At 54.4% G+C, this 53,334-nt stretch overlaps 3 protein-coding genes across 3 annotated transcripts; 1 reads left to right on the top strand and 2 right to left on the bottom strand.

Moving 5' to 3' along the window:
* Window positions 1–16,853: 16,853 nt before the first annotated feature.
* On the top strand, window positions 16,854–21,552 carry LOC133361840 (charged multivesicular body protein 2a-like). Its single transcript, XM_061580831.1, has 5 exons — window positions 16,854–17,021; window positions 18,152–18,331; window positions 19,645–19,781; window positions 20,535–20,596; window positions 21,443–21,552. Exons 1-5 carry the CDS (start codon window positions 16,854–16,856, stop codon window positions 21,550–21,552), a joined length of 657 nt encoding a protein of 218 aa, XP_061436815.1.
* A 7,674-nt stretch (window positions 21,553–29,226) lies between these two features.
* On the bottom strand, window positions 29,227–32,679 carry LOC133361839 (basal cell adhesion molecule-like). The gene is made up of 5 exons (XM_061580830.1): window positions 32,447–32,679; window positions 31,655–31,805; window positions 31,105–31,238; window positions 29,758–29,899; window positions 29,227–29,405 (listed from the first exon to the last, which is right to left on the bottom strand). Exons 1-5 carry the CDS (start codon window positions 32,630–32,632, stop codon window positions 29,227–29,229), a joined length of 792 nt encoding a protein of 263 aa, XP_061436814.1. The 5' UTR covers window positions 32,633–32,679.
* Window positions 32,680–32,920: 241 nt separating this feature from the next.
* LOC133361841 (basal cell adhesion molecule-like) lies at window positions 32,921–46,653 on the bottom strand. The gene is made up of 6 exons (XM_061580832.1): window positions 46,537–46,653; window positions 44,823–44,947; window positions 43,076–43,292; window positions 42,063–42,142; window positions 41,661–41,745; window positions 32,921–33,162 (listed from the first exon to the last, which is right to left on the bottom strand). Exons 1-6 carry the CDS (start codon window positions 46,586–46,588, stop codon window positions 32,921–32,923), a joined length of 801 nt encoding a protein of 266 aa, XP_061436816.1. The 5' UTR covers window positions 46,589–46,653.
* Between the last annotated feature and the right edge of the window lie 6,681 nt (window positions 46,654–53,334).

Genomic DNA, 53,334 nt, shown 5'->3' with positions numbered 1-53,334 from the left:
GCTGCTGCTGCTGCTGCGGCTGCTGCTGTTGCTGCTGCTGCTGCGGCTGCTGCTGTTGCGGCTGCTGCTGTTGCTGCTGCTGCGGCTGCTGCTGCTGCATCTGCTGCTGCTGCGGCTGCTGCTGCTGCGGCTGCTGCTTGCTGCTGCGGCTGCTGCTGTTGCTGCTGCTGCTGTTGCTGCGGCTGCTGCTGTTGCTGCTGCTGCTGCTGCTGCTGCTGCTGCTGCTGCTGCTGCTGCTGCTGCTGCTGCTGCGGGTTCGGGTGACGTAGAACCAAGCCGGACGTCGCCGCCGCTCCCGGCTGTAAGATGGCGGCGCCGGCGGTCGGGCGATCGCGGCCTCCGCCGACGGGTCGTCGGCGTCCGTGCCGGCCCGCGGGCGAGCCAGCCCCTCCTCCTCCTGCTCCTCCTCCTTGCTCGCCGGCCGCTGACGTTGGGAGGGAGGGAGGAGATCGCGTGAGAGAGCGCGTGAGTGAGTGAGTGGGTGAGTGAGTGGGTGAGTGAGTGAGTGGGTGAGTGAGTGAGTGAGCGCGTGAGTGAGTGAGTGTGGGTGAGTGCGTGAGTGAGTGAGTGAGTGGGTGAGTGCGTGAGTGAGTGGGTGAGTGAGTGGGTGAGTGAGTGAGCGCGTGAGTGAGTGTGTGCTGTGAGTGAGTGAGCGTGAGTGAGTGAGGTGAGTGAGTGATGTTGAGTGAGTGAGCGCGTGAGTGAGTGAGTGGGTGAGTGAGTGAGTGAGTGAGTGGGTGAGTGAGTGAGTGAGTGGGTGAGTGAGTGGGTGAGTGAGTGAGTGAGTGAGCGCGTGAGTGAGTGAGCGCGTGAGTGAGTGAGTGGGAGAGTTAGTGAGTGGGTGAGTGAGTGAGTGGGTGAGTTAGTGAGTGAGTGAGTGGATGATGAGTGAGTGGGTGGCCGCTGACGTTGGGAGGGAGGGAGGAGATCGCGTGAGTGAGCGCGGTGGCTGGGATGTTGACTACCTCGCCTGGCACGCGGGAGGTCAATCCCGACTCTCTCTTCCCTGGGTCACGTTTTCTCTCCGGGTCCTTCGTTTTTTCCCCCTCCACATTTAGCATCGAAAACACGTTTTTTTGGGGTGAGATCGTGTAAATATATAAACGTGTCGTTAAAACCCGCCACCACCCTACACAGCCAACTAGTGAGGGTTGTCACGTAAACAGAACGTGGCCAATTCGTCACCAGTGCAGCACTAGTGTCTAGTGTATAGTGTAGTGTATAGTAGTGTATAGTGTAGCGTATAGTAGTGTAGTGTAGTAGTGTATAGTGTATGTAGTGTAGTGTATAGTATTGTATAGTGTAGTGTATAGTATTGTATAGTGTAGTGTATAGTGTAGTGTATAGTATTGTGTAGTGTATAGTAGTGTAGTGTATAGTGGAGTGTATAGTAGTGTATAGTGTAGTGTATAGTAGTGTATAGTGTATGTATAGTAGTATAGTGTAGTGTATAGTGTAGTGTATAGTGTAGTGTATAGTGTAGTGTATAGTGTATAGTAGTGTATAGTGTATAGTAGTGCAGTGTATAGTGTAGTGTATAGTAGTGTATATGTAGTGTATAGTAGTGTATAGTAGTGTATAGTCGTGTATAGTGTAGTGTATAGTACAGCACCATCGCTGGTGTGTTGGAGAGCCAAGCCACGACATCCACACTCTGAGCGCCGCGACGTTTCGCCAGTAATCACAACCAGCTTCATCAGGCGACAGCCACATTTGTGGCAAAGTCCTCCACCTGCTGCGTTCCTCACACAGAGGCGTCGCTTGGTGACCGCGCCTTGCGCAACGTGGAGGGACGGGGGGGTTACTGAGTCAACGTAAAAGCCTTCGCGTGAAACTGATGCCAATGTGGCGTTGACACCCACACCAGCCAATGGCCGAGGTTTGCCACCTACATCGATGGTTCAGGGTACACGGCTCGCGAGAAATGTCCACGTGACGACAAGCCCCTTCGTGTCGTGTGTGGCCACGCCGCTGCTTAGCTCGGTGGGGCCTTTGCCCGGGACGAACAAATCAACATCTTGTCTCAGATGGGCAGGAGGTGCGAGACCCCGATGGGGGCGGTGCACACCCGACGGGCGGCTCGCGAGAGAGGAGACGGGAGAAGGCGGCACAGGCGGAGAACTCGCAGACGCCACAAAGACAAAGATCACCTGACCCCCCCCCCCCCCCCCCCCCCCCCGTGCAATCTCTAACAGGCTGTTGGGGTAAGCGCTGTTAGTGAGCACCTATGAATGCCTGACACACGCACAGACACACGCGCAGACACATGTACGCGTACAGACACACGCACACACATACATGCAGACACGCACACGTACAGACGCACGTGTACAGATGCACGCACACACATACATGCAGACACACACACACACACGCACAGACACCGCACACACACACATACATGCAGACACACGCACACGTACAGACACACACACGCACACACATACATGCAGACACACCACGCTCACGTAGAGACACACACACGCACACACATACATGCAGACACACACGCACACATACAGACACACGCACACACATACATGCAGACACACCACACACGTACAGACACATGCTCACGTACAGACACACACGCACACATACATGCAGACACACATGCACTGTACAGACACACGCACACACATACATGCAGACACACACCCACACGTACAGACACACGCACACATACAGGCAGACACACACGCACGAGGGGGAGGGGGCTGGAGGGGAGGAGGCGTCTCACCGCTGCGGGATCTCCGTCGTCAGCTGCGACGCCTGCACCATCGCCTCCATCCACACGCGCATCCCCTCCGGCGAGTCGGCGCCAAAGCAGTAGGTGCGCATGCCGGCGTGCCGCGCCTGCCACACGAGTCAAGCGGCGCCCCCCCCCCCCCCCCAGGAAAGGTCATTTATGAAAGTGCGCGGAGGGAGGGAGGGGGGGCAAAACGACCGTCGCCACGGTGGGCAAACGACGCAGCGTGGCCTTGCGAGCAAAGCGAAACGGCGATCGTTAGAACGGTCAGGACGTGTGGTGGCGGTGGGGTGGATCTATCAGTGTTTCTCAACGTCCACTTTGAGCGAAGCAGAACGGCACGTGGCGATTACTGCGGTTAATACCGCACACACGCTAGACACGCCCCCCCGCTAGACACGCCCCCCGCTCGCCCAGCGTACCTTGAAGGCGAACTTGCGGTGATTTTATCGTCGGCTTCCACGGGATTCACCTGGAAGCTGGCAGGGAGATGCTGCCCAAGACACCCTCCTCCTTGTCGTCTGCGCTCCCACCACGGCGGGGGCCACGGGGCGGGTGGGGGGAGGGCGGAGTCAGCGTGGGTGGGAGGGCGCGGGGCGGAACGTCGGACGTCGAGGGCGAGCGGGCCCGCCCACCCGAGACGACTCGGGTGACGAGTTGGTAAGGGATCGGGTTGGAGAGGTCAGGGGTCAGAGTGCACCGCTCACCTTTGTAGTAAGAACAGGCAGAAGTCGGACAGCACGAACCAACGCTTCTTCCACAGCCTCATCCCCGCGCTGTCCTGCGGTGCCGACAGCCACAAAGCCGCTGCCTTAGGTCGAGACTCCTCTACGCGAGTCTGTGGGTCTCTGTGTGGTGAGTCTGTGGGTCTCTGTGTGGTGAGTCTGTGGGTTTCTGTGTGGTGAGTCTGTGGGTCTCTGTGTGGTGAGTCTGTGGGTCTCTGTGTGGTGAGTCTGTGGGTCTCTGTGTGGTGAGTCTGTGGGTCTCTGTGTGGTGAGTCTGTGGGTCTCTATGTGGTGAGTCTGTGGGTCTCTGTGTGGTGAGTCTGTGGGTCTCTATGTGAGTCTGTGGGTTTCTGTGTGGTGAGTCTGTGGGTCTCTGTGTGGTGAGTCTGTGGGTCTCTGTGTGATGAGTCTGTGGGTCTCTGTGTGATGAGTCTGTGGGTCTCTGTGTGGTGAGTCTGTGGGTCTCTGTGTGAGTCTGTGGGTCTCTTGGTGGTGAGTCTGTGGGTCTCTGTTTGCGAGTCTGTGGGTCTCTGTGTGCGAGTCTGTGGGTCTCTGTGTGGTGAGTCTGTGGGTCTCTTGGTGGTGAGTCTGTGGGTCTCTGTGTGATGAGTCTGTGGGTTTCTGTGTGGTGAATCTCTGTATGATGAGTCTGTGGGTCTCTGTGTGAGTCAGTGAATCCACCCCACCTGCTTGTGAAGGCCAACCCCGGATCATGACGGGCGCGTTGGGGTTCCGCTGGATGGAGTGCGAGCGTTTGCCGAAGTTCTGCAGCTTCCTGGAGCCCTTGGCGTTCTGTGTCACACGCAGGAACGTTCCGTCACCACCACCACCACACGATCGCACGCGCACGTACACACACACCTACACACACACCTACACACACACACACACTACGTACACACACACACACCTACACACCACCCTACACACACACACACACGTACGTACACACACACACACCTACACACACACGCACACACGTACACACGCACACACACGTACCCACACACGTACCCACACACACGTACCCACACACACGTACACACACACCTACACACACACACGTACACACATACCTACACACACACACACACGTAACACACACGCGTACACACGCACACACGTACCCACACACACACGTACACACGTACACACACACACGTACACACACACACGTACCCACAACACGTACCCAAACACAACGTACACACGTACACACACACGTACCCACACACACGTACCCACACACACGTACACACACACACGTACCCACACCACGTACCCACACACGTACCCACACACACGTACCCACACACACACGTACCCACACACACATGTACCCACACACGTACCCACACACATGTACCCACACACGTACCCACACACACACATACCCACACACACGTACACACACACACATACCCACACACACGTACACACACACACGTACCCACACACACATGTACCCACACGTACCCACCACACACATACCCACACACGTACACACACACACACATACCCACACACACATGTACCCCACACGTACCCACACACACGTACCCACACACACACGTACCCACACACACATGTACCCACACACACGTACACACACACATACCACACACACACACGTACCCACACACACACGTACCCACACACACATGTACCCACACACACGTACACACACACACGTACCCACACACACACGTACCCACACACACGTACACACACACGTACCCACACACACGTACCCACACACACCTGAGGCACGGGCTGGGGGGGGCGCCCCCCCGTCGTGCTCGCCCCCTGCCGGGTGGCCGGACATCGCGGTGGCGGTGGTGGAGCTCCTGCTGGACACGCTGAGTGGGCGCGCAGGCGCCGCGTCACAAGCCACCAGCACCAGCAGCGCGCCTCCTCCTCCTCCCCTCTTTCTCCTTCTCCTCCGCCGCCTCCGCCCAGCTGATGCTGCTGCTGCTGATGATGATAGATCTGTTGTTGCTGTTGCGGCGGCAGCTGCTGCTGCTGCTGCTGTTGTTGTTGCTGTTGTTGCTGTTGTTGTTGTTGCGGTGGTTGTGACGATTCGGATATCCTGGGGGAGAAGTAGCGTGACACGGACGTCAGCAGAGACCACACCAAGTTGATGCCGCGTGACAGGGCGGCGGATGGGTGGGCAGCCAACGAGCAGTCGGCCGAGTGAGTGGATGGGTGAGTGAGCAGGTCGGTGGACGAGTGGATGAGTGGGTGAATGGTGTATGGTGGGTGAGTGAGTGGGAGTTGGTGGATGAGTGAGTGGGTGGTGAGTGGATGAGTGGGTGGATGAGTGAATGAGTGGGTGGATGAGTGAGTGGATGAGTGAGTGGATGAGTGGGTGGATGAGTGGGTGAACGAGTGGGTGGATGAGTGAGTGAACAAGTGGATGGGTGAGTGAATGAACGAGTGAGTGGATGAGTGATGAACGAGTGGTGGATGAGTGAGTTAATGAGTGGGTGGATGAGTGAGTGAACGAGTGGGTGAATAAGTGAGTGAATGTGGGTGGATGAGTGAGTGAACGAGTGGGTGGATGAGTGAGCGAATGAGTGGGTGGATGGGTGTATGGGTGGGTGTGTGGGTGAGTGGGTGGGTGAATGGGTGGATGGGTGAGTGAGCAGGTCGGTGGACGAGTGGGTGAATGGGTGGGTGGGTGAGTGGGTGGGTGGGTGAGTGGATGACTGGGTGGATGAGTGAGTGAACCAGTGGGTGGACGAGTGAGTGGATGAGTGAGTGAACGAGTGGGTGGATGAGTGAGTGAACGAGTGGGTGGATGAGTGAGTGAACGAGTGGGTGGATGAGTGAGTGAACGAGTGGGTGGATGAGTGAGTGAACGAGTGGGTGGATGAGTGAGTGAACGAGTGGGTGGATGAGTGAGTGAACGAGTGGGTGGATGAGTGAGTGAACGAGTGGGTGGATGAGTGAGTGAACGAGTGGGTGGATGAGTGAGTGAACGAGTGGGTGGATGAGTGAGTGAACGAGTGGGTGGATGAGTGAGTGAACGAGTGGGTGGATGAGTGAGTGAACGAGTGGGTGGATGAGTGAGTGAACGAGTGGGTGGATGAGTGAGTGAACGAGTGGGTGGATGAGTGAGTGAACGAGTGGGTGGATGAGTGAGTGAACGCGTGGGTGGATGAGTGAGTGAACGAGTGGTGGATGAGTGAGTGACGACGAGTGGGTGGATGAGTGAGTGAACGAGTGGGTGGATGAGTGAGTGAACGAGTGGGTGGATGATGAGTGAACGAGTGGGTGGATGAGTGAGTGAACGAGTGGGATGATGAGTGAACGAGTGGGTGGATGAGTGAGTGAACGAGTGGGTGGATGAGTGAGTGAACGAGTGGGTGGATGAGTGAACGTGGGTGGATGAGTGAGTGAACGAGTGGGTGGATGAGTGAGTGAACGAGTGGGTGGATGAGTGAGTGAACGAGTGGGTGGATGAGTGGTGAACGAGTGGGTGATGAGTGATGAACGAGTGGGTGGATGAGTGAGTGAACGAGTGGGTGGATGAGTGAGTGAACGAGTGGGTGGATGAGTGAGTGAACGAGTGGGTGGATGAGTGAGTGAACGAGTGGGTGGATGAGTGAGTGAACGAGTGGGTGGATGAGTGAGTGAACGAGTGGGTGGATGAGTGAGTGAACGAGTGGGTGGATGAGTGAGTGAACGAGTGGTGGATGAGTGAGTGAACGAGTGGGTGGATGAGTGAGTGAACGAGTGGGTGGATGAGTGAGTGAACGAGTGGGTGGATGAGTGAGTGAACGAGTGGGTGGATGAGTGAGTGAACGAGTGGGTGGATGAGTGAGTGAACGAGTGGGTGGATGAGTGAGTGAACGAGTGGGTGGATGAGTGAGTGAACGAGTGGGTGGATGAGTGAGTGAACGAGTGGGTGGATGAGTGAGTGAACGAGTGGGTGGATGAGTGAGTGAACGAGTGGGTGGATGAGTGAGTGAACGAGTGGGTGGATGAGTGAGTGAACGAGTGGGTGGATGAGTGAGTGAACGAGTGGGTGGATGAGTGAGTGAACGAGTGGGTGGATGAGTGAGTGAACGAGTGGGTGGATGAGTGAGTGAACGAGTGGGTGGATGAGTGAGTGAACGAGTGGGTGGATGAGTGAGTGAACGAGTGGGTGGATGAGTGAGTGAACGAGTGGGTGGATGAGTGAGTGAACGAGTGGGTGGATGAGTGAGTGAACGAGTGGGTGGATGAGTGAGTGAACGAGTGGGTGGTGAGTGAGTGAACGAGTGGGTGGATGAGTGAGTGAAACGAGTGGTGTGAGTGAGTGAACAACGAGTGGGTGGATGAGTGAGTGAACGAGTGGGTGGATAGTGAGTGAACATGGGTGGATGAGTGAGTGAAAACGAGTGGGTGGATGAGGAGTGAACGAGTGGGTGGATGTGAGTGAACAACGAGTGGGTGGATGAGTGAGTGAACGAGTGGGTGGATGAGTGAGTGAACGAGTGGGTGGATGAGTGAGTGAACAACGAGTGGGTGGATGAGTGAGTGAACAACGAGTGGGTGGATGAGTGAGTGAACAACGAGTGGGTGGATGAGTGAGTGAACAACGAGTGGGTGGATGAGTGAGTGAACACGATGGGTGGATGAGTGAGTGAACAACGAGTGGGTGGATGAGTGAGTGAACAACGAGTGGGTGGATGAGTGAGTGAACAACGAGTGGGTGGATGAGTGAGTGAACGAGTGGGTGGATGAGTGAGTGAACGAGTGGGTGGATGAGTGAGTGAACGAGTGGGTGGATGAGTGAGTGAACAACGAGTGGGTGGATGAGTGAGTGAACAACGAGTGGGTGGATGAGTGAGTGAACAACGAGTGGGTGGATGAGTGAGTGAACAGTGGGTGGATGAGTGAGTGAACAACGAGTGGGTGGATGAGTGAGTGAACAACGAGTGGGTGGATGAGTGAGTGAACAACGAGTGGGTGGATGAGTGAGTGAACAACGAGTGGGTGGATGAGTGAGTGAACAACGAGTGGTGGATGAGTGAGTGAACAACGTGGGTGGATGAGTGAGTGAACGAGTGGGTGGATGAGTGAGTGAACAACGAGTGGGTGGATGAGTGAGTGAACAACGAGTGGGTGGATGAGTGAGTGAACAACGAGTGGGTGGATGAGTGAGTGAACACGAGTGGGTGGATGAGTGAGTGAACAACGTGGGTGGATGAGTGAGTGAACAACGAGTGGTGATGAGTGAGTGAACAACGAGTGGGTGGATGAGTGAGGAACAACGAGTGGGTGGATGAGTGAGTGAACAACGTGGGTGATGATGAGTGAACAACGAGTGGGTGGATGAGTGAGTGAACAACGAGTGGGTGGATGAGTGAGTGACACGAGTGGGTGGATGAGTGAGTGAACAACGAGTGGGTGGATGAGTGAGTGAACGAGTGGGTGGATGAGTGAGTGAACAACGTGGGTGGATGAGTGAGTGAACAACGAGTGGGTGGATGAGTGAGTGAACAACGAGTGGGTGGATGAGTGAGTGAACAACGAGTGGGTGGATAGAGTGACAACGAGTGGGTGGATGAGTGAGTGAACAACGAGTGGGTGGATGAGTGAGTGAACAACGAGTGGGTGGATGAGTGAGTGAACAACGAGTGGGTGGATGAGTGAGTGAACAACGAGTGGGTGGATGAGTGAGTGAACACGAGTGGGTGGATGAGTGAGTGAACAACGAGTGGGTGGATGAGTGAGTGAACAACGAGTGGGTGGATGAGTGAGTGAACAGAGTGGGTGGATGAGTGAGTGAACAACGAGTGGGTGGATGAGTGAGTGAACAACGAGTGGGTGGATGAGTGAGTGAACAACGAGTGGGTGGATGAGTGAGTGAACAACGAGTGGGTGGATGAGTGAGTGAACAACGAGTGGGTGGATGAGTGAGTGAACAACGAGTGGGTGGATGAGTGAGTGAACAACGAGTGGGTGGATGAGTGAGTGAACAACGTGGGTGGATGAGTGAGTGAAACGAGTGGGTGGATGAGTGAGTGAACACGAGTGGGTGGATGAGTGAGTGAACAAGTGAGTGAACAACGAGTGGTGGAGGAGTGAGTGAACAACGAGTGGGGTGATGAGTGAGTGAACAACCGAGTGGGTGGATGAGTGAGTGAACAACGAGTGGGTGGATGAGTGAGTGAAACAACGAGTGGGTGGATGAGTGAGTGAACCACGAGTGGGTGGATGAGTGAGTGAACAACGAGTGGGTGGAGATGAGTGACAACGAGTGGGGTGATGAGTGAGTGAACAACGAGTGGGTGGATATGAGTGAACAACGAGTGGGTGGATGAGTGAGGGAACAACGAGTGGGTGGATGAGTGAGTGAACAACGAGTGGGTGGATGAGTGAGTGAACAACGAGTGGTGGATGAGTGAGTGAACAACGAGTGGGTGTAGATGTGACGTGAACACGAGTGGGTGGATGAGTGAGTGAACACGAGTGGTGGATGAGTGAGTGAACAACGAGTGGGTGGATGAGTGAGTGAACAACGAGTGGGTGGATGAGTGAGTGAACAACGAGTGGGTGGATGAGTGAGTGAACAACGAGTGGGTGGATGAGTGAGTGAACACGAGTGGGTGGATGAGTGAGGTGAAACAACGAGTGGGTGGATGAGTGAGTGAACAACGAGTGGGTGGTATTGAGTGAGTGAACACCGAGTGTGTGGATGAGTGAGTGAACAACGAATGTGGGTGGATGAAGTGATGTGAACAACGATTTGTTGGGTGGAATGAGTGAGTGAATCACGAGTGGGTGGATTGAGTGAAGTGAACAACGATGTGGGTGGATGAGTGAGTGAACACGAGTGGGTGGATGAGTGAGTGTACAACGAGTGGGTGATGAGTGAAGACAACGAGTGGTGGAATGAGTAGATGAACAACGAGTGGGTGGATTGCAGTGAGTGAAAACGATGTGGTGTGGATGAGTGATCGTGAATCAACGGATGGGTGGATGAGGTGAGTGACCAACGAGTGGGTGGATGAGTGAGTGAACAACGAGTGGGTGGATGAGTGAGTGAACAACGAGTGGGTGGATGAGTGAGTGAACACACGAGTGGGTGGATGAGTGAGGTGAACAACGAGTGGGTGGATGAGTGAGTGAACCACGAGTGGGTGGATGAGTGAGTGAACCACGAGTGGGTGGATGAAGTGAGTGAACAACGAGTGCGGTGGATGAGTGAGTGAACAACGAGTGGTGGATGATTGTGACGTGAACAACGATGGTGGGTCGATATGAGTGAACGAGTGGGTGGATGAGTGAGTGAACAACGAGTGGGTGGATGAGTGAGTGACACGAGTGGGTGGATGAGTGAGTGAACAAGTGGGTGGATGATGAGTGAACAACGAGTGGGTGGATGAGTGAGTGAACAACGAGTGGGTGGATGAGTGAGTGAACGAGTGGGTGGATGAGTGAGTGAACAACGAGTGGGTGGATGAGTGAGTGAACAACGAGTGGGTGGATGAGTGAGTGAACAACGAGTGGGTGGATGAGTGAGTGAACGAGTGGGTGGATGAGTGAGTGAACAGAGTGGGTGGATGAGTAGTGAACACGAGTGGGTGGATGAGTGAGTGAACAACGAGTGGGTGGATGAGTGATGAACAACGAGTGGGTGGATGAGTGAGTGAACAACGAGTGGGTGGATGAGTGAGTGAACAACGAGTGGGTGGATGAGTGGTGAACAACGAGTGGGTGGATGAGTGAGTGAACACGAGTGGGTGGATGAGTGAGTGAACAACGAGTGGTGGATGAGTGAGTGACACGAGTGGGTGGATGAGTGAGTGAACAACGAGTGGGTGGATGAGTGAGTGAACAACGAGTGGGTGGATGAGTGAGTGAACAACGATGGGTGGATGAGTGAGTGAACAACGAGTGGGTGGATGAGTGAGTGAACAACGAGTGGGTGGATGAGTGAGTGAACGAGTGGGTGGATGAGTGAGTGAACAACGAGTGGGTGGATGAGTGAGTGAACAACGATGGGTGATGAGTGAAACGAGTGGGTGGATGAGTGAGTGAACAACGAGTGGTGATGAGTGAGTGAACAACGAGTGGGTGGATGAGTGAGTGAACAACGAGTGGGTGGATGAGTGAGTGAACAACGAGTGGGTGGATGAGTGAGTGAACAACGAGTGGGTGGATGAGTGAGTGAACAACGAGTGGGTGGATGGGTGAACAACGAGTGGGTGGATGAGTGAGTGAACAACGAGTGGGTGGATGAGTGAGTGAACACGAGTGGGAACAACGAGTGGGTGGATGAGTGAGTGAACGAACGAGGGGTGGATGAGTGAGTGACGACGATGGCGGAATGAGTGAACGAACGAGTGGGCGGATGAGTGAACGTAACGAGTGGGCGGATGAGTGAACGAACGAGTGGGCGGATGAGTGAACGAACGAGTGGGCCGATGAGTGAACGAACGAGTGGGCGGATGAGTGAACGAACGAGTGGGCGGATGAGTGAACGAACGAGTGGGCGGATGAGTGAACGAACGAGTGGGCGGATGAGTGAACGAACGAGTGGGCGGATGAGTGAACGAACGAGTGGGCGGATGAGTGAACGAACGAGTGGGCGGATGAGTGAGTGAACGAGTGGGCGGATGAGTGAGTGAACGAGTGGGCGGATGAGTGAGTGAACGAGTGGGTGGATGAGTGAGTGAATGACCGGTGTAAATTCCACGCTCCCATGGCAGACACCTTCCTCAGCAAGGGCAAGGGACTGCATGTCCCTCCTCTCCCCCGGCCCCCGCCCTTGACGCACCGCTCCGCTCTTCTTCCTTCTCAAGGTGTCAACTTGCGTGGCCCGCCGCAGTATTTCACTGCCTCCCCGAGGTGGCCATTTGAAATATTCGCTTCGCTTGTTTTCACGGCATTTGTGAGATGGTGGGTGGGGGTCCGTGCTGCCTCGGCTTTACACAGCTCTGTGTTTATATATTATATATAATATATATACAGCTCTGTGTTTATATATTATATATATACACAGCTCTGTGTTTATATATAATATATATACAGCTCTGTGTTTATATATAATATATACACAGCTCTGTGTTTATATATAATATATATACACAGCTCTGTGTGTATATATAATATATACATCGCTAACCTACAGCCCCCTTGGTCCATCCACTGCTGGATGACGGTGGGTGCGCGGGTAGGGGGCGGGTGGGGGGGGGTGGAGGGGGCGGGTAGGTGGGCGGGTAGGGGGCGGGTGGGGGGCGGGTAGGTGGGCGGGTAGGGGGCGGGTGGGGGCGGGTGGGGGCGGGTAGTTGGGCGGGTGGGGGGCGGGTGGGGGGGGCGGGGGGAGGGGGGGGGATGAGTGGGGTAGGCGCCACGTCACCGGTCCGGTCCTGCGTCGGCTCAGCCTCAAAAGAGTTCCTCGACATGGCCGCTGGGGAGACAAAGGTGGCCGGGCGTGGTGCCGGCCACCCTGTCCCACGTGCGTCGTGCCGGCCTCTGTAGGCGCCGCTTCTCGCTGACGGCACTTGCCCCGACAGCCTGCTGAGGCTATAACACGGGGGCTGGAGGGGGGCTGATTTTCGTCTCTGTCGCGTTGTGTGGGAATGGCAAAAGGGCCGGGGGAATGGATGTCATGGAACTACTTCTGAATGTCACTTCCGCGTGGCCTTGCACGCGCCGCGGCTGGGATTTGGCCAAGTATCTCGCGCGAGGCTCTCGGTCGTCCAAAGTCGATTCCGTGAAAGATTCGCAAAAGCTGCGTTTGGTCGTACAGGCTCGGTCCGGATGTCTTGTGACCCTCCCGCACTATTCACGCAGCCCGAACATCGTCGACAAGTGACAGTGGAACGCTGCCGACGAGAACGATCGCTGTTGTGCATCACAACAACAACAACGACGACGACGGTTGTGGAGTGTACACAGCAACAACAACAACAACAACGCAACAACCATCCTCACCTTTGGTGTTTAACGACTTGAAACTTCAACATTATCCTCGGTGTGGCCCAGTATCAACACCAGACAAAATTAGTTTGCACCTCGCTTCTCTACTCTTTGGTTCTGTAGGTGAAAATAAAACAAATTGTAATAAGAAAATAGAATAACATTTTTTAAATAAAAAATAGAATAATAAAATAGAATAATAAAATAGAATAATAAAATAATAAATATTAAATGAAAATAACAAAAATCGAGTTATTTTTATTATTTTATTAATCTAATAATCTAGAATTACCTCGCTTCTCGCTTCAAACGTCCACGCGAATCGCCGTCTTCATCCATCCAAAGCCATCACCTCCACCACCATCACCTCCACCACCATCACCTCCACCACCATCATCATCACGACACCAGAATGGTGAAGTTTGGTCAAACACAACTCGGCCAAATCGCCTCCTCGACGGGAGTCTCGTCTTGTTGGGATCGCTCGCGAAACGTCGAACTTCAGAGCGCAAGCGAAACGCCGGTGGATTTCGACCCTTGGGCGTTCTGCTCCACGCCCTGTCCGCTCCAAGCCCCGTGACGACTGCGCTTCTTCTGCTGAGTCACCGTGAAAGTTCCACAAGTCGCGATGACGCCCCCTCCACCCCGCACCCCCCAGTGGCTGTCACAACGAAACTCTTGAGCGCGCGGCAGTCGCGAGACCCCGCCCCCCGCCCCGCTGGGAGCTCAGCCGTCGTGTCAACACGGCTGGTCAATGATTCACTTGCTGGATACACGATCTGTATTGAAGAGCTACGCCCAGTCTTCTTTGCAGGGGAGTGCTGCAATGTGCTGTACCTGTGCAATGTGTCCTTACATACTTTATTATATTCATATATTGTCAGTGGCTTGCTTGCTTGCTGGCCACGTCCATGTTTTGCACTCATCTCGTTCTGTGCACTTGGACGTCTGTGAAGAAGCGCTTCACCGCTCATCGGATTCCTCCGCTCTGAATGAAGACGCCGGCTCTGAGCTGCAGAGCGAGTGAACGCGATGGGGGGGGAGGAGCTGAGATGGATGCGCCCTGGTGAGACGGTGTCGCTGAGGGAGAGCGGGGCAACGCTTGTGTGTGATGACGTCACCTAGGAGTTTTAAAAATGTCGAAGCAGCGAGAAGTGACGAGGTGAGTGGTGAGTGGTGGGATGAGTGGTGGGTGACGAGATGAGTGGTGAGTGGTGGGATGAGTGGTGAGGAGAGTGATGACTGGTGGGTGACGAGGTGAGTGGTGGGATAAGTGGTGGGATGAGTGGTGAGCGGTGGGATGAGTGGCGAGTGGTGAGATGAGTGAGGAGTGAGTGGTGAGGTGACTGGTGGGTGACGAGGTGAGTGGTGGGATGAGTGGTGAGGTGAGTGGTGGGATGAGTGGTGAGGTGAGTGGTGGGATGAGTGATGAGGAGAGTGATGACTGGTGGGTGACGAGGTGAGTGGTGGGATGAGTGGTGGGATGAGTGGTGAGGTAAGTGGTGAGGTGAGTGACGAGATGAGTGGTGGGATGAGTGGTGAGGTGAGGTCAAAAACAACAACAACAACAAGCACAAGACAACTTAGATTAAGGCCATCAGTCTAACTCTGTACTACAACAACACAAACATGGCTAAACCAATACACTTTTCTAAATCACCAAAATAAAGCCATGAAAGCAATGAAACAGTGATCATAGGAACTGTGACGGAGTTTTCACAATAAACTTCATAAACAACACGTACCAGCAGAACCCTGCAGCCACAGCTGCTGCTGCTGCACGAGTCTCTCCACTACAACAGCAGCAGCAGGAGCATCAGTCGCAGAATTATAATTTCTCAATGCACCTTTAAGATCAGCGCACTAAATCAAAACACAGGTCATACTTTGATTTAAAGCTTTCGTGACTGCAGGGATTCATCTTCTTGGTTCTTTCGGTAAAGTCACGTAGAAGGGAAATAATAAAATAATAAAAATAAAACATCGTAAAATAATTCTCACGACGTTTCGGCCACAACGCAAGCAGCCGTCCTCAGGTGTCTCCCCGACAGACCTGGTCTTCACCTGAGGACGGCTGCTTGCGTTGTGGCCGAAACGTCGTGAGAATTATTTTACGATGTTTTATTTTTATTATTTTATTGCTTCCCTTCTACGTGACTTTACCGAAAGAACCAAGAAGACAGGTCACACTTTGTAGCGATCACCCGGAGCGACACGTTGTATTTGAGGCCACTGAACAGCAGCGACAGCTCGGGGTGTACAACTCCTCTAGAGCAGCTTTGAGTGATGAAGCAGTCGTCGTTACGCGCTTATATGGTTCACAAGACGACTTGTTGTGGTTTATGTTTTGTCTAAACGTTGCTGCTTGTTGTTGTTGTCATCTTGACGCGGGGTGGTGGTGGTGGGGGTTGTGGTGGGGGGGTTGTGGTGGGGGTGGTGGTGGGGGGTGGGGGTTGTGGTGAGGGTTGTGGTGGGGGTTGTGGTGGGGGTGGTGGTAGGGGGGTGGTGGTGGGGGTGGGGGGGGGTGGTGGGGGGGTTGTGGTGGGGGTGGTGGTGGGGGGTGGGGGTTGTGGTGGGGGTGGTGGTGGGGGGGTGGTGGTGGGGGTGGGGGGGGTGGTGGGGGGGGGGTGGTGGGGGTGGGTGGCAGAGGCGTGGACTCGAGTCATGTGACTTGGACTCGAGTCAGACTCGAGTCATGAATTTGATGACTTCAGACTCGACTTGGACTTGCATAACAATGACTTTGTCCCACCTCTGGTGGGTGGTGGGGTGGGGGTGGTGGGGGTTGTGGTGAGGATTGTGGTGGGGGTTGTGGTGGTGGGGGTGGTGGGGGTTGTGGTGAGGGTTGTGGTGGGGGTGGTGTGGGTTGTGGTGGGGGTGGTGGTGGGGGGGTGGTGAGGGTTGTGGTGAGGGTTGTGGGGGGGGGGGTGGTGGTGGGGGGGGTTGTGGTGGGGGTGGTGGTGGGGGTGGTGGGGGGTGGTGGTGGTGGGGAGAGCTGACAAACTCCAACTCTATGGGCGTCAGGATCGGGATTCGAACCCACGTCCTGCACACCGTCACGAGCGTTTACATTTGGGAGTGGTGCGAGGGGGGGGTCACCGATCTACGCCACACACACGGACACTCACACAGACACTCACACAGACACACACAGACACACACACGGACACTCACACAGACACTCACAGACACTCACACGGACACTCACACGGACACTCACACACACGGACACTGTCAGGAGTCCACGCTCGCTCTAGCGCCCTCTCCTGGCCGTGCAGGGCACGGCACCTCGGCGTCCAAGCGACGAGACTCGTCGCTTGGACATGTGTGCGACCAGGCCAAGCCCCGCGCTCGTCACAGCGCTGTCGGGTGACAGGCGCGCGTCACCACCACGTGGTCGTCGTCGTTGTTGAACTGCGCCTTGTGGCGTCGTCGTTGTTTCTGCAGAGTCGCAGCCAGCCATGGACTGCCTGTGTGGAAAGAGAAAGACTCCGGAGCAGATGGTGCGGCGGAACCAGCGAGCCCTCGCGCGCGCCATGAGAGACCTGGAGCGCGAGAGACAGACGCTGCAGACGCAGGAGAAGAAGATCGTCGCTGAGATCAAGAAGATGGCCAAAGCCGGCCACATGGTGAGGGAGCACGGGTATATAGTTTGGTGGGCCCTCGCTAAGCTACGTGGCAGTGGGGAGGAAAGCGCTGTGGGTGGAGTCGGGATTAGCGGGAGGTGGTGATGGGTGGGACACGTGTGCAGGGTGATGGGTGGGGACACGTGTGCAGGGTGATGGGTGGGACACGTGTGCAGGGTGATGGGTGGGACACGTGTGCAGGGTGATGGGTGGGACACGTGTGCAGGGTGATGGGTGGGACACGTGTGCAGGGTGATGGGTGGGACACGTGTGCAGGGTGATGGGTGGGACACGTGTGCAGGGTGATGGGTGGGACACGTGTGCAGGGTGATGGGTGGGACACGTGTGCAGGGTGATGGGTGGGACACGTGTGCAGGGTGATGGGTGGGACACGTGTGCAGGGTGATGGGTGGGACACGTGTGCAGGGTGATGGGTGGGACACGTGTGCAGGGTGATGGGTGGGACACGTGTGCAGGGTGATGGGTGGGACACGTGTGCAGGGTGATGGGTGGGACACGTGTGCAGGGTGATGGGTGGGACACGTGTGCAGGGTGATGGGTGGGACACGTGTGCAGGGTGATGGGTGGGACACGTGTGCAGGGTGATGGGTGGGACACGTGTGCAGGGTGATGGGTGGGACACGTGTGCAGGGTGATGGGTGGGACACGTGTGCAGGGTGATGGGTGGGACACGTGTGCAGGGTGATGGGTGGGACACGTGTGCAGGGTGGAGGAGGAGGCGGGTAAGGGTCGGCAACTTTGAGTTTGGGAATGGAATGTGCCCAACTCCATGTGACAGACACACTCTCTCTCTCTGTACGTGCCTCTTTCCCCATATCTCTCTGTGTCTCTATTTTTGTCTCAGCTCTGTCTCTCTGTCGTGTGTCTTGTGCCCTTCGTGTGTGGATCTTTCTGTTTTTGTGTTTGTCTCTCCGTGGCTTGGTCTCAGTGTCCTACTTTCTTCGTGTGTGGATCTTTCTGTCTCGCTGTTTCTGTGTGTCTCGTTATTCCTGCCTGTGTCTTTCGCCCTCTCTCCGTCTCTGTCGCCCGTGTCCATCTCCCTTGTCGCGTTTCTTATCGCTCTGTTGACCCCATCGCCCTGAGCCCACCGCCCTGACCCTCGCCCTCGGCAGGACGCCGTCAAGATCATGGCCAAGGACCTGGTGCGCACGCGTCGCCACATCAAAAAGTTCATCGTGATGCGAGCCAACATCCAGGCCGTGTCCTTCAAGATGCACACGCTCAAGTCCAACGGCGCGATGGCCCAGGCCATGAAGGGCGTCACCAGGGCCATGGCCGCCATGAACCAGCAGGTAGGTGTGCTGGGCCCCGCTGCCTCGCACGCACGCGCACGGAGCTTGGTGAGCGCTAGAGTCGCGCTTGATCGCCTTTGTCTTACCAACTCCAGAGACGAGAATTTTGCGCATGTGATCACCCGGATCACCAAAGTAACACGGAACAACTCAAAGTGTGGACAATGGAAGCAGAAACAATACATGCGTTGAAGAAGAAATGCCGACTCTACGCCTGCGAGCAAATCACTGCGGCATGCGCCCGCACCTCATTGGCTGTCTGGAAGCTAAGCAGGGTTTTTGGGCCTGGTTGGTAATTTAATGGGTGACCACCGTCAACACCACCGCGATTTTCCGGGCGTTTCGTTGGCTCTGAGAATGTACTTCCGGAAAAGAATTTGGTCAGCGATACGTTACACAAACAGGAGCAACTCAAAAATGGCACGAGTATCGTCGATGGGATTTCAAAACTTAAAAAATGTCATCGACGCTTCTTCGACTGCCATTCTTCAACATTGTATCTTAAATATGCTAATTTCCTCTTGATATGTAAATTCCTTTGTCAAGGCGCTCTTCCCCCTCCAACCCAGCAGCTTAAATATACGCTTCCAAGCCTGGTGGTGTTTCATTTAGACGCTGTCTTTCTGACAGACCTGGTCTTCACCTGAGGACAGCTGCTTGCGTTGTGGCCGAAACGTCGTGAAAATTGTAGTTAATTATGTTTTATTTTTATGATTTTATTATTCCCATTCTACGTGACTTTACCGAAAGAACCAAGAAGATGGTTATTTATGTTTGATTATTGAACTTGGGTTATAATTGTTAGAGTGAAATCCCTCTTCACGTTGGTGATTGGTTCCGTGAAACTGGTGGTTAAGCGAAAAGGCTTAATTTGTTCCGATGGCATCGAAAGTTACCCTTCAAAAGAAGTTCTTTATAACATTTAAACAATGAACATATTAATTCATAAAGATACTAACAACATTATAAACACATCGTGTTAAAAGAAACGGGGTTAATCGATGCATTAATATTTACTCCATCGACAACAGCCCGTCGTTAACAGGGGAATGGTCGGTAAGTGAACACACTGGGCTCTATGGAGGCACTACACTACACTATACACTACACTACTATACACTACACTATACACTACACTACTATACACTACACTATACACTACACTACTATACACTACACTATACACTACACTACACTATACACTACTATACACTACACTACTATACACTACACTATACACTACACTATACTACACTATACACTACACGACCGATGACTCGTCTCCGCCGGCGCGCGTGTCGCACACCGCCCAGCTCACGCTTCCGCAGGTCCACAAGATCATGATGGAGTTTGAGGAGCAGTCGGAGATCACGGACGTGAAGGAGGAGGTGATGAACGACGCCATCGACGACGCCGTGGGCGATGAGGGCGACGAGGAGGAGGAGGAGAGGTGATGGGGGGGAGTCGCGAGCTCTCATACTCTGACGGTGCATTGTCTTTGAGTTGTGCGCCTTTTGGCGTCATCTGGTCCAACACCATGTGAGACTAGGGCTCTAAGGAAAGCTGTCTCGGGTGTGGAACCAATCAACTTCAAGGACAGTGCATACATTATCAGAGTTATGTTTTTTGTTTGCATTATGACTGCAGGTATTGTGGTCTATGCAAACATGACTCCTTGTAAAAAGGTGTCAGTTTTGTTGCCAGATAGAAGGGTAAAAAACAATTATCAAAGGCAAAGTTGTGTGTATGTGTGTGTCTGTTCAAAATGTTTAGCGTACTTCCCGACATGCAACACACTGGAAATTTGCCATGTGGGTACTTTCCAGACTGTACACCTCACGGCCACCACCGTTGACGATTATCTGAACCGTTCCTGGGCCTCACCTAGGTCGACTCAGCCTTAAATGAGTACCTGGTGCGGTGTGTAAACATCGCCACTGGGGAGACAAAGGCGGTCGGGCGTGGTGCTGGCCACCCACCCCCTCGTGTACCGTTCCGGCCTTCATAGGTGCTCGCTAACAGCACTTGCCCCTACAGTCTGTTAAGGCTACACGGGGGATCTTTATCTTTGTGTGTACGTGTGTGTGTCTATGTGCGTGTGTGTCTGTGTGTGTCTGTGTGCGTGTGTGTGTGCGTGTGTGTGTGTCTGTCTCCGCGTGTGTCTGTGTGTGTGTGTACGTTGTCTGTGTGCGTGTGCATGCAGTGATGCCATCGTCAGCCAGGTGCTGGACGAGCTGGGACTCGGCCTCACGGACAAACTCTCGAGTGAGTTTCTTCATTTCGCGACTCACCCAGCCACCCACCCAGCCACCCACCCAGCCACCCACCCAGCCACCCACCCACTCAGCCACCCACCCAGCCACCCACCACTCAGCCACCCACCCAGCCACCCACCCACTCAGCCACCCACCCAGCCACCCACCCACTCAGCCACCCACCCAGCCACCCACCCACCCAGCCACCCACCCAGCACCCACTCAGCCACCCACCCAGCCACCCACCCAGCCACCCACCCAGCCACCCACCCAGCCACCCACCCAGCCACCCACTCACCCAGCCACCCAGCCACCCACCCAGCCACCCACCCACCCACCCAGCCACCCAGCCACCCACCCAGCCACCCACCCAGCCACCCACCCAGCCACCCACTCACCCAGCCACCCAGCCACCCACTTAGCCACCCACCCAGCCACCCACTCCACCCAGCCACCCAGCCACCCACCCAGCCACCCACCCACCCCAGCCACCCACTCACCCACCAGCCACCCACCCAGCCACCCACCCAGCCGGTCCTGGGCCCTCCCCTAGGTCGACTCGGCCTCAAACGAGTACCCGGTGCGGTGTGTAGTGAACATCGCTAGCACTGGGGGAGAGACAAAGGCGGCCGGGCGTGGTGCTGGCCACCCGCCCCCCCCTCGTGCGCCACGGCGCCGGCAGCCTTCGTAGGTGCCGCTCGCTGACGGCACTCGCCCCTCCAATTAGTGAAGGCTGCACGGGACCCTTTGTCTTTGTGCGAGTGGCGGTGTTCCGTGTGCGTGCGCTTGACCGTCGCTGTTTTCTCTCCGTGTGTCTCCCCCCCACCCACCCCCTCCACCCCCCACCCCCCCGCAGCTCTGCCAGCCACGGGCGGCTCGCTCAGCGTGTCCGCAGACAAGATGGCCGCAGGCAAGATGGCCGCTGCCGACCTCGACGTGCGACTCAACGACCTGCAGTGTGATTAGGGGGGCGGGGGGGTGGGGGGTGGGTGGGTGGGGGGCTGGCGGGTTGGGTGGTGGGTGGGTGGGGGGGGGCGGGTTGGGTGGTGGGTGGGGGGGCGGGGTGGGTGGGGGTGGGTGGGGGGGGTGGGGGGGGGAGGTGGGTGGGGCGGGTTGGGGGGGGTTGTGATCCATGCCAGGTTCGGATGCTAATCAGTGAAACGGTGGCGGCCATGGTCTGAATTGAACCTGTGTCACCGGCGTTGTGGGGCGGTGTGCAGCGACTCCCCCCCCACCAACCCCCCACCAACCCCCCGTAGTCGTTAACTGGCTGTGCTGTTGGCAAGCGCCTGTCCAGGATGGTACGGGGGCAGCTATGGGGGGGGGGGGGGGGGGGGCTGGCGTGACGATCTGCACGCCCGGCCACGCACCAGGTAACTCGTTTTAAGGCCGAGCCGACCTAGGGGAGGCCCAGGACCAATATCATCTGCCGCTGATGTTGGCCACGGTCGCGAGTGAAACTTGGGTCCGCCGCTGGGCCGCTGACCTCCAGCACTCCCCGTTGACGCACGCGATGTGCTCGGTCAAGTCGCCGCACACTGAAGCCGCCTCGTTCTGGAAGTGGCTTTTGTTGTTTGACGTTCATGCTTGGGACACTTGGCCGTTGATATTTGCTGTTCCGGATACTTGCTGCAGTTTGTACGTTTTTAGGCTTCTGCCATTTCACTAACACGGCCCGTTCGCACCTTAATCGGAGCGCGTTCTTGTCTCCGTTTGTCGCCGTCTGTATCCTCGTGGGGGGGGGGGGGGGGGGGGAGGAATCCTGCCCCGTTGGAGATCGCCAACCCCGCCCACCCCCACAGAACCACAGGAGCAGATGTCGCAAAGCTACCTCTTGAGGTCCCCTCTTCAACACGTGACCTCTCTGAGCCACACTGAGAAGAGGGCGGCACTTTCCCGCTCTCTCTGCGACGTTGGGGGGGTCACGTGACGGTCGAGGCAATGTTCTGATTCTCGGCTGTGATGGAGATCAGCGCAGAGCCAAATGTCACTCGAGGATGATGCTGCGCTGTCATTGGAGACCGGGCTGAGATCATTAACTCTATGCACTTGGTGTTTTACCCTTCTATCTGGCAACAAAACTGACACCTTTTTTTACAAGGAGTCATGTTTGCATAGACCACAATACCTGCAGCCATAATGCAAACAAAAACATAACTCTGATAATGTTATGCACTGTCCTTGAAGTTGATTGGTCAACACGCGAGACAGCTTTCCTTAGAGCCTAGTCTCACATGGGTTGAACCAGATGACGCCAAAAGGCGCAGGTCAATCAACTTCAAGGACAGTGCACACATTATCAGAGTTATGTTTTTTGTTTGCATTATGGCTGCAGGTATTGTGGTCTATGCAAACATGACTTCTCGTAAAAAAAAGGTGTCAGTTTTGTAGCCAGATAGAAGGGTAAAAAAACAATTATCATATTTTTTACTGGCAAATGAGGTTCCAATGGTGTCAATGCACTTGGTTAATCGCAGGCGGCGGCCTGTTCAAGTTTCTGTCAGTACTTGTTTTTTCTCTCGTGTGTGTGCACGTTCATTGGCAGCTTACACACAAGCGTGAACATCGCGTACACGTAGGTTTATAAAGGCGCGCAATTTCTACTCGCCCCCCTCTCCGAGGGCGACACGGAGGGGGCAAGAAGCCGCAGACGATCGCCCAAGCTCTGTCGTCCTACACTGGGATACTCGGCCATCTCCATCGTCGTCAACAGCCACTGTGATGGAAGCTTTGCGGCATTGTGAGAAGGGCCGGGTGGCTCAGGCGGGGTTCGAGACGTGCAGCCGGCGCCGCTGAGAGGCAGGGTTTAAACCCGGGTCTCATCTGCCCGTGATTCTACTGGGTTTGGAAGAGTCGTGAACTACTGGTCTCGGCCCGCTCACCGTAGACTTGCACAGAGGCCCATCGTCGTGCGTAGAGACTCGCACACGTGGACCCAGTTGTGATGTTCTCTACAGTCAACAATGACTGTAGAGTATCAACAAAACCCCCTGGTCACTTTAACATTCGGTTCTGCACTTAGTGCAGCTCTGGCAAGATGTTCCAGCTCTTGGCAAGATGTTCCAGCTCTTGGCAAGATGTGTCAGCTCTTGACAAGATGTTCCAGCTCTTGACAAGATGTTCCAGCTCTTGACAAGATGTGTCAGCTCTTGACAAGATGTTCCAGCTCTTGACAAGATGTTCCAGCTCTTGGCAAGATGTTCCAGCTCTTGGCTAGATGTTCCAGCTCTTGACAAGATGTGTCAGCTCTTGACAAGATGTTCCAGCTCTTGGCAAGATGTTCCAGCTCTTGACAAGATGTTCCAGCTCTTGGCAAGATGTTCCAGCTCTTGGCAAGATGTGTCAGCTCTTGACAAGATGTTCCAGCTCTTGGCAAGATGTTCCAGCTCTTGGCAAGATGTTCCAGCTCTTGACAAGATGTTCCAGCTCTTGGCAAGATGTTCCAGCTCTTGGCAAGATGTTCCAGCTCTTGGCAAGATGTGTCAGCTCTTGACAAGATGTTCCAGCTCTTGGCAAGATGTTCCAGCTCTTGACAAGATGTTCCAGCTCTTGGCAAGATGTTCCAGCTCTTGACAAGATGTGTCAGCTCTTGGCAAGATGTTCCAGCTCTTGGCAAGATGTTCCAGCTCTTGGCAAGATGTTCCAGCTCTTGGCAAGATGTTCCAGCTCTTGGCAAGATGTTCCAGCTCTTGACAAGATGTCAGCTCTTGGCAAGATGTTCCAGCTCTTGGCAAGATGTTCCAGCTCTTGACAAGATGTGTCAGCTCTTGACAAGATGTTCCAGCTCTTGGCAAGATGTTCCAGCTCTTGGCAAGATGTTCCAGCTCTTGACAAGATGTTCCAGCTCTTGACAAGATGTTCCAGCTCTTGGCAAGATGTTCCAGCTCTTGACAATATGTGTCAGCTCTTGACAAGATGTTCCAGCTCTTGGCAAGATGTTCCAGCTCTTGGCTAGATGTTCCAGCTCTTGGCAAGATGTGTCAGCTCTTGACAAGATGTTCCAGCTCTTGGCAAGATGTTCCAGCTCTTGACAAGATGTTCCAGCTCTTGGCAAGATGTTCCAGCTCTTGACAAGATGTGTCAGCTCTTGGCAAGATGTTCCAGCTCTTGGCAAGATGTTCCAGCTCTTGGCAAGATGTTCCAGCTCTTGGCAAGATGTTCCAGCTCTTGGCAAGATGTTCCAGCTCTTGACAAGATGTGTCAGCTCTTGGCAAGATGTTCCAGCTCTTGGCAAGATGTTCCAGCTCTTGACAAGATGTTCCATCTCTTGACAAGATGTTCCAGCTCTTGGCAAGATGTTCCAGCTCTTGGCAAGATGTTCCAGCTCTTGGCAAGATGTTCCAGCTCTTGACAAGATGTTCCAGCTCTTGACAAGATGTTCCAGCTCTTGGCAAGATGTTCCAGCTCTTGGCAAGATGTTCCAGCTCTTGGCAAGATGTTCCAGCTCTTGGCAAGATGTTCCAGCTCCTGGCAAGATGTTCCAGCTCTTGACAAGATGTTCCAGCTCTTGGCAAGATTTTCCAGCTCTTGGCAAGATGTTCCAGCTCTTGACAAGATGTTCCAGCTCTTGGCAAGATGTTCCAGCTCTTGGCAAGATGTTCCAGCTCTTGACAAGATGTTCCAGCTCTTGGCAAGATGTTCCAGCTCTTGACAAGATGTTCCAGCTCTTGACAAGATGTTCCAGCTCTTGGCAAGATGTTCCAGCTCTTGACAAGATGTTCCAGCTCTTGGCAAGATGTTCCAGCTCTTGACAAGATGTTCCAGCTCTTGGCAAGATGTTCCAGCTCTTGACAAGATGTTCCAGCTCTTGACAAGATGTTCCAGCTCTTGACAAGATGTTCCAGCTCTGGCAAGATGTTCCAGCTCTTGACAAGATGTTCCAGCTCTTGACAAGATGTTCCAGCTCTTGACAAGATGTTCCAGCTCTTGGCAAGATGTTCCAGCTCTTGACAAGATGTTCCAGCTCTTGACAAGATGTTCCAGCTCTTGGCAAGATGTTCCAGCTCTTGACAAGATGTTCCAGCTCTTGGCAAGATGTTCCAGCTCTTGGCAAGATGTTCCAGCTCTTGACAAGATGTTCCAGCTCTTGGCAAGATGTTCCAGCTCTTGACAAGATGTTCCAGCTCTTGACAAGATGTTCCAGCTCTTGACAAGATGTTCCAGCTCTTGGCAAGATGTTCCAGCTCTTGGCAAGATGTTCCAGCTCTTGACAAGATGTTCCAGCTCTTGACAAGATGTTCCAGCTCTTGACAAGATGTTCCAGCTCTTGACAAGATGTTCCAGCTCTTGGCAAGATGTTCCAGCTCTTGGCAAGATGTTCCAGCTCTTGGCAAGATGTTCCAGCTCTTGACAAGATGTTCCAGCTCTTGGCAAGATGTTCCAGCTCTTGACAAGATGTTCCAGCTCTTGACAAGATGTTCCAGCTCTTGACAAGATGTGTCAGCTCTTGACAAGATGTTCCAGCTCTTGACAAGATGTTCCAGCTCTTGGCAAGATGTTCCAGCTCTTGGCTAGATGTTCCAGCTCTTGACAAGATGTGTCAGCTCTTGACAAGATGTTCCAGCTCTTGGCAAGATGTTCCAGCTCTTGGCAAGATGTTCCAGCTCTTGGCAAGATGTGTCAGCTCTTGACAAGATGTTCCAGCTCTTGGCAAGATGTTCCAGCTCTTGGCAAGATGTTCCAGCTCTTGACAAGATGTTCCAGCTCTTGGCAAGATGTTCCAGCTCTTGGCAAGATGTTCCAGCTCTTGACAAGATGTGTCAGCTCTTGACAAGATGTTCCAGCTCTTGGCAAGATGTTCCAGCTCTTGGCAAGATGTTCCAGCTCTTGGCAAGATGTTCCAGCTCTTGACAAGATGTGTCAGCTCTTGACAAGATGTTCCAGCTCTTGGCAAGATGTTCCAGCTCTTGGCTAGATGTTCCAGCTCTTGGCAAGATGTGTCAGCTCTTGACAAGATGTTCCAGCTCTTGGCAAGATGTTCCAGCTCTTGACAAGATGTTCCAGCTCTTGGCAAGATGTTCCAGCTCTTGACAAGATGTGTCAGCTCTTGGCAAGATGTTCCAGCTCTTGGCAAGATGTTCCAGCTCTTGGCAAGATGTTCCAGCTCTTGGCAAGATGTTCCAGCTCTTGGCAAGATGTTCCAGCTCTTGACAAGATGTGTCAGCTCTTGGCAAGATGTTCCAGCTCTTGGCAAGATGTTCCAGCTCTTGACAAGATGTTCCATCTCTTGACAAGATGTTCCAGCTCTTGGCAAGATGTTCCAGCTCTTGGCAAGATGTTCCAGCTCTTGGCAAGATGTTCCAGCTCTTGACAAGATGTTCCAGCTCTTGACAAGATGTTCCAGCTCTTGACAATATGTTCCAGCTCTTGGCAAGATGTTCCAGCTCTTGGCAAGATGTTCCAGCTCTTGGCAAGATGTTCCAGCTCTTGACAAGATGTTCCAGCTCTTGACAAGATGTTCCAGCTCTTGGCAAGATGTTCCAGCTCTTGGCAAGATGTTCCAGCTCTTGACAAGATGTTCCAGCTCTTGGCAAGATGTTCCAGCTCTTGGCAAGATGTTCCAGCTCTTGACAAGATGTTCCAGCTCTTGGCAAGATGTTCCAGCTCTTGGCAATATGTTCCAGCTTTTGACAAGATGTTCCAGCTCTTGGCAAGATGTTCCAGCTCTTGACAAGATGTTCCAGCTCTTGACAAGATGTTCCAGCTCTTGGCAAGATGTTCCAGCTCTTGACAAGATGTTCCAGCTCTTGGCAAGATGTTCCAGCTCTTGACAAGATGTTCCAGCTCTTGGCAAGATGTTCCAGCTCTTGACAAGATGTTCCAGCTCTTGACAAGATGTTCCAGCTCTTGACAAGATGTTCCAGCTCTTGGCAAGATGTTCCAGCTCTTGACAAGATGTTCCAGCTCTTGACAAGATGTTCCAGCTCTTGGCAAGATGTTCCAGCTCTTGACAAGATGTTCCAGCTCTTGGCAAGATTTTCCAGCTCTTGACAAGATGTTCCAGCTCTTGACAAGATGTTCCAGCTCTTGACAAGATGTTCCAGCTCTTGACAAGATGTTCCAGCTCTTGGCAAGATGTTCCAGCTCTTGGCAAGATGTTCCAGCTTTTGGCAAGATGTTCCAGCTCTTGACAAGATGTTCCAACTCTTGACAAGATGTTCCAGCTCTTGGCAAGATGTTCCAGCTCTTGACAAGATGTTCCAGCTCTTGACAAGATGTTCCAGCTCTTGACAAGATGTTCCAGCTCTTGACAAGATGTTCCAGCTCTTGGCAAGATGTTCCAGCTCTTGGCAAGATGTTCCAGCTCTTGGCAAGATGTTCCAGCTCTTGGCAAGATGTTCCAGCTCTTGGCAAGATGTTCCAGCTCTTGACAAGATGTTCCAGCTCTTGGCAAGATGTTCCAGCTCTTGGCAAGATGTTCCAGCTCTTGGCAAGATGTTCCAGCTCTTGGCAAGATGTTCCAGCTCTTGACAAGATGTTCCAGCTCTTGACAAGATGTTCCAGCTCTTGGCAAGATGTTCCAGCTCTTGACAATTAAACAATCGTTTTGTCGGTCGTGTCTGGAAGAATGCCTCCCTGTGCAAACAATGCAAGCTCATGTAGTACATCGCCACGTGACCAGCAATTGTCTACCCACTGCTGTATGAAGTCCCAACCCCCACTCTCAGTCCTAGGATTTCGTCAGAATCCATCGCCTGCACACGAGCCGAGCTAATCGCTCCATCTCTCTCTTGGACGTCTTCGCGGGGTGGAATTCTCTCCTTTGGCTGCCGTGTCCACCGGTCTGCTCCAGAGCCGGGACTGACTATACAAGCCGGAGGAGCCCTGAGCGTGTCCGGCTGGCTGTTGTCGTGTAGTACTTGAAGACCCAAAGCCGTGACCTACGTCGAGTATCGAGTGGAAGGGGCCGTTACCCCTTCGTGTTAGGGTCACGTTGTTATAATAAACGTGTTGCCTCTAAAGAAGTCTCGCTCTCCGTTCTGCCCACTGCAGATGTATGGCCAAGCATGCTGACAGAGAGAGATGCAGACATGAACGGATACAGCACAGCGAGAGATAATGAGAGACAAGCCGGTTCCAGTGGCCTGCTAAAGATGTGTACATCGTGTGCAGCGTGTTGAACTTGTTTCGCAGCGTACGTAGCCAACCGCACTCATCGGCGGTGAGAGGGAACGACACCAAACTAAACACAAAACTCACTTCTAAACAAATGAGTTGTCAATCTAATGTTTTAAAAGTGCATGCGTAAATGGCATTGTAAATCACGAGGCAGATTGAACTCGTGACAGCCTTTATTATAAACCACTGTGGGACGTCAATCTCAGTGCAGTGCTAATGCAACGCACATCATAACCACCACCACAACCACCACAACCACCACAACCACCACAACCGCCGCCGCCGCTACCACCACAACCACTGCCACCATCACCACCACCACCACCATCACCACCACCACCATCACCACCACCACCATCACCACCACCACCACCATCACCCCACTACCACCACCACCATCACCCCACTACCACCACCACCGCCGCCGCCACCTCGTCAGTGATCGCACAACGCGCCCAGCGGCCGGTGGGCGCTCACTGGGATCTGTGCTGCTGCTGCTGCTGCCGCACCGCTGCCGTGCGGTCAGCGTCTTCGCTCGCTGGCCACGACCGCGACCTCTCGCGGCTCTCTCGAGCAAACGTGACGAAGCGCCCAAACGCAGAAGACGAGGAAGAGGGGGGGGACGACAACGAGGAGGAGGTTGAGGATGATGATGAGCCACGGCAGCCCACGTCCCGACGCTTCTGCTTCCTCCGCTCCTCCTGCGAGTGGGAACAAAAATGAGAGAGAGACAGTGTGGACGGAGAGCACGGAGAGAGAGAGGAGACAACGTGGAGAGCGGAGAGAGCGGAGAGTGAGTGAGCGAGCGAGAGAGAGCGAGAGAGTGAGCTAGAGGGGGGGGGGTTACATAAAGCCCAGTTAAAAAAAAACTTTTACGAAATGATGAACGGAGCAAAGTGCCGAATACACCGAGCATCTTATTGTTTCCACTGATCGTAAAAAAAAGAGAGAGTGGAGTCTCTGCTGGTGCTATGAGAGAGAGAGAGAGTGGAGTCTCTGCTGGTGCTATGAGAGAGAGAGAGAGACTCAGCGTCATCGTCGTCAGCCTCTCACCGCCCCGGTGACCTCCCACAGCGACCTTGACGGGTCGCGACCTCCCCAGGCCCGGCACGGAGGGCGGCGAGGTGGCGCCCATCTTGGACGGCGTGGCGCTCCTGAGGGTCAACGTGGCCCCGCCGGACAGCGCCGTCCCCGCCTGGGGGACGCGGAGCGCCGCCAGGGAGACGACGGGCGACTGAAACTCAACGTTTTGCAAATCCGTCACTGCGTTTCCGATCGCCCTTTGTGATTGTAACGGCTTGTCTCTCGTTGGGTCAGTGGCTAAAGCACCTGACTTGCAATCAAGAAGGTTGCATATTGACATCCTGGTTGGGGGCATGACTCAGCCAGTGGCTCGAGGGGTCAATGACATCCGTCTCGTGCTGTGGGACATCAGCGGTGGTCCTGCCCTCAAGTGAGCAGGCCCTGCCGTGACGAGGTAGAACGTCCACTCGGGGCTCACGGCTGACATCGAAGGCGATCGCTCTCTCCCCCTACGCGCCACCCCCCCATCAATCCGATTGTCTCGTTAACGCCACCGACTGTCACCACCTCGTTGTACACATGCGTACACTCACCCACACACACACGCGCGTACACTCACCCACACACAACAACACACACACCACTAAGTGGCGGTGACGTCACTACGGCGCTTGTACCAGGCCACGTGCACGTTGAGGCCGGGCCAAGTGTCGAACGCCCACAGGGAGGAGGAGGTCACGAGGCAGACCCAGCAGGTGCCATGCGCACTCCAATATAAACACACAACATCCACTCATCTCATTCCCATCTTTGTAAATGCCACCCACCGTCACCGCCACCACCACCTCCACCACCACCTCCACCACCTCCACCACCGTCGCCACCGTCACCACCACAACCTCCACCACCGTCACCACCTCCACCACCGTCACCACCACCTCCACCACCACCTCCACCACCACCACCTCCACCACCACCACCACCACCTCCACCACCACCACCTCCACCACCATCACCACCGTCACCACCACCACCACCACCACCACCTCCACCACCGTCACCACCGTCACCACCGTCACCACCACCTCCACCACCTCGACCACCGTCACCACCGTCACCACCACCTCCACCACCGCCTCCGCCGCCTTTGTCTCCCGCGTGCTAGCGATCTTTACTACAAGTACTAATTAGAGGTTGAGTAGACCTAGGGGAGGCCCAGGACCGGTTCAGATAATCGCTGCTGCTGGCTGTGAGCGGGAATCAAACTCGGGTGTTGGCACGGTGGGGTCGGCGGTGGTGGGGGTGGTGGGGGGGGCGGTGTTGGGGTCACGGTGGGGGGGTGACGGTGGGAGGGTGATGGTGACACGGACGGGGCACCTGTGTCCACGTGAGGGTGGGTATCCCGGCGGGCGACGAGGAGGACGAGGCGGCGGCGCTGGCCACCTGCACGACGTCCCCGGCCGTGAGCCGGGTCGCCTCGGTGGGGCCCAGCGGCTTCACGTCGTCCGCGTCTGCCGAGGAGGACAGACGATCGACTTTTACTCCGGGCCAAGCGGCGCCGTTCGCTCGCAGTCGCAACGTCCGTGCGGAGGAATCCGACGAGCCGCAGAGCTCTTTGCGCGTCGCGGACGTCCGAGTCGGAGTCGCGTCTCCGTAACGTGACGACGACGACGATAACAAGACGACGTCCGACGCGCCCCCCGGGATTCCCCGACGCGCGACGCTGGAGAGGCACGGTTCGCTTGCGAGCGAGTCGTCTCCCGACGACGTGGGTTCGACGCCCGGGCCCAGGACGTCTTAAAAATCCGCTCGAAAAACTCCCGAGACCGTCGATTTCTTTCGTAACGTCGCCTCCTCCTCCTCCTCGCTCGCAGAAACGCGGCCTCACGCAAAGTCTCTCCCTCCCGCGTCCCCCCCCGCCGCTCACAATGCACCAGGAGATCCACGCTGCTGTCGGGCGGGTCGCGGCCGCCGCGGACGCGACAGCCGTAGGTGCCGCTGTGGTCGCGGCTGACGGCGGGCAGGGTGAGCGCATTCCCGGCGGCCGCGTGGCCGTAGTCCACCCGCGTCGGGGAGCTCTGACGGGCCGGGGGACGGCGGGGATGGCGGGGACGGCAGAGGAGGCGGCAAAACAAACTTCAACGGCCTCTTTGGGGGGGGGGACGAAAAAAATGTCTCCCGCGGCGTCGCCGTTGTGAGCCTCGTTCCACTGCCCCCAACCGAGAGCGGGAGGCTGCCCTGTGACTGCCCCCACACTCCACCTCACACTCCACCTCACACTCCACCTCACACTCCACCTCACACTCCACCTCACACTCCACCTCACACTCCACCTCACACTCCATCTCACGCTGCCATGAGCTGCAGCAGCGGCCCACAGCGGCAACACGCTCAGCAGTCGTCGTCTGCGTCGTCTGCGTCATCTGCGTCGTCGTCATCATCGTCGTCATCATCATCATCGTCATCATCGTCATCATCGTCGTCATCATCATCGTCGTCATCATCGTCGTCATCATCATCGTCATCATCATCATCGTCGTCATCATCATCATCGTCATCATCATCATCATCGTCGTCATCATCGTCGTCATCATCGTCGTCATCATCATCGTCATCATCGTCATCGTCGTCATCATCATCGTCATCATCGTCATCATCATCATCACCGTCATCATCATCATAATCATCATCATCATCGTCATCATCGCCGCCTTCTCACCCGGTAGAAGTCGATCTCGGGAGGGGGGAATCCATCAGCACGGCACCTCAACACGACCGTGTCGCCCTCCTTCACGGCCGCCTCGCGGTGAGACTCCAGGATGAGGGCCACCCTCCCGCGGGGTGTATCTACGCATCCCACCACCGCCGGCATAGACTCGCGGTGCCACTCACCATCGCAAATCATCGTCAGTTACGTCGTCGTCATTGATAACTATGCCACTTACCGTCATAATCATCGTCAATTGCCACTGTTCTGCAGATGTAGATGCCACTCGTTGTTCGTGTTCTGCAGATGCAGACGCCACCTCCGCCATCTATTGCGGTCCAAACAAGCAACTGGACTTTCTAAAAGGTTTGAGCGTCTCTCTGAACGTTCAAGAGTCAAATCTTCACGAGTAGCGGTAGTCTCTGTGTTTCATTTGGCCTTAACCCAATAAGATGGTCCGTCAGGCATGTCTTGTTGTGGTACCCATCATACACATCCGTCTGTTGTACTTCGCTCCGTCTGGTGCCCCCCCCCCCCGTACTCACAATGCACCTTCACGTGGATCGTCTCCGAGGCAACGGCCTCGCTCCTGCCGCCTGGCATGGCGTAGTTCACCACGCAGCGGTAGCCGGCTCTCGCATCCCACCACCGCAGTTTGTAGCGCAGGACGGACGTCACGGCGAAGGTGCCGTCGGCCTCCGTCACTACCTTCCTCGTCACTTTCACATCTGGCCACGCACACGCACGTACACAGAGACAAAGGTCCCCCGTGTGGCCTTAACAGACTGTTGGGACAAGTGCTGTTAGCGAGTGTCACACGAGGGGGTGGGTGGCCAGCACCACGCCCTGCCGGCTTTGTCTCCGCAGTGGCGATGTTTACTCCCTGCACCACGTAGCAGTTTACACTACACTATACACTACACTACGAACTACACTACACTATACACTACACTATACACTACACTATACACTACACTATACTACTATACACTACACTACGAACTACACTACACTACTATACACTACAGTATACACTACACTACACTATACACTACACTATACACTACACTATACACTACACTATAAACTACACTATACACTACACTATACACTACACTATACACTACACTATACACTATACCACTATACACTACACTACGAACTACACTACACTACTATACACTACACTATACACTACACTACGCACTACACTACACTATACACTAATATACACTACACTATACACTATACACTACACTATACACTACACAATACACTAAACTATACACTACACTACTATACACTGCACTATACACTACACTATACACTACACTATACACTAAACTATACACTACACTATACACTACACAATACACTACACTATACACTACACTACTATACACTGCACTATACACTACACTATACACTATACACTAAACTATACACTACACTATACACTACACTAAACTATACACTACACTACTATACACTGCACTATACACTACACTATACACTAAACTATACACTACACTATACACTACACAATACACTAAACTATACACTACACTACTATACACTGCACTATACACTACACTATACACTACACTATACACTAAACTATACACTACACTATACACTACACTATACACTACACTATACACTACACTACTATACACTGCACTATACATTGCACTATACACTACACTATACACTAAACTATACACTACACTATACACTACACTATACACTACACTATACACTACACTATACACTACACTATACACTACACTATACACTAGACCAGGGGTCGGCAACCTACGGCTCCGGAGCCGCATGCGGCTCTTTACGGGCTGCTTCTTGACGATGAGTACGTATGTGTAGAGGTGATACGCGCTGGGATTAGAGATCGTATGCCAGCGCGTGATGATTGGTTGTGTAGGTGGTGACGCGCGCTGACGGTGGAGGATCAGGGGTCAGCGCGGGGTCGTGGGTTACGGGGTACTGATTGGCTGTGGGCCGGTGACGTGCTGAGAGGGAGTGATCGGGTGGCAGCGCGGTGTGATTGGTGGAGGAGTGTTAACACGCGCTGGGGAAAACGGATCGTAGAGAGAGTGCGTCGTGATTGGTTCATTAAGGAGCGATGCTCACGTTGAAGTACGCATCAGCTCCGCCTCTCGTGAGCAGGGGCTATAAAAGGGGATGCACACAGGCGTGAGGGCAGTGTGTAACCAGCGAAGAATGAAGACGGGGATGAAGACCTAGGGCCCTGCGGTACCTAGTCCCGCTGTCCTAACGGGACCGGGACTCTGTGTAACCCAGAGGCGAGTGTAGTGTGTGGCCAGAGGCATAGGGTCTACACGAGTGAAGGGTATCGTGTGTAGCCAGAGGCCTAGAGTTTACACGAGAGTGGTGGAGTGTGAAGTCGGAGAAGGAGACTACACGTTGTATTTTGATACGCAAAGATTTAATAAAAGTGTGTTCCCGTCAAGAAGTTCCTGCCGTCAATTCCCATACTTCAACTGGCGTCAGAAGTGAAACGGTCTTCCAAGCATGGATACAAGGAGGAACCGTCGGACCCAAGGGATTGACCACGGGGACAACCTCGACGACGCGGGTCAACTGGCATCGGGGGGTGAGGAAGAGGAGTTGCCCACGGGGCAGGATCCGCCGACGGCGCCGGACGAGCCACGGGGGACTGACGCCGTGCTTCGCGAAGCGCACTCCCGTCTGGCGGAGCTGCTGCTCGCCGCCGCGTCCATCTTGGCGGAGATCAGCTCGTCGGGAGGAGCGGGAACGGCGGCCGACGTTCTGCAGGGTCGCCCTGCAGATTCCCGCCAAAACGATTTGGCGATGGCCGCCATTTCTTCTGCACCGACTTTTGGCGGGAACGGCCATCACCACGTGGCAGCGGTTCTCCATGCGCGCCCGCTGACGTCACCAACGCGCGCGGCGGACCGCCATCACACACCCGCCGATGGGGCCGCCATCTTACACACCGACGGGGCGGCAGAGAGGAAGCACGAGGAGGAGGACAACTTCATTTTTCAGCAGCGCCTTCCCACGTTGTCAGCCTTCAAGGCGGAAGGCGGGGATTGGAGCCAATTTCAGCGCAGATTTTTGGCGCATCAGGAGATGTCCGCCTGGTCCGACGCTACGGCACTGCGGGCACTGCCTGCCATGCTGGATGACAACGCGCTCGCGGCCTTCACGTCCGCACGCAGGTCGGACCGCTCCACGCTCAAAGATGCGCTGGCTCTCATGGCCAAGGTCTATGGTCCTCCCTCCGCGTGCCGCCATCATTTTTATGCAAGACGGAAGGCGGACACGGAGACCGTGCTCGCCTACCGCACGGCGTTGCTTGCTCTCGCCGACGCCGCGTTCCCTCGTATGGACGAGGAGGGCCAAGATGCCATGGTTTTGGAGCAGCTGCTCAAGTTGGCGCAGGACCTGGGGGTCCCCATCAACACGGCCGATGAGACCGATATTTCATCCTTACGGGTCGCCACAAGCATACAAGCGCACGAGGTCCTTCAACGTAAACAGGGTGTCGTCTGCAACGCTGCCGTGGCCTCAACTCCGGGCCCAGTTGTCACCGTGCCCCAAGTCGTCAGCCCACGAGAGGAGGCGTTCATCGCGGGACGACCGGGGGACTGGAGATCGGGGGGTCGTTCGCCTCTGCGAGCGGCCCGCAAGCTGGAGCAACCGAGATCTCCGACGACTGTCATCACCTGCTATAACTGCGGCCTCCGGGGCCACGTGGCCTCCGGTTGCCGCGCCCCACGTCAGCGCGCCATGGGACCTCGGCTGGACGACGACCAAGGCCCCAAGTCGTCCCTGCAAACCCCGGCAAGTCGCGGCACCTCACATGCTCGGCCCGCATACTCGGCACATATGGGTCGTCGCGTTGCGGCGGGGGAGAGCCGAGTAGAGTTCGGGGATTCGGTTCAGAGAGGGCGATTCGGCCGGGACCGGGGAGACATTAAATGGTCGGAGTTGGGGCACAGAATAGTGGCTGCCTCAGCGGGTTCATCCGTCGTTACCGGATCTATTGATGGGGTCGAGGTCAGGGTGTTAGTGGACACGGGGGCATCGGCGACTATTATATCGGATCTCATTTATAATATTCTCCCTGTACAATGTCGTCCGCTTCTTCCGGTGGATGTGCCATTTTACGCCGCTAACGGGGGATCATTGGGCATTATCGGTCAGATTAGGGCGTCCATTTGCATTGGTGATATCAAATTGTCGGGACCCGTTTTTGTTTCGTCCTCCCTGGCGGTCCCTTGTCTATTGGGCACTGATTTTTTGGCAAAAATGCCCATCAAAATTCTCATTGATTAGCGTTGCATTGAACTACCATCGGGTCGCCGTATTTCATTTTTGACGAGCCCTAATGAAATTCGGACGGCGTGCGCTACCATACAGGCGTTAGCGACACAGACCGTGCACGTGCCCCCGGGTTCACAAATGTTAATTCCCGTCCGGTTGCGGAAGCCATGGGTGAAGGAGGCCTCTGAACAGGGCATGCTTTTGGGTCCTTCTAATAGGGCTGTTGGGGGTCTCGATTTGTCGGTGGCTCACACTTTGGTGGGGGCTGACAGGGATCCGTTTGTGATGGTTTTAAACGCTGGTGCGCGGCCGGCCGTCATTCAGCAGGGCACCGTGCTAGCTCACGCGGCGCGGGTCCCTGCGGAGGAGAGGCTGGTTGCGCAGGCGGATGCGAGTCCCACGGAAAACGTTACATTGAAGGAGGACCTCGATTGGGTTGATTCGCTGTGCGCGGACTCTGATGATTTGTCAGCGGTACAGTTGGGTGCGCTGCGCGGGTTGCTCATTGAATTTTCGGATGTCTTCAGTAAACATAAGTATGACATTGGGTGCACGGACCTGCTACGCCACCACATTGAAACGGGCGATGCGGCACCGGTCAGGCAAAATCCCTTCCGACTGAGTCCTGCTGAGAAGGAACATGTTCAGTCGGCAGTTAACGATATGCTAGAAGCCGACATTATTTCGCCTTCCTCCAGTCCTTGGGGAGCGCCTATTGTGCTCGTTAAAAAGCAGGACGGGTCCCTGCGATTTTGTGTCGATTTCCATCGCCTGAATAAGATCTCTGTGGCCGACGCGTATCCGCTCCCCAGGATGGACGAGTCTCTCGACGCATTGTCTGGTGCGCAATACTTTTCGACTCTTGATTTATTATCCGGATTCTGGCAGTTGCCACTCGACGAAGAGTCTAAGCCTAAGACCGCATTTCGGACTCCAGGGGGCCTGTTTCAGTTTAACCGGTTACCCATGGGACTTCACTCCTCTCCTGCGACGTTTCAGCGTCTTATGGAATTGGTTTTGTCGGGCTTGCAGTGGGATACGTGCCTCATTTACCTTGACGATGTCATTGTTTTCAGTAAAACGTTTGAAGAACACCTCCAGCGATTGAGGGGGGTGTTCTTGCGAATGCGATCGGCTAAATTAAAGTTTAAACCGGCCAAATGCCACCTTTTTCGTAAATCCGTGAGGTACTTGGGTCACATTGTCGACTCTTCGGGGATTTCTACCGATCCTGCGAAGACGGACTGTGTCAGTTCGTGGCCAACGCCCACGTCAGTGTCAGACGTACGCAGTTTCATCGGTTTTGCTTCGTATTATCGCCGATTCGTTGAGCACTTTGCCACCATTGCAAAACCCTTGCACGCTCTAACGGCGAAAGGAGTGAAGTTTCGATGGGGACCGGAGGAGGAGGCTGCATTCTGCTCCCTCCGGGACGCCTTGGTTAGGGCCCCACCCTTGCGCTATCCGGACTTCACGAGTCCCTTCTTGCTAGACACGGACGCTAGCAACACGGGCATTGGGGGAGTGCTGTCCCAAGTCGTTGGAGGGGTCGAACGGGTGGTCGCCTATGGTAGCAGGGTGTTGTCGCCGGCAGAGCAGCGCTACTGCGTCACCCGTCGCGAACTGCTTGCCATTGTTTTTTTGTACAACAATTCAGGCCATATCTCTATGGCCGTCATTTCACGGTCCGGACGGACCACGCGGCGCTCCAGTATTCATTGCGGGTCGCCCAGCCCTCGGGCCAATTGTCGCGGTGGTTGGAAGTCCTCCAAGACTATCAGTTCACGACTACGTACCGTAAAGGCTTGCGACACACAAATGCCGATGCCCTGTCGCGGTTGTTGCCTTGTCACAAATGTGCGTGCTTATCGGGATCGGCGCGCTGTAAACCGCCGGTTACGGAAGGTAGGGAGGCGTTGGTTGCGGCCGCGAGCACACCAATTGGGGATGGTCCCGCTACCCCTGGGGGTCAGGACTCGCTGCTCTCAATGTCATTGATTGAGTGGGGCCGTCTCCAAATGGCGGACAGCTCCCTGCTGGCATTGCGCCGCAAGACGGGGGGTTCCGAAGGTAACCACGACCGAACTGGCTCCTACGAGCTTAAGCAAGGCCTATTGATGAGATGGGACAGTTTGTCCCGGCGGCATGCGATTGTGGTGCCTGCTGCTGTGAGGGGGAAGGTTGTCTTGGCCGCACATGAACGCCTCTTGCATTTGGGAGTTAACAAAACGCTTGCCCTGCTTCAGCGTGACTATTATTGGCCGGGAATGGGGGGTGACGTGGTGAATATTCTGAAGGGTTGTGTTGAGTGCGCCAGACGGAAACCACCGCCTGTGCCAGCTAATCCACCGCTGCAATCCATCCAGGTCTCGCGCACTAACGAGCTCGTTGCACTCGATATTCTGGGGCCTTTTCCGGTCACGCCTAGGGGTAATAAGTACCTGTTGGTGGGGGTCGAATATTTTACCCGGTGGCCTATGGCGTGGCCACTCGCCAACCAGTCGGCGGCGGCTGTGACGGACGCCTTTGTCCAGGGCTACGTCCTGGACAAGGGGGCTCCCGAACGCTTGCTGACTGACCAAGGGAAGAATTTTTCGAGTAAATTACTGCAAGAGGTGTGCGACCTGTTGGGTACCAAGAAGGTGCGTACCTCCCCGTACCACCCGCAGACGGACGGGATGGTGGAGAGGCTTAACAGGACATTGACTTCTATGTTGTGCCAGCAGGTGTGTGAGGCGCATGTTGATTGGGACCTGCAGGTCCCTGGGGTCCTCGCCGCGTATAGAATGGCCCCCCATGCAGCTACGGGATTTTCCCCGTTTTATCTGATGTACGGTCGGGAAGCCGACCCGCCCATGGAAACGCAGCTGGGTCTGTCCGCACCACGAGCAAATTCGAAATTGGCAGAGCATATTAAATTTAATATTCATAAGCTGACAGAGGCAAGGGAGGCCGCACGGCTTAATTCACGGGCTCGCCAAATTGCAAACGAGCGGTTGCGGGCACGGAAGGTGTCCGTGCACAATTGGGAACCAGGTGACAGGGCCTGGCTGCATTGCCCGCAGGCACCTTTGGCTACGTCGCCTAAATTGTTGAAGCCGTGGCGGGGACCCGTGGTGGTCGTGCGGGTTGCACGCCCCCAGTGCGTTCAGATAAAATGGGGAAAACGCCGTTGGTACGTCCACCCCTCCCGACTGAAACCGTTCTCGCCTCCGTATGGCCTCCCCTTGTGTCATGAGGGCCGAGCATGTGACGTGACCAGCGACCCTGAGGGGGAATTGTCTTTGCCTGCTCCTCACATGTCTCCGCCTGATCCGCTCCCAGGTGTCTCGGAACTGACAGCTGCCGACCACCGGCGGCCGGATCTTGAGCGGCCGGAGCCACCGGACGGTCGCCAACGTCCCGTCCCATACGACGGACCGGCCAGACGGACTCGCGCTAGGTCGCGCTACTTTGTGTGACCTGCCACGTGAGGAGTCGAGGCAGCCGGAGCGCCTCGGCACTGCGTTTAGTCACAGAGACACTTGGCGCGTTCGTTTTCCGGTGTTCGCTTTTATTGTGTTGTTCGTCGGGCTGTATATTGCTTCATATTTAAGTGTTGTGTTGTGTTGTTGTTGTTGCGTTACGGGGCACACTGAGAGGTGGAGTTTCTTTGTTACTGCGTTGACGTTAGGTTGTATTGTTGGTTAACAGCCGGGCCGGCTGCAAGCTATGTGGGAGGGGGTGATGTAGAGGTGATACGCGCTGGGATTAGAGATCGTATGCCAGCGCGTGATGATTGGTTGTGTAGGTGGTGACGCGCGCTGACGGTGGAGGATCAGGGGTCAGCGCGGGGTCGTGGGTTACGGGGTACTGATTGGCTGTGGGCCGGTGACGTGCTGAGAGGGAGTGATCGGGTGGCAGCGCGGTGTGATTGGTGGAGGAGTGTTAACACGCGCTGGGGAAAACGGATCGTAGAGAGAGTGCGTCGTGATTGGTTCATTAAGGAGCGATGCTCACGTTGAAGTACGCATCAGCTCCGCCTCTCGTGAGCAGGGGCTATAAAAGGGGATGCACACAGGCGTGAGGGCAGTGTGTAACCAGCGAAGAATGAAGACGGGGATGAAGACCTAGGGCCCTGCGGTACCTAGTCCCGCTGTCCTAACGGGACCGGGACTCTGTGTAACCCAGAGGCGAGTGTAGTGTGTGTAGCCAGAGGCATAAGGTCTACACGAGCCGAATGCAGTGTGTGTAGCCAGGGACATAGGGTCTACACGAGTCGAGTGTATTGTGTAGCCAGAGGCATAGGGTCTACACGAGTGAAGGGTATCGTGTGTAGCCAGAGGCCTAGAGTTTACACGAGAGTGGTGGAGTGTGAAGTCGGAGAAGGAGACTACACGTTGTATTTTGATACGTAAAGATTTAATAAAAGTGTGTTCCCGTCAAGAAGTTCCTGCCGTCAATTCCCATACTTCATATGTACATAGATGCATTGCGGCTCTTGAAATACTGAATTTTGTACCGAATTGGAAAAAAATGGCTCTTCTTGTTATTTTGGTTGCCGACCCCTGCACTACACGATACACTACACTATACACTAAACTATACACTACACCATACACTACACTATACACTACACTATACACTACACTACTACACTACTATACACTACACTATACACTACACTACTACACTATACACTACACTATACACTACACTATACACTACACTATACACTACACTACTACACTATACACTACACTATACACTACACTATACACTACACTACTACACTATACACTATACACTACACTATACACTACACTATACACTACACACTACACTATACACTACACTATACACTACACTATCGCAGACATATTCACCAACAGATACATTCACTAACAGATCTACCTACCAGGTGATGGCCACAGGGGCACGGACGCCTTGTACCACGTGACGAGGGGCTCTGGGTAAGCGTTGCGCACGTAACATTCACCGATCTGCAGGAGAGGGAAACAGACCAACACACGCAACAAAGATCCCCCGTGTAGCCTTAACAGACTGTAGGGGCAAGTGCTGTTAGCGAGCACCTATGAAACCCGGCACGGTACACGAGGGGGTGGGAGGCCAGCACCACGCCCGGCCGCCTTTGTCTCCCCAGTGGCGATGTTTACACACCGCACCAGGTACTCATTTGAGGCCGCTTCCGCGACGCGGTTAAGGCAACAAAACCCCCAGGCAGCAGCAGCAGCAGGGAGCGGAGAAACCAGCAGGAAAGTGACAGAGCGAAAGTCCCCGTAGGCGAAGGGCTGCTCACCTTGTGGTGGCGCTGCTGCTGCTGCTGCTGGGTGAGCAGCACGGGCCTCTGGGTCGCCGCCACGGCCACCATGGGGGCCGCTGGGAGGGAGACGAGGGGAGGGGGGAGGGACACGGGGGGAGGGGGGAGGGAGGGGCGCTCCGTGCGTCAAAGGTCGCGGGGTCGTCATCGGCCATTTGCTTGCGAGTCCAACTTGACTCTGAAACGTTGTATAGTGAGTGTAGTGTGTAGTATATAGTGTGTATAGTGTATAGTGTGTATAGTGTAGTGTGTATAGTGTAGTGTGTATAGTGTAGTGTGTATAGTGTAGTGTGTATAGTGTAATGTATAGTGTAGTGTATAGTGTAGTGTATAGTGTGTATAGTGTAGTGTATAGTGTAGTGTAGTGTGTATAGTGTGTATAGTGTAGTGTATAGTGTAGTGTATAGTGTGTATAGTGTGTATAGTGTAGTGTATAGTGTAGTGTATAGTGTAGTGTAGTGTGTATAGTGTAGTGTATAGTGTAGTGTATAGTGTAGTGTATAGTGTGTATAGTAGTGTGTATAGTGTAGTGTATAGTGTGTATAGTAGTGTGTATAGTGTAGTGTCGTGTGTAGTGTGTATAGTGTAGTGTATAGTGTGTATAGTGTAGTGTGTATAGTGTAGTATGTAGTGTGTATAGTGTAGTGTATAGTGTGTATAGTGTAGTGTATAGTGTAGTGTAGTGTGTAGTGTGTATAGTGTAGTGTAGTGTATAGTGTAGTGTAGTGTATAGTAGTGTATAGTAGTGTATAGTGTAGTGTATATAGTGTAGTGTATATAGTGTAGTGTATAGTGTGTATAATCTATAGGGTGTATAGTGTAGTGTATAGTGTAGTGTATAATATATAGTGTGTATAGTGTAGTGTATAGTGTAGTGTATAGTGTAGTGTATAGTGTAGTGTATAATATATAGTGTGTATAGTGTAGTGTATAGTTTCTGTCCCAACGTCCGTAAGTAGGGGAGTAGCAAGTGGCCCCGTGCGCTCGCTTACAAAACACCCGCACGCTTGCGGTGGCTTCGGCCACGCCGGCGCGCCCCGCCAGCGCCTGGCAGACGAAGTGGCGCTCGTCAGCGGTCTCCGTCGCGCTCAGCGCCAGCGCGGAGTCGCTGCGCCGAGCGTCGATGCGGCTCTCGTAGCCGGTGCCCACGTCCGCCACGAAGAGTCGCGCGTCGCGGTACGAGATCCTCGTTCGAGAAGATTGTGAAATCTGTGCCGGGGGGGGGGGGGGGGGGGGTTGGAGTCTACGGGTAGCAGTGCTGAGTCTTGAGTCTATGGGTGGCAGTGTTGAGTCTATGGGTAGTGTTGAGTCTATGGGTGGCATTGTTGAATCTATAGTGCAGTGCTGAGTCTATGGGTGGCAGTGTTGAGTCTATGGTGCAGTGTTGAGTCTATGGGCAGTGTTGAGTCTATGGTGCAGTGTTGAGTCTATGGTGCAGTGTTGAGTCTATGGGGCAGTGTTGAGTCTATGGTGCAGTGTTGAGTCTATGGTGCAGTGTTGAGTCTATGGGGCAGTGTTGAGTCTATGGTGCAGTGTTGAGTCTATGGACAGTGTTGAGTCTATGGCAGTGCTGAGTCTATGGACAGTGTTGAGTCTATGGTGCAGTGTTGAGTCTATGGGCAGTGCTGAGTCTATGGGCAGTGCTGAGTCTATGGACAGTGTTGAGTCTATGGTGCAGTGTTGAGTCTATGGTGCAGTGTTGAGTCTATGGTGCAGTGTTGAGTCTGTGGGCAGTGTTGAGTCTATGGTGCAATGTTGAGTCTATGGTGCAGTGTTGAGTCTATGGGTGGCAGTGTTGAGTCTATGGGTGACAGTGTTGAGTCTATGGTGCAGTGTTGAGTCTATGGTGCAGTGTTGAGTCTATGGGTAGTGTTAAGTCTATGGTGTAGTGTTGAGTCTATGGTGCAGTGCTGAGTCTATGGTGTAGTGTTGAGTCTATGGGTAGCAGTGTTGAGTCTATGGTGCAGTGTTGAGTCTATGGTGCAGTGTTAAGTCTATGGGTTAGTGTTGAGTTTATGGTGCAGTGTTGAGTCTATGGGTAGTGTTGAGTCTATGTGTAACAGTGCTGGGTCTATGGGTAGCAGTGTTGAGTCTATGGGTGCAAGTGTTGAGTCTATATGTAACAGTGTTGAGTCTCTGGGTGACAGTGCTGAGTCTATGGGTAGCAGTGTTGAGTCTATGGGTGCAAGTGTTGAGTCTATATGTAACAGTGTTGAGTCTCTGGGTGACAGTGCTGAGTCTATGGGTAGCAGTGTTGAGTCTATATGTAACAGTGTTGAGTCTCTGGGTGACAGTGTTGAGTCTATGGGTAGCAGTGTTGAGTCTATATGTAACAGTGTTGAGTCTCTGGGTGACAGTGCTGAGTCTATGGGTAGCAGTGTTGAGTCTATATGTAACAGTGTTGAGTCTCTGGGTGACAGTGCTGAGTCTATGGGTAGCAGTGTTGAGTCTATATGTAACAGTGTTGAGTCTCTGGGTGACAGTGCTGAGTCTATGGGTAGCAGTGTTGAGTCTATGGGTGACAGTGTTGAGTCTATGGGTAGCAATGTTGAGTCTATATGTAACAGTGTTGAGTCTCTGGGTGACAGTGTTGAGTCTATGGGTAGTGTGAGTCTGTGTAACAGTGCTGAGTCTATGGGTGACAGTGCTGAGTCTCTGGGCAGGGCATACGACGTACGTATCCGAGCGTGACAAGCGGCGGTGTGCGTGTGGGTGGGGGGTGGGGGTGGCGCTACTCACAATGAACCACTGGGTGACCACCTCCTCGCCCACGGAGCTGGTGACCGTGCAGGGGATCACTAGCGGACCTCCCAGCTCCACCTCCACCAGCGGGGTCACCGCCACGGAGATCGCCGCTTCGACGCCTACGGCGATGACGGTCATCGCACGCAAGTCACGCTGCAGACTGCTAGTGCAGTGTATAGTGAAGTGTATAGTGTAGTGTATAGTGTAGTGTATAATGTAGTGTATAGTAGTGTATAGTGTAGTGTATAGTGTAGTGTATAGTAGTGTAGTGTATAGTGTAGTGTATAGTGGTGTATAGTGTAGTGTATAGTGTAGTGTATAGTGTAGTGTAAAGTAGTGTAGTGTATAGTAGTGTAGTGTATAGTGTAGTGTATAGTAGTGTAGCGTATGTAGTGTATAGTGTAGTTTATAGTACTGTAGTGTAGAGGATAGTAGTGTAGTGTATAATGTATTGTGCAGCAGTATATATTAGTGCAGAGTATATTACTGTAGTGTATCGTAGTGTAGTGTATAGTAGTGTAATGTATAGTGTAGTGTATAGTGTAGTGTATAGTGTAGTGTATAGTGTAGTGTATAGTAGTGTAGTGTAAAGTAGTGTATAGTGTAGTGTATAGTGTAGTGTAAAGTGTAGTGTATAGTGTAGTATATAGTGTAGTGTATAGTAGTGTAGTGTATAGTGTAGTGTATAGTAGTGTATAGTGTAGTGTATAGTGTAGTGTAAAGTAGTGTGTAGTGTAGTAGTGAAGTGTATAGTGTAGTAGTGTAGTGTATAGTAGTGTATAGTGTAGTGTAAAGTAGTGTATAGTGTAGTGTATAGTGTAGTGTAGTGTATAGTAGTGTATAGTGTAGTGTATAGTAGTGTATAGTGTAGTGTAAAGTAGTGTATAGTGTAGTAGTGAAGTGTATAGTGTAGTGTATAGTGAAGTGTACAGTACACGAGGCTAGATCACGACTTACACGATGGAATCCACCTTCGTGCAGGAACCAACGAAGCGTCGCCCGTCGCACTCATCAAATCAGCACTCAGCAAATCAGCACTCAGCAAATCAGCACTCATCAAATCAGCACTCAGCAAATCAGCACTCAGCAAATCAGCACTCAGCAAATCAGCACTCATCAAATCAGCACTCAGCAAATCAGCACTCAGCAAATCAGCACTCAGCAAATCAGCACTCAGCAAATCAGCACTCATCAAATCAGCACTCAGCAAATCAGCACTCAGCTAATCAGCACTCAGCAAATCAGCACTCAGCAAATCAGCACTCATCAAATCAGCACTCAGCAAATCAGCACTCAGCAAATCAGCACTCAGCAAATCAGCACTCATCAAATCAGCACTCAGCAAATCAGCACTCAGCTAATCAGCACTCAGCAAATCAGCACTCATCAAATCAGCACTCATCAAATCAGCACTCAGCTAATCAGCACTCAGCAAATCAGCACTCAGCAAATCAGCACTCATCAAATCAGCACTCAGCAAATCAGCACTCAGCTAATCAGCACTCAGCAAATCAGCACTCAGCAAATCGCGACTCTTTTTTTAAAGAAAGACTCCCCATCGTACAGCGCCAATTCGCGTGTGCGGGGTGCCACGAATCTTCCGCGTCTACAGACGACGATTGACACGGTGAAGCCGAACCACGAGCGGATGAGGGGGGGTGGGATGCTGCTGGACGCTGCCGATGGTCACGGCGGCGGTGATCATCACCTTGGAAGGAGACGGAGACGAGCAACAGCAACGCGACACATCGCAGCGACATGTGGTCGGCAAGTTCTCGCTGCTGCTCCTGCTGCTGCTGTTGCTGCTGCTGTTGTTGCTGCTGTTGCTGCTGCTGCAGCTGCCGCTGCTGTAGCTGCTGCTGCTGCTGGTACTGCTGCCGCTGCTGCTGTTGCTGCTACTGCTGCTGCTTGTGGAGCCGTGAATCCACCGTGCCCTTCTCCTCCCGTCGTCGATCCTGTGTCGTGTGAAACACAACGCGGCAGTCCGCACCGTCACAACACATTCCTGCTGCTGCGGAGGGAGCTGGTAGTGACGCTGGGTTGCTCGCTCAATGGCCTGCAGGGTCAACGGCCAGGGCAATGTGGTGTATTCCGCAAATATGCCCGACTGTGAGGGCGGGCACAAGCCGGCGTGAGTAGGTGAAACGTTGAGTTTTATAAGGGCACCACGGGGTGACCAGCCCCTCCCCACCCAGCCCCACCCCTCATACCCCCCACCCCACCCTCCCAGCCCCACCCTCCACCTCCTCACCCTCCCCACCCAGCCCCTCCCCTCCCTCCCCACCCAGCCCCTCCCTGCACCTGTGGGCTGATGTAACCTATCAGTATTTTTAGTATTAAACACAATGCATTCCACACTATTACACTAGTGGTATTAAACACGGTGTATTTCACACTATTAGACTATTTATATTAGTAAACACGACGCAAAATGGCCCCTATGGAGGCAGCCTGGCCTAGCAACTAACACTAGTTGTCCCAGACATTTAAAAGTGTTTATTGATCACCACCAGCACCACCACCACCACCAGCAGCAGCAGCACCACCACCAGCACCACCACCACCACCAGCAGCAGCAGCACCACCAGCAGCACCACCACCAGCACCACCACCAGCACCACCACCAGCACCACCACCACCACCAGCAGCAGCAGCACCACCACCAGCACCACCACCAGCACCACCACCACCACCAGCAGCAGCAGCACCACCACCAGCACCACCAGCACCACCACCAGCACCACCAGCAGCAGCACCAGCACCACCAGCACCACCACCACCACCAGCACCACCACCACCACCACCAGCACCACCAGCACCACCAGCACCACCAGCAGCAGCACCACCACCACCAGCACCACCACCAGCACCACCACCACCACCAGCAGCAGCACCACCACCAGCAGCACCACCAGCACCACCACCACCACCAGCACCACCACCACCACCAGCACCACCAGCAGCAGCACCACCACACCAGCACCACCACCAGCACCACCACCACCACCAGCAGCAGCACCACCAGCAGCACCACCAGCAGCACCACCAGCACCACCACCAGCACCACCACCACCACCAGCACCACCAGCAGCAGCACCACCACCAGCAGCAGCACCACCACCAGCACCACCACCAGCACCACCACCACCACCAGCACCACCACCACCAGCACCACCACCAGCAGCAGCAGCAGCACCACCAGCAGCACCACCAGCAGCAGCAGCACCACCACCCGCACCACCACCACCACCACCAGCACCACCACCAGCACCACCACCAGCACCACCACCACCACCACCAGCACCACCACCACCAGCACCAGCAGCAGGCACAGCTGTAGAGAACACCACAGCAGCCTACCTGGCTGGCGACGATCTTACACAGATCAATAACAAGTGGTGAAAGATCGATAAATCGAAAGATCGATAAGTTTGAGAGAGAAACCACGCCTACCCACGTGTTCGTCTATCTTGTTCGATTCCCACGCGATTAGACTGAGAATCGTTTCCCATGTTATCCCAATGGGAATGGACTCCAGACATCCATTACTCGCCTGGAATCGATTCCCATGTTATCCCAATGGGAATCGACGCGGGTGTAGTTAATCGAACCTTAAATCGATTCTGCCTGCACCTCGTGACTTTGTGTGGAGTCGATGGCGTCGTGCAGGAGACTCTCCCCCGCCCTTGGCCTCCTCTTCCTCTCCCTCCTGCAGCCCCTCCTCGTCACGTGCTCACACGGTGAGGAGGTCACTGTGTGTGGGGAGCGGTGGTGCACTGGTTAGCACACTGTGTGTGTGGGGAGCGGTGGTGCACTGGTTAGCACACTGTGTGTGTAGGGAGCGGTGGTGCACTGGTTAGCACACTGTGTGTGGGGAGCGGTGGTGCACTGGTTAGCGCACTGTGTGTGTGTGGGGAGTGGTGGTGCAGTGGTTAGCGCACTGTGTGTGTGAGGGGAGCGGTGGTGCAGTGGTTAGCTCACTGTGTGTGTGTGAGTGGGGAGTGGTGGTGCAGTGGTTAGCACACTGTGTGTGGGGAGTGGTGGTGCAGTGGTTAGCGCACTGTGTGTGTGTGGGGAGCGGTGGTGCACTGGTTAGCACACTGTGTGTGTGTGGGGAGCGGTGGTGCACTGGTTAGCGCACTGTGTGTGTGTGTGGGGAGCGGTGGTGCACTGGTTAGCACACTGTGTGTGTGTGGGGAGCGGTGGTGCACTGGTTAGCGCACTGTGTGTGTGTGGGGAGCGGTGGTGCACTTCTTAGCGCACTGTGTGTGTGGGGGTGGGAGCGGTGGTGCAGTGGTTAGCGCACTGTGTGTGTGTGTGGGGAGCGGTGGTGCAGTGGTTAGCGCACTGTGTGCGTGTGGGGAGCGGTGGTGCAGTGGTTAGCGCACTGTGTGTGTGTGGGGAGCGGTGGTGCAGTGGTTAGCGCACTGTGTGCGTGTGGGGAGCGGTGGTGCAGTGGTTAGCGCACTGTGTGTGGGGGGGGGGGAGCGGTGGTGCAGTGGTTAGCGCACTGTGTGTGGGGGGAGTGGTGGTGCAGTGGTTAGCGCACTGTGTGTGGGGGGGGAGCGGTGGTGCAGTGGTTAGCGCACTGTGTGTGGGGGGAGTGGTGGTGCAGTGGTTAGCGCACTGTGTGTGTGTGTGGAGCGGTGGTGCAGTGGTTAGCGCACTGTGTGTGTGTGGAGTGGTGGTGCAGTGGTTAGCGCACTGTGTGTGTGAGTAGGGAGTGGTGGTGCAGTGGTTAGCGCACTGTGTGTGTGAGTGGTGGTGCAGTGGTTAGCGCACTGTGTGTGTGTGGTGAGTGGTGGTGCAGTGGTTTAGCGCACTGTGTGTGTGTGAGTGGTGGTGCAGTGGTTAGCGCACTGTGTGTGTGTGTGTGAGTGGTGGTGCAGTGGTTAGCGCCCTGTGTGTGTGGGGAGTGGTGGTGCAGTGGTTAGCGCACTGTGTGTGTGTGGGGAGTGGTGGTGCAGTGGTTAGCGCACTGTGTGTGTGTGGGGGGAGTGGTGGTGCAGTGGTTAGCGCACTGTGTGTGAGTGGTGGTGCAGTGGTTAGCGCACTGTGTGTGTGTGAGTGGGGAGTGGTGGTGCAGTGGTTAGCACACTGTGTGTGAGTAGGGAGTGGTGGTGCAGTGGTTAGCGCACTGTGTGTGTGTGTGGGGGGAGTGGTGGTGCAGTGGTTAGCGCACTGTGTGTGAGTAGGGAGTGGTGGTGCAGTGGTTAGCGCACTGTGTGTGAGTGGTGGTGCAGTGGTTAGCGCACTGTGTGTGAGTGGTGGTGCAGTGGTTAGCGCACTGTGTGTGTGGGGGGAGTGGTGGTGCAGTGGTTAGCGCACTGTGTGTGTGTGAGTGGTGGTGCAGTGGTTAGCGCACTGTGTGTGTGTGGGGAGTGGTGGTGCAGTGGTTAGCGCACTGTGTGTGTGTGAGTGGTGGTGCAGTGGTTAGCGCACTGTGTGTGTGTGGGGAGTGGTGGTGCAGTGGTTAGCGCACTGTGTGTGTGTGGGGGAGTGGTGGTGCAGTGGTTAGCGCACTGTGTGTGTGTGGGAGTGGTGGTGCAGTGGTTAGCGCACTGTGTGTGTGTGGGGGGAGTGGTGGTGCAGTGGTTAGCGCACTGTGTGTGAGTGGTGGTGCAGTGGTTAGCGCACTGTGTGTGTGTGAGTGGGGAGTGGTGGTGCAGTGGTTAGCACACTGTGTGTGAGTAGGGAGTGGTGGTGCAGTGGTTAGCGCACTGTGTGTGTGTGGGGGGGAGTGGTGGTGCAGTGGTTAGCGCACTGTGTGTGAGTAGGGAGTGGTGGTGCAGTGGTTAGCGCACTGTGTGTGAGTGGTGGTGCAGTGGTTAGCGCACTGTGTGAGTGGTGGTGCAGTGGTTAGCGCACTGTGTGTGTGGGGGGAGTGGTGGTGCAGTGGTTAGCGCACTGTGTGTGTGTGAGTGGTGGTGCAGTGGTTAGCGCACTGTATGTGTGTGGGGAGTGGTGGTGCAGTGGTTAGCGCACTGTGTGTGTGTGAGTGGTGGTGCAGTGGTTAGCGCACTGTGTGTGTGTGGGGAGTGGTGGTGCAGTGGTTAGCGCACTGTGTGTGAGTAGGGAGTGGTGGTGCAGTGGTTAGCGCACTGTGTGTGAGTGTTGTTTTCCCATCTGCCCAGTTGCGCCGTATCTACTGAATGTGCGTTTGGAGTCTCAAGACCTCCTGGCGACGCTTTGCTGGGACCCCGTTGAAGTGGCTCCTGTGGGGGGTGGAGGAGAGAGACCCCCACCTGTTGACCCTTCAAGCATCAACTCCACCACCACCACCAACTCAACGTTCCTGAATGTCACCTACAGAGTTCAGAGCAAACTGTGAGATGCTCACTCACTCACTCAGCCACTCACCCATTAAGTCACTCACTCACCAACCCACTCGCTCACCAACCCACTCACCCACTCACTCACCCGCCAACCCACTCACTCAGCCACTCACTCAGCCACTCACTCAGGCACTCACCCATTAATTCACTCACTCACCAACCCACTCACGAACCCACTCACCCACCAACCCACTCACCCACTCACCCACTCACCCACTCACTCACCGACCCACTTACTCACCAACCCACTCACCCACCCACTAACCCACTCACCACACTCACCAACCCACTCACTCACCCGCCAACCCACTCACCAACCCACTCACTCACTCAGCCACTCACTCACTCACTCAGCCACTCACCCACCCACCAACCCACTCACCCACTCACTCCCCACCAACCTCACCACTGCTCCCTGTGTCTCTGTCTGCGCAGCTTCAGACGTGCCCTCTGGCAGACCGTCTGTGCTGCCACCGCAGACACGTGCTGCGACGTCTCTTCCGCGCTGGACGATGCCGGTGGCCGCTATCTCCTCCGCGTGAGATTCTCCGTCTCGTCCTCACCACCGCTGTCCTCACCCTGGGTCGCGCTTGAGGTCGTGCCCTTGAGGGAGAGTGAGTGTCACGAGATTGTGCATATGCCTACGTCTCTGTGTGTGTTTCTCTGTGTGTGTGTGTGTCTCTGTGTCTGTCTCTCTCTCTCTCTGTGTCTCTGTGTGTGTGTCTCTCTGTGTGTGTGGGTGTCTGTGGGTTTCTGTGTATGTCTGTGACTCTTTTTGCCTGTGTGTGTGTTTCGGCTTACAGGGGGAGATCATACAAACTCCACTCACTCACTCTGTAGAACAGGGGTAGATCATACAAACTACACTCACTCACTCTGTAGAACAGGGGTAGATCACACAAACTCCACTCACTCTGTAGAACAGGGGGAGATCATACAAACTCCACTCACTCTGTAGAATAGGGGGAGATCACACAAACTCCACTCACTCCCTCTGTAGAACAGGGGGAGATCACACAAACTCCACTCACTCACTCTGTAGAACAGGGGGAGATCATACAAACTCCACTCACTCACTCTGCAGAACAGGGGGAGATCACACAAACTCCACTCACTCACTCTGCAGAACAGGGGGAGATCATACAAACTCCACTCACTCACTCTGTAGGACAGGGGGAGATCATACAAACTCCACTCACTCACTCTGCAGAACAGGGGGAGATCATACAAACTCCACTCACTCACTCACTCTATAGGACAGGGGGAGATCATACAAACTCCACTCACTCACTCTGTAGGACAGGGGGAGATCATACAAACTCCACTCACTCACTCACTCTGGCAGAACAGGGGAGATCATACAAACTCCACTCACTCACTCACTCTGCAGAACAAGGGGAGATCATACAAAACTCCACTCACTCACTCATCTGCAGAACAGGGGGAGATCATACAAACTCCACTCACTCACTCTGTAGAACAGGGGGAGATCATACAAACTCCACTCACTCACTCACTCTGCAGAACAAGGGGAGATCATACAAACTCCACTCACTCACTCACTCACTCTGCAGAACAGGGGGAGATCATACAAACTCCACTCACTCACTCTGCAGAACAGGGGGAGATCACACAAACTCCACTCACTCACTCTTTAGAACAGGGGGAGATCATACAAACTACACTCACTCACTCTGTAGAACAGGGGTAGATCATACAAACTCCACTCACTCACTCTGCAAAACAGGGGTAGATCACACAAACTCCACTCACTCTGTAGGACAGGGGGAGATCATACAAACTCCACTCACTCACTCACTCTGCAGAACAGGGGGAGATCATACCAACTCCACTCACTCACTCTGTAGAACATGGGGAGATCATACAAACTCCACTCACTCACTCACTCTGCAGAACAGGGGGGAGATCATACAAACTCCACTCACTCACTCTGCAGAACAGGGGGAGATCATACAAACTACACTCACTCACTCTGTAGAACAGGGGTAGATCACACAAACTCCACTCACGCTGTAGAACAGGGGGAGATCATACAAACTCCACTCACTCTGTAGAATAAGGGGAGATCACACAAACTCCACTCACTCCCTCTGTAGAACAGGGGGATCACACAAACTCCACTCACTCACTCTGTAGAACAGGGGGAGATC

The sequence above is a fragment of the Lethenteron reissneri genome, unplaced genomic scaffold (assembly GCF_015708825.2).
Source record: "Lethenteron reissneri isolate LAM-NWPU_2019-01 unplaced genomic scaffold, ASM1570882v1 scaffold_1252, whole genome shotgun sequence".
Classification (NCBI taxonomy): Eukaryota; Metazoa; Chordata; class Hyperoartia; order Petromyzontiformes; family Petromyzontidae; genus Lethenteron; species Lethenteron reissneri.
Note: the sequence above shows the minus strand (reverse complement) of the source record. Positions and strands in the feature narration are given on the sequence as shown.

What these genes read in the sequence shown, in the direction of transcription:
- LOC133361840 (XM_061580831.1), top strand. Translation starts at nt 16,854, where the DNA reads ATGGACTGCCTGTGTGGAAAGAGAAAGACTCCGGAGCAGATGGTGCGG. An exon ending in TGGCCGCCATGAACCAGCAG is followed by an intron (nt 18,332 to 19,644) that starts GTAGGTGTGCTG and finishes CACACCGCCCAG; the next exon opens with CTCACGCTTCCGCAGGTCCA. An exon ending in CCTCACGGACAAACTCTCGA is followed by an intron (nt 20,597 to 21,442) that starts GTGAGTTTCTTC and finishes ACCCCCCCGCAG; the next exon opens with CTCTGCCAGCCACGGGCGGC.
- LOC133361839 (XM_061580830.1), bottom strand. Translation starts at nt 32,632, where the DNA reads ATGATTTGCGATGGTGAGTGGCACCGCGAGTCTATGCCGGCGGTGGTG. An exon ending in CCGAGATCGACTTCTACCGG is followed by an intron (nt 31,806 to 32,446) that starts GTGAGAAGGCGG and finishes CCGGCCCGTCAG; the next exon opens with AGCTCCCCGACGCGGGTGGA. An exon ending in CCACCCTCACGTGGACACAG is followed by an intron (nt 29,900 to 31,104) that starts GTGCCCCGTCCG and finishes CGCGTCCCCCAG; the next exon opens with GCGGGGACGGCGCTGTCCGG.
- LOC133361841 (XM_061580832.1), bottom strand. Translation starts at nt 46,588, where the DNA reads ATGTCGCTGCGATGTGTCGCGTTGCTGTTGCTCGTCTCCGTCTCCTTC. An exon ending in CGTCTCCGTCTCCTTCCAAG is followed by an intron (nt 44,948 to 46,536) that starts GTGATGATCACC and finishes TCATCGCCGTAG; the next exon opens with GCGTCGAAGCGGCGATCTCC. An exon ending in TGGTCACCCAGTGGTTCATT is followed by an intron (nt 43,293 to 44,822) that starts GTGAGTAGCGCC and finishes CCCCCGGCACAG; the next exon opens with ATTTCACAATCTTCTCGAAC.